The sequence below is a fragment of the Oryctolagus cuniculus genome, chromosome 13 (genome assembly GCF_964237555.1).
Source record: "Oryctolagus cuniculus chromosome 13, mOryCun1.1, whole genome shotgun sequence".
Classification (NCBI taxonomy): Eukaryota; Metazoa; Chordata; class Mammalia; order Lagomorpha; family Leporidae; genus Oryctolagus; species Oryctolagus cuniculus.
Genome location: NC_091444.1, coordinates 38,155,747 through 38,227,835, shown reverse-complemented (window position 1 = coordinate 38,227,835; position 72,089 = coordinate 38,155,747). Strand labels below are relative to the sequence as shown.

The window sequence follows — 72,089 nt, the reverse complement described above, 5'->3', positions numbered from 1 at the left end:
ATTAGCCTAGTGAGCCATGGCGCCGGCTTAAGAGCTGGTTTTTTGAAAAAATAAAATGCACACACCACTGGTCCAGCTAACCAAAAAAAAATAAGTCCCAAATTAATAAAATCAGAGATGAAAAAAGGAGATGTAACAATGGATAGTGCAGAAATAAAAATAATCAGGAATTTTGACAAACAGCTATATGCCAACAAATTGGAAAATCTAGAAGAAGTGGACAGATTCCTGGACACATACAAAAACTTAGTCATGAAGACGCAGAAAACCAAAATACATCAATAACAAAGATAGAGACTGAATCAGTAATAAGCAACCTTCCAACAGAGAAAAGCCCAGGACTGGATAGTTCCACTGCTGAATTCTACCAAACGTTTTTTTTTTTTGGACAGGCAGAGTGGACAGTGAGAGAGAGAGAGAGAAAGAGAGAGAAAGGTCTTCCTTTTTGCCGGTGGTTCACCCTCCAATGGCCGCTTTGGCCAGCACACTGCGGCCGGCACACCGCGCTGATCCAATGGCAGGAGCCAGGTACTTATCCTGGTCTCCCATGGGGTGCAGGGCCCAAGCACTTGGGCCATCCTCCACTGCACTCCCGGGCCACAGCAGAGAGCTGGCCTGGAAGAGGGGCAACCGGGACAGAATCCGGCGCCCCAACCGGGACTAGAACCCGGTGTGCCGGCGCCGCAAGGTGGAGGATTAGCCTAGTGAGCCGCGGTGCCGGCTCTACCAAACGTTTTAAGAACTAATTCCAATTCTCAAACTATTCAACAATTGAAAGGAATGGAATCCTTCCCAAACTGCTACCACAGGGCCAGTGTTATCCTATTTCCAACACCAGAAAAAGATACAAGGAAGGAGAACTATAGACCAATATCCCTAATGAACATATATACACAAGTCCTCAGCAAAATACTAACTAGTCAAATGCAACAACACATCAGAATGACCATTTACCCAGACCTTATGGGATTTGGTGTGCAGGAATGAGTCAACATACACAAATCAATAAATATGATCCATCACATTAACAAACTGAAGAAAAAACATATACCTTTCAGTAGATGCAGAGAAAGTATTTGATAAAATACAATATCCTTTCATGATAAAAAATACTTCAGAAAATTGTGTATAGATGGAAGATTCAACATAATCAAGGCAATAAATGGTAAAAGCCACAGCCTGCATCATGTTGAATGTGGGAATATTGAAAGCATTTTCACTAAGATTCAGAAACCAAAAATAACCCACTTTCACGATTGCTATTCATTATAGTATTGGAAGTTTTTGCTGGAGCCACTGGGTAAGAAAAAGAAATCAAAGGGATACTAAATGGAAAGGAGCAAATCAAATCATTTGTTTGCAACTGACATTATCCTATATAGAGAGGAACCAAAAGACTCCAGTAAGAGAGTATTAGAACTCATTTTTTATTTGACAGGTAGAGTCATAGTGAGAGAGAGAGACAGAGAGAAAGGTTTTCCTTCTGTTGGTTCACTCCCCAAATGTCCGCTATAGCTGGCACTGCACCAATCTGAAGCCAAGAGTCAGGTGCTTCCTCCTGGTCTCCCATGCGGGTACAGGGGCCTAAGCACTTGGGCCATCCTCCACTGCCCTCCCAGGCCATGGCAGAGAGCTGGTCTGGAAGAGGAGCAACCGGGACTAGAACCCAGCACCCATATGGGATTCCAGCACCGCAGGTGAAGGATTAACCAAGTGAGCCATGGTGCCGGTCTGAATATTAGAACTCATAAGAGTTTGGTAAAGTGGCGGGATATAAAACCAACATCCAAAAGTTAATAGCTTTTATATGCACAAGCAAAGCTTTGGCTGAGCAAGAAGTTGTTCGATTAGTAGCGTTCACAACTATGACAAAATGTTTAAATTCCTTGAGATAAACTTAACCAAGGATGTGAAATATTTCTACAATGAGAATTACAAAGCATCAAAGAAAGAAACAGAATAGCCTCAAAAATGATAAAAGCTTCCATGTTCATTAATTGGAAAAATTAATATCATCAAAATTTCCTTATTACTCAAGCAGTATACAGGTTGAATGCAATAACAATCAAAACACCAATGACATTCTTCTCAGATCTAGAAAAAAGGATGCTAATATTCATAAGGAAACCTGAAAAACCCTGATAGGCTAAAGCAATATTAAGGAAGAAAAAAAAGGTGCAACCATCAGAATATCAGATTTCAAGACAGACTACAGGGCAGTTATAATCCAAACGGCCTGGTAGTGGCACAAAAATAGACATGAAGATCAATGGAGTAGTACTGAATCCCCAGATTTGTTAATCCACGCATCTCCAATTCAAAAGGCCAACAGACACATGGGAAAATGCTCAGGATGACGAGCCATCAGGGAAATGGAAATATAAACCAGAATGAGGCTTCATTTTACACCACTTAGAATGATTATTCATTCAACAATCAAAAAAGCAACAATGTGGTACAAAGGTGCCCTAATGTACTGTTGTGGGAATGTAAATTAGTACAACCATTAGAGAAGACAGTGTGGAGATTCCTCAGTCTGAAAATAGATAAACCTCATGATTCAGCCATCCAAAACCTGGATATTAATCCAAACAAAATGAAATCAGCATGTCAAAGAGTTATCTGTACTCCCCTGTTTATTGCAGCTCAATTCATAATAGCTAAGCTATGGAATCAACCCAGATGTCCATCAGCTGATGGCTGGATAAAGAAAATGGGGTGTATATAAGCTATGGAGTCTATTCAGACAATAAAAGAAGGAAATCTAGTCATTTGCAACAAAGTGCATATACTCAAAAATCATGATGCTTAATGATATAAGCCAGTTCCGAAGAGACAAATATCATGTTTTTTTTTTCTGATATGTTTCAGATAATGTAGAATAAAAAAAAGTACAGGAATGAAATGGACATCTTGTGATTTGCTTGTTGTTTTTATCCCTTGTTTATACTCCTTCAGAACTGTGGTCTTCTTACTTTTTATTTGTTGAATATTATTTTTAGTGGTGAATTTTTAAAAAAAGAAATAATTATTTTCTAAATAATATTTTTCTAAATAATTCTCTGATTAATCTGACTTGTTTACCAATAAAAATAATTTTGATTGGAAAAAAAGGCCTTCATTTTCTGTGAAAAAATGATACACATTTCTCAATTTTTAAACAGTGAATGTAATTTTAATAAACAATGTAATTATAATAATTAAGTAGACTCAGGGTTTAAGAAATAAGTGCATTGTAATAATCAGATGGTACTAAAATTTTAATATTCAAAAAAGCAGTATTTTACTTTAATTTATATCCCCAAACTCTTATATCATTTAACAAGCTCTAGAATTCCTACTAACATGTTAAATATTATACGTACTTTTCTGTTGATGCTACCTAATTTGTTCATTAGATCCTTTGTCTTATATTTTAAGATAATACTGTTCCATGTTTTTCATTGATGCCTCTGATTCAGACAGCCTTTCCTCAATGCCATCATGTTTCTGTGGCAGGTGCTTCAGATCTACTAAATAAGATAATTTTCTTACCATTTCATACATCACCTTGATGTTAAATAATGTTTATATTTAATCCAAAGGCATATACAACTGGTTTTATAGTTGTGATGGTTTGACATATGACTGTTCATATGTATGATGGCACACAAGTGCTAAGCATTCCAAAGGACACGTACTATGAATTTTGACCTTTTCCTGAGCTAGTAACATGACATACTATATGCTCTCAGAATGCTAGCCAGCAGTAGTGAGTTCCAGCTCCTACTCAACTGCACAAACACAAGGGCAAATATCCAACACTCAGCAGTAGAATGTGTCGAGCTAGGATGTTGAGGATGTTAGATGCATTATAAACATTGTTATATACTTTATTTTTGTATGTATTTATTTAAGTTTTACAAGTTTCATATACTTTCAATTTAACAATGAGACCATCAAATGTCCAGCAGCATCTGTACTTTGGATAATATCACCATATACACCACTTAACCTTCTTTTACTCAAGCATACACATTCTTGATGATTATTGTAATCAGGTAAGAGAGAAGGCGTCATCTTCCTACACAATCAGTATTATGTTACTTAGCCAACAGACTCAGTTCTCTATTTTTCTCCTGATAACACTTAACAACCTACAGAAGTATCACAGTACAATGGTATTTGGGTAGAATGAAGACTCCCATAGTTCTACAATCTTGAACTACTTTCCTCTCTTTAGTAACTTCACAACTCATTACCTTGTAAATCTTTTGCTGAAATTCTTCAAATAGATTCCTACTTTAGAGAAAGAATGTAATTTCAACGGATTACTTTGAAGGAATCAGAAGCAAATTCATGAACTAAAGAAATCCATACATGACATGAATGAAAATTTTTCCCCAAGAAATTGAGATTTTCAAAGATAAATCAAAATGAAATAATGGAAATGAAAAATTCAATAGAACAAATAAAATAGGTGGAAAGCCTTAAGAACAGACTCAGTGAGGCAGAAGAAAGAATATCTGAATAAAAAGACAAATCTCTGGAAATTTTGCAGTCTGAACAAAAAAAGAAGAAGAAATTAGGAAACTAAAAAACAGTATCAGAGATTTATGGGATACTATCAAATGACCCAGTATTCAGCTCTTAGGAATTCTTTGAAGGCGTGGAAAGAGTGAATGGATTAGACGGTCTTTTCAGTGAGATAATTACAGAAAACTTCTCTAATTTGGAGAAAGAAAAGGACATTCAAGTACAGGAAGCACATAGAATTCCTAACAGACGTGACCAGAAAAGATCTTTACCATGACACAATTTAGTCAAACTCTCTACAGTAAAGCATAAAGAAAAGATTTTTTTTTTGACAGGCAGAGTGGACAGTGAGAGAGAGAGACAGAGAGAAAGGTCTTCCTTTGCCGTTGGTTCACCCTCCAATGGCCGCCGCGGCCGGCGCGCTGCGGCCGGCGCACCACGCTGATCCGATGGCAGGAGCCAGAGCCAGGTGCTTTTCCTGGTCTCCCATGGGGTGCAGGGCCCAAGCACCTGGGCCATCCTCCACTGCACTCCCTGGCCACAGCAGAGAGCTGGCCTGGAAGAGGGGCAACCGGGACAGAATCCAGCGCCCCGACTGGGACTAGAACCCGGTGTGCCGGCGCCACAAGGCGGAGGATTAGCCTAGTGAGCCGCGGCGCCGGCCAAGAAAAGATTTTAAAATGTGCCCCAGAGAAACATCAGCTTACTTTCAGAGGATTTCCAATTAGATTCACAGCTGACTTCTCATCAGAAATCTTAGAGGCCAGGAGAGAATGTCAAGATATACTCCAAGTTTTAAGAGAAAAAAACTGTCATCCCAGAACACTATACCCTATAAGCTCTCATTTATGAATGAAGGTGAAATAAAGACCTTCCATAACAAACAGAAATTGAAAGAATTTGTCACCACTCATCCAGCCTTACAAGATGCTTAAGATGATATGCTACACACAGAAACGCAGAAACATAGTCACCATTATGAAAAAGGTAAAGGCAGTACATCTCCCAGAAAAAGTACAAAGGAAATCCAAGGTAAACAATAGGAATATTTTTGAAAACTGGAAGGCCAAAGTTGTTACTTATCAATAGCCACCTTGAATGTAAATGGCCTCAACTCTCCAGTTAAAAGATACAGACAGGTTGAATGGACTAAAAGTTAAGACCTATGTATTTGCTGCCTACAAGAAACACATCTCACCAACAAAGATAAACACAAACTGAAAGTGAAAGTAAGGAAAAAGATATTCCATGCCAATGGAAAGAAAAATAAATTGCAGGTACAGCCATTCTAATACCAGAATAAATAGACTTTACACAAAAACTATTAGGAGAGACAAAGAACCACATTATGTAATGATTAAGGGATTGTTCAACAGGAAGATGTAACTATTATAAATGTATATGTATCTAATTACAGAACATCTGTCTATTTTAAAGAAATTTTAATAAATCTAAAGGGAGACATAGACTCCAATACAATGGTAATGGGGAACTTCAGTACTCCACTTTGCATGAGTAGATCAACCAGACAAAAAGAAATCACCAAGAAAACAACAGAGATAATTGACACTATGGAATAAATGGACGAAATGGATACCTACAGAACTTTTTATCCTACAGATGCAAAATACACATTCTTCTCATCAGTGCATGGAACTTTCTCTAGGATTGACCACATGTGAGGCCATAAAGCAAGCCTCAGAAAATAAAAAAAAATTAACCATGCATCTTTTCTGACCACAATGGAATGAAGCTGGAAATCAACAACTCAAGAATCTGTAGAATATATGCAAACACATGGAGACTGAACAACATGCTCTGGAATCAACAGTGGATCATAGAAGAAATCAAAAAAGAAATCAAAAAATTTCTGGAAATGAATGAAGACAGCAATACAACATATCAAAACATATGCGACACAGCAAAAGCATTGTTAAGATCAAGTTTATAGAAATAGGTGCCTACATCAAGAAATTGGAAAGTCACCAAATAAATGATCTATCAATGTATCTCAAGGACCTAGAAAAACAACAGCAAACCAAACCCAAAACTAGCAGGAGAAAAGAAATATTTAAAATCAGAGAAGAAATAAACAAATTTAAAAGAAAAAAATACAAAAGATAAATGATGTGAAAAGCTGGTTTTTTGAAAAAACAAAAACAAAAACAAAAACAAAATTGACCCACCATTGGCCCAACTAACCAAAAAACAGATGGAGAGAGAGAAGACACAAGTAAATAAAAATAGATTAAAAAGGAAATGTAACAACAATCGTCACAGAAAGAAAAAATATCATCAGAAATTACTACAAAGAGCTAGATGCCAACAAATCAGGAAAACAAGAAGAAATGGATAGATTCCTGGGCACATTCAGCCTACCTAAACTGAGCCATAAAGACATCAAAAACCTAAACAGATCAATATCCAACACAGAAATTGAAACAGTTGGGGCCAGCACTGTGGCGTAGCAGGTAAAGCCACTGCCTGCAGTGCTGGCATCCCTTATGAGCGCTGGTTCGAGACCTGGCTACTCCACTTCCTATCTAGCTCTCTGCTATTGCCTGGGAAATAGTGGAAGATGGCCCAAGACCTGGAAGAAGCCCCTGGCTCTTTCCTTCAGATTGGCACAGCTCCAGTCTTTGTGGCCATCTGGGGAGTGAACCAGCAGATGGAAGACCTCTCTCTCTCTCTCTCTCTCTCTCTCTCTGTATTGTGTGTGTGTGTGTGTGTATCATTCTCTGTGTAATTCTGACTTTCAAATATATAGATAAATCTTTAAAAAAAAGAAATTGAAACAGTAATAAAGACCCTCCCAGCAAAGAAAAGACCAGGACCAAATGGCTTCACTGCTGAATTCTTTTTTTTTTTTTTTTTGACAGGCAGAGCGGATAGTGAGAGAGAGAGAGACAGAGAGAAAGGTCTTCCTTTTGCCATTGGTTCACCCTCCAATGGCCGCTACGGCTGGCGCGCTGCGGCCGGTGCACCATCCTCCGATGGCAGGAGCCAGGTGCTTCTCCTGGTCTCCCATGGGGTGCAGGGCCCAAGGACTTGGGCCATCCTCCAATGCCTTCCCGGGCCACAGCAGAGAGCTGGCCTGGAAGAGGGGCAACTGGGACAGAATCCGGCGCCCCGACCGGGACTAGAACCTGGTGTGCCGGCGCCTCTATGTGGAGGATTAGCCTATTGAGCTGCGGCGCCAGCCACTGCTGAATTCTATCAGACATTTAAAGAAACTCCAATAATTTCAATTCTTCTCAAGCTATTCAAAAAAATTCAAAGGGAAGGAATCATCCCAAATTCCCTCCATAATGCTGATATATTTTATTTAATTAATTAATTTAACTTTATTTTATTCCTAAATCTGAAAAAGAAATAACAGACCAATTTCTCTGATGAACATAGGTGCAAAAATCCTCAACTAAATAATAGCCAGTCAAATCCAACAACACATCAGGAAGATCATTCACCTGGACCAAGTGGGATTTAGTCCAGGGATGTAGGAATAGTTCAACATTCACCAATCAATCAATCAATGTGATACATAACATTAACAAATTGAAGAACAAAAGCCATATGATTACTTCAATAGATGCAGAGAAAGCATTTGATAAAACACAACAGCCTTTTTTGATGAAAACTCTAAGCAAATTGGGTTTAGAAGGAACATTCTTGGGCTGGCGCAGTGGCTTAATAGGCTAATCCTCCACCTTGCGGCGCTGGCACACCAGGTCCTAGTCCCTGTCAGGGCGCCAGATTCTGTCCCGGTTGCCCCCCTTCCAGGCCAGCTCTCTGCTGTGGCCCAGGAGTGCAGTGGAGGATGGCCCAGGTGCTTGGGCCCTGCACCCCATGGGAGACCAGGATAAGCACTGGCTCCTGGCTTCGGATGAGCGTGGTGCACCTGCTGCAGTGCGCCAGCCGCGGCGGCCATTGGAGGGTGAACCAGTGGCAAAAGGAAGACCTTTCTCTCTGTCTCTCTCTTTCTCACTGTACACTCTGCCTGTCAAAAAATAAAAAAAAATAAAAAAAATAAATAAAAGAAGGAACATTATTCAACACAATGAAGGCAGTTTATGACAATCCTATGTCCAGTGTCATATTGAATGGGTTAAGAGAGTTTATAAAATGAGAAGACCAAACCCTATTTAGGAATTTCTTTGTCTCTATTCTAAGGACAATAATTAGCTATACCTTACTACAGATCCTAAAAATATTTCAAGTTTTCCAACTAGCTAAAATGTATTAAATTAGATATGAAATTGGAAACTGCTGGTTCTGAAACAATAGGCTGAAGGGGAATTTCACTTGGTGTATTCTATGGTATTAAAGCAAACAAAACAGTATGAAACCAGAAATTTAAATTCAAATCTTGATATACCTGTGGTTGATTATGTTCTCTTCTTTCAAGGCATTCTTAGGCTTTCAGAGGCGTTGTTTCTAAGTCATTCTGTGTTGGAGTACTGACACATTCCAATTCAGCTACCTCACTTTCATGCATACCAATTCTGCAATGGCCACACAACAGCTTCTTGAACATAGTCCATTTGGTGTTCTTTCCTTGCTACTGTCTATAACAGCAAAAACACTGGGTCTTATTATTGGAATCACACCCTTCAGTTCTTTGCTGTGGGTAAGCCTCAAATCCAGAAGGCACTCTTAGCACAATAGTGAGATAAATGTCTAGTGTTCACTCAAATAGTGTTATTTTAACTAGCACTTTTTAACATTTGTACTACTATGTCTAGATACCCTGAAAGATCTACATTGTTAGTTACATGTATTACTTAGCATAGTATGATGAAAGCCTTAACTTTTTAAAAACGAAAAATAAGATGTATTTTTATCTTCTCAACTGAGAGTTTATGATTAAGCTTTCACTGATAGTTTATCGCTTCATGAAAAGAATGATTTTACTTCTTTGACAGGTGGAATTATACAGAGAGAAAGATACACAGAGAGTTTCTATCTGCTGGTTCACTCTGCAAAAGGCCTCAACAGCAAGTGCTGGGCTAGGCTAAGACCAGGAACCTGCAGCTCCAGCTGGATCTCCCACTTGGGTGCCAGGGGTCCCGTGTACTTGGGCACTCTGCTGTTTTCCAGGGACTTTATCAGGGAGCTGTATATGAGGTGAAGCAGCTGGGGGAAAAATGGTACTTCTATCAGATGTGAGCATCATAGTTAGCATTATAACCTACAGTGCCATGCTGCTGGCCCAAAAACTCTGCTTCTTTAAAGATAACAGACTGCCTAGGAGACACTATACATCTTCTTGTATTATGAAAACTGGTTTGGGTGCTATGCTTTTTTTTTTATTTGACAGATAGAGTTAGACAGTGACAGAGAGAGAGACAGAGAGAAGGTCTTCTTCCTTCCATTGGTTCACACCCCAAATTGCCGCTATGTCTGGAGCTACGCCAATCCGAAGCCAGGAGCCAGGTGCTTCCTCCTGGTCTCCCATGTGACTCCTGGCTTTGGCATGGCCCAGCCCTGGTTGTTGTAGACATTTGGGGAATGAAACAGTGGATGGAAAATCTCTCTGTCTGTCTCTCCTTGTCTCTCTCTGTAACTCTGCCTTTCAAATAAATAAAATAAAATATCAAAAATGGGAAAACTGATTACCTTGATTTTACTGGTACATAGTTTACATACTTCGAAATGTCACATTGTAAACCATAGATATATACAATTGCTAATATAAATAAAAATTAAAAATCTGATAAATTTGAATACATAACCATATAGTTTTACTAAAACATGTTGTTTAAACTTCAAAAGTATGATTATGATTCAGAGAGGTGCAAATAAAATTTAAAAGTGCCCATATATCAATGTGGACATGCTGAATACTGGGGAGGAAGTGATCTTTATTAGAAGAACAAATCAGGATCCTGAGAGGATAACTGTGAAACCTGATGAGAGATGCATCCGCGTGCCACTACTGTAACACATCAGAACCATTTGTACAGTTATACTACAATCATGTCTTTCAGTGCTTCCTTAATTTAGGAAATACATGTTTGTGATAACTGTGAACCTGAATGTGTAAATAATTTGTAAGCAGAGAAACTTTTCTAGCTGAGCAACTTGGATATACTTTTTAGAAGATTCATTAACAAGAATCATCCTATTTTTTCATACACATATTGATTGCTGCTATGTCTCTATACTCTGCATCCCCTAGGTATTTTTAAAAAATGATTGCAAACTTGTATCTTTGAAATGCAGAAGTAGTGAGACAGATAGAGACAATAAAGAGAGGCAGTGAGCAAAATATCTTCCATACTCCTCATATATCCACAATAGCCATGGTTAGGTCAGGTTGAAGCCAGTAGCCTGGAATTCCATCTCGGTCTCACACATGTGTTGCAGGATCCCAACTACTTTGTCAACATCCACTACACCCAAGACACATTAGCAGGGGCTGGTGCCGTGGCTCACTTGGTTAATCCTCTGCCTGTGGTGCCAGCATCCCATATGGGCGCCGGGTTCTAGTCCTAGCTGCTCCTCCTCCAGTCCAACTCTCTGCTGTGGCCCGGGAGGGCAGTGGAGGATGGCCCAAATGCTTGGGCCCCTGCACCCGCATGGGAGACCAGGAGGAAGCACCTGGCTCCTGACTTCGGATCGGCGCAGTGCCATCCATAGTGGCCATTTAGGGTGTGAACCAATGGAAGGAAGACCTTTCTCTCTGTCTCTCTCTCACTGTCTGTAACTCTACCTATCAAATAAATAAATTAAAAAATAAAAAAAAACTTAAAAAAAGACACATTAGCAGGAAGCTGGATCACAAGCATTTAGGAGCCAGGCCTTGAATCTTGAACTTGTACAGGATGCAGGCCTCCCAAGGGGAGGCTTAACTCACTGTGCCATAATGCTTAACTCTCATTCAGCTATCTTATGTTTCTTGCTCTATCAGGGAAGAAGTTACATAAAACATATCTAACTAATAATGCATTATAAGATTTCAATACTGAAATATATTTATCAGAAAAGAAAAAACTAGTTGAACTGTCACAGAATTTATTAGTATCATTTTAGATTTCAGTATCCGGTAATATCTAATAAATATAGTTTTGGTATGAAAGAATGAATTTTATAATGTCTTTCATTTACAAAAGTCACTTCATTTGGTGTGTTATATTAGTCTTCTAAAGGATTTGATGCAGGGTCCGGTGTTATGGCTCAGTAGGCTAAGCCTCTGCCTGGGGCACCTGCATCCCATATGGGTACCAGTTCATGTCCCAGCTGCTCCTCTTCCCATCCAGTTCTCTGCTATGGTCTGTGAAAGCAGTAAAGATGGCCCAAGTGCTTGGGTCCCTGCACCCACATGGATGACCTGAAGAAGCTCCTGTCCCTGGCTTTGGATGGTCTCAGCTCCTGCTGTTGTGGCCATTTATCGAGTGAGCCAGTGGACAGAAGATCTTTCCCTCTGTCTCTCCTACTTTCTGACTGTAATTCTATCTCTCAAGTGAATAAACAAAATCTTTTTAAAAAAATTTGATGTAGCATCTAATTTATGAAACATTAGCTATTAGAAAACAAGTCAAGGTTTCAATCTTCAAATGACTCTCAGCTGAATAACTAATCTCCATGAAAAATTGGGAATCATTGCTTGAGAGGTTTGAAAAGGAGAAATGAGTGCCTGCAGTGTATTCCAATGGCAGAACACCATCCTGCTTCCAGTAATGTTTGGAATAGCAATAACCTAACCTTCTGTTTGCAGAAGCCAACATCCAATGGATTTCATGTCCATTTTGAATGAGATTCCCTGGTGATACTTAACATTTGAGAATCTCCAGGCTTTACTGAGTATGCTTCCACATTTTTCCCTAATTTACATTTTCAGAATCTAACCTCAAACTCTTCCATATCACATCTCCAAAGCTGAAACAGCACAAGACAGTAAAATATTATCTTGGACTATTTCTTGGGTTATTAGCTTTCTTGATTTCTCCATAACTGACTGCTTTCTGTTACCTTCCCAAGTCACTTTTTGGCTTAAAATACTATGAAATGAAGTGGCAATATTTAAACAACACCAAATTATATATAAGGATGGATGACCAGATACAAATTATTTTACTTTATCACCCTAAAGTATACATACTTGCTTCATTTCTTTGCTTTATTTCCTATGCTCTCTTCTTTTCCTCATTTCTTTCACTACTTTTGTTATCTTGATTTCCTGGCTTTACTCACATCATACATTACTTTTAACTGGAACTAATAATTCAAATTCATTTGAAGTACACAATTGAATTGATTGTTGACATCTAAAAAGGAACAGAGCTGCATGACAAGAGCCTGGGTGATTACAGACGTCATAAATAAGAGCGTCAATTGTTAAATCAACAACAGGAATCATTGTGCACTTACTCCCCTTGTAGGATCTCTTTCCTTAATGTGTTATACTGTGAGAGTTAATGGAAAAACTGGTCTTCAAACAGTACTTTATGCTTTGTGTATAAAGTAGGCCTGGACCAGTCTTACACCAGTGTTCAGAATCCATCATGCTCTACCACATGGGTGGCAGGGACTCAGATAGAGGAGTCGTTGGTGGCTGCCCCCAGGATGTGCATTATGAGGAAGCAGAGCAGCCAGGACCTGGGGTTAGACACTCCCACGTGGGATGCAGCTACCTCAAGCAGGGAACATAGACCACTGTACTGCACCATCTGTCCAGCCTGGTACATTTGTGAAACTTAAATAATAACTACAATGATTTGTCTGCTCTTATTAAATATTTCTTTGCCTTGTTTAAGATAATTCTTAGTTCAGAAAGAGTTACATTCATACCTAGTACAAGTATTTCCTTACTATTATTTGATCATTATGTACAGAAAAGATTTTGTGAGCACCTCGACATTTGATTCAATCATCCTTCCTGTCAGTAAAAGATTTAGGAAAAATCTTCAGGAGGACAAGCTTTTGGCCTAATGATTCATCTTCCTGTTGTGGTGCCCATATCTCCTGTCTGGGTTCCTGGGTTTTTGTCCTGTTTCTGCTCCCATTTCCAGCTTCCTGCCAATGCCATTCTGGAATGCCTAGGTAACAGCTCAAGTAGTTGGGTCCCTGACATGGGAGACTTGGATTGAGTTCTTGGATCCTGGCACTGGGTGGCCTTTGCAAGCATGTTGGAGACAACCAGTAGATGAAAACTTTCTGTCTTGACTGCTGCTTTCTCCATATCTGTCTCTTTATCTATCCCTACTCCTATTTCTTGATAGGTGTGTGTCTTTTTCAGGATTTTCAAATACTAAAAAACCTCAAAAAAAAAAAAACCAACACAATATGGATGTCAAAATAGGTTTTTTACACATCTTTCTGATAATAGTCATTAAAGGTTCATCATTATTCTGTTATCACATACACATGTTTATTCTAATATTTAAGTCTTCAAAATTACTTTTAGAAAAGACTCATATCAATTTCAATTGATGTCATAAAACTGAATCTTTTTTCAAGCCATAAAACTTTTGTATTACTCACAGAATAAACAAATTTAAAAGGCAATCCAGAAATAAGGGAAAACCATGACAAAGGTCTATACTAGATCTTAGCCAAAAAGCCAAGAAGTGATATGACAAAGGTTTAATAAATTCATCAATTATGTCTGCAAATTGTTTTAGAAGGAGAAGTAAAGGAAAATTAGAAGCTAGAGAGTTTTATAGCAAATACTAGTTATTTTCTGTGGAGCTTTTTAATTAAGGTTCTTTCAAAGCTTCTGTACTGGGAATGTGGGAAAAAAAATTAAGAGTGTGGGTGAACTCACAGTGTTGTCAGGACTTTGAGTAGTCTCAGTGGGAGACGCCACAAGCTTGGTTGGCCCTGGCTACCTGGTGAGAGACACTGCAGGGGAATCTGGCTGCTTCGGCCCTAGCTATCCAGTGAGAGACACCACGCCAAACCTAGGTGTGTCACCTTAGGCACACCCTTAATCCTGAAACAGAACAGAGATCTCTGACCACACCTACCACAAGCCTCTAAGAGATTCACTGAAAGCAGACAGTCCACTTATCTACAGAATCATAGTACAATGACAAAAGCTGCCACAGCAGCATACTACAGGGCAGTTATAATCACAACAGCATGGTACTGGTACAGAAACAGATGGATAGAGCAATGGAACAGAATAGAAACACCAGAAATCAAACCAAACATCTACAACCAACTTTTATTTGATCAAGGATCTAAAATGAATTCCTAGAGGAAGGACAGACTATTCAACAAATGGTGCTGGGAAAACAGGATTTCCACATGCAGAAGTATGAAGCAAGACGCCTACCTTACACATCACACAAAAATCCATTCAACATGGATTAAAGATCTAAATCTATGAACTGAACCATCAAATTATTAGAGAACATTGGAGAAACCCTGCAAGATATAGGCACAGGCAAAGAATTCTTGGAAAAGATGCCAGAGACAGAGGCAGTCAAAGCCAAAATTAACAATTGGGATTACCTCAAATTGAGAAGTTTCTGTACTGCAAAGAAACAGTCAGGAAAGTGAAGAGGCAACTGAAAGAACGGGAGAAATTATTTGCAAACTATGCAACTGATAAAGGATTAATGACCAGAATCTACAAAGAGATCAAGAAACTCCACCACAACAAAACAAACAACCCACTTAAGAGATGGGCCAAGGACTTAAACAGCCATTTTTCAAAAGAGGAAATCCAAAGGGCCAACAGACACATGAAAAAATGTTCAGGATCACAAGCCATCAGGGAAATGCAAATCAAAACCACAATGAGGTTTCACCTCACCCCGGTTAGAATGGCTCACATACACAAATCAACCAAGAGCAGATGCTTTCTAGGATGTGGAGAAAAAGGCACACTAATCCACTGTTGGTGGGAATACAAACTGGTAAAAACACTATGGAAGACAGTTTGGAGATACCTCTAAATCTGAACATAGCCATACCATGTGGCCCAGTCATCCACTCCTCAAAATTTACCCAAGGGAAATTAAATTGGCAAAAAAAGAGCAATCCGCACCTCAATCTTTATTGCAGTTCAACTTACAATAGCTAAGACAGGGAATCAACCTAAATGCCCATGAACAGAAGACTGGATAAAGAAATTATGGTATATGTACTCTGTATAATACTATATAGCAGTAAAAAAAAAATCTGGTCATTTTCAACAAAATGGAGGAATCTGGAAAACATCATGGTGAGTGAAATAAGCCAGTCCCAAAGGGACAAATAGCATATGTTCTCCCTGATTGGTGACATCTAACTGAGCACCTAAAAGGAAACCTGCAGAAGTGAAATGGACACTATGAGAAACAATGACTGGATCAACCCTTGTCCTGACTGTTGAGGAACAGCTTACTATTTTATTCCTTTTAGTATTTTTTAATTCTACTTAATATCACTGGTTGAACTCTTTAATTAACACACAATTATTCTTAGGTGTTTAAATCCAATTGAATATTGATCTCCGTTAAAAATAAGAGTGGGAATAAGAGAAGGAAGAGATGTACAGTTCGGCACACAGACACTCGGACATACCCCTAATGGTAGAGCTAGAATTGTGCCAAGGGACTCTAAATCCCATTAAGCTGGCATGTACCAATGCCATCTCACTAGTCCAAGTGATCAATTTAAGTTCATAATTGATCATAAAGATAGGATTGTCAAAGAGATCACATAAACAAGACTAGTGTCTGCTGATAATACCTGATAGAATTAAAAAGGAGAGAATGATCCTACATGGGAAATGGGAAACACAGCAGAATCATAGAATGGCAGATGTCCTAAACAGCACTCTGGCCTCTGAATCAGCCCTTAAGGCATTCAGATCTGGCTAAAAAGCCCATGAGAGTTTCTCAGGCATGGAAAGCCAAGATATTGAAGCAAAAAAAAAACAAAAAACAAAAAAAAAAAACAAAAAAAACACAAACAACCAACCAACCAAACAAAAAACCTAAATAAAAGATCTCTGTGCGATCCCAGTGGAAAGAATGTTCATCAAAGAAGGAGGTACCTTTTTCTGAAGGGAGGAGTGAACTTCCACTTTGAAAATGGCCTTGTCTAAGGTGGCATGTGCCAATGCCATCTCACTACTCCAAGTGATCAATTTCAGTTCACAATTGATCATAATGAAAGGACTAAGAGTCAAAGGGAGCACATAAACAAGTCTAGTATCTGCTAACACCAACCGATAGAATAAATAAAGGGGAGAGTGATCCAACATGGGAAGTGAGATACTCAGCAGACTCATAGAATGGCGGATGTCCTAAATAGCACTCTGGCCTCAGAATCAGCCCTAAAGGCACTCGGATCTGGCTGAAAAGCCCATGAGAGTATTTCAGGCATGGAAAGCCAAGACACTCTGGCAAAAAGATCTCTGTGAGTGAGATCCCAGTGGAAAGAACAGGTCTTCAAAGAGGGAGGTGCCTTTCTCTGAAGGGAGGAGAGAACCTCCACTTTGACTATGACCGTGTCTAAACAAGATAAGAGTCGGAGAACTCAAGGGGCTTCCATAGCCTTGGAAACTCATAACTGGTGCATAGGGAGATTACTGATGCCATAAACAGGAGTGTCAATTGGTAAAGTCAACAACAGGAGTCACTGTGCACTTACTCCTCATGTAGGATCTCTGTCCTTAACGTGCTGTACACTGAGGCTTAATGCTATAACGAGTACTCAAACAGTATATTTCACTTTGTGTTTCTATGGGGGTGCAAACGACTGAAATCTTTACTTAATGTACACTAAACTGATCTTCTGTAAAAAAAAAAAAAAAAAAAAAAAGAAAGAAATTATCAATTCCCAACTTGACTCTCACTGGGATTAAACATGACAATAGGTCAGATCTGATTTCATCATCATTTAAAAAAAATCATCTATTATTTTTCACTTTATGTTTCTGTGTGGGAGCAAACTGTTGAAATACTTACTTAAGGTATACTAAGCTGATCTTCTGTATATTAAGATAATCGAAAATGAATCTTGATGTGAATGGAAGGGGAGAGGGAGTGGGAAAGGGGAGGGTTGTGGGTGGGAGGGACGGTATGGGGGGGGAAGCCATTGTAACCCATGAGTCGTACTTTGGAAATTTATATTCATTAAATAAAAGATAAAAAAAAAAGAAAAAAAAAGAAAATGGCCTTGTCTAAGTAAGATCAGAGTTTGTGAATTCACGAGGCTTCCATAGCCTTGGCATCTCATGACAAGAGCCTTGGGTGATTACTGGCGTCATAAATAAGAGTGGCAATTGTTAAATCAACAACAGGAGTCACTGTGCACCTGCTGCCAATGTAGGAACTCTGCCCTTAATGTGCTGTACTATGAGAATTCATGGTAAAACTACTACTCAAACGGTACTCTACACTTTGTGTTTCTGTGTGGGTGCAAACTGTTGAAATCTTTACTTAGTATACACGAAGTTGATTTTCTGTATATATTATAATTGAAAATGAATGATGATGAAGAATGGAATGGGAGAGGGAGTGGGAGATGGGATGGTTCCGAGTGGGAGGGAGGTTATGGGGTGAAAAGCTGCTATAATTCAAAAGTTGTATTTTGGAAATTTATATTCATTAAATAAAAGTTGAAAAGAAAAAAAAAAGAAAAAGTCATCAATACCACTGCCATCAGGCAAACAGAAGCCAACACCACAATAAGATATCACCTCACCTCTTTTAGAATGACCATGATCAAAAACAAAGATGTAACAAATTCTGCCTAGGATGAGAAGAAAGGAGAACACAGCTGGAGGGCATGTAAATTAGTGCAGCCACCATCTTGTTTTGATGGAGATTTCATAAAATTTTAAAATTTTAAAATTTTAAAATTTTAAAAACAAAACTACCATATTATCCAGGAATGCTACCACTGGGTATATCTCCAAAAGCCATAAAACCATTGTATCAAAGGAATACCTGGAGCTACATGTTTATTCCAGCACTGTTCACAATACAGAAGTTATGGTTGGGGCCAGCGCTGTGGCATAACGGTTAAAGCCCTGGCCGGAATGCTGGTATCCCATATGAGTGTTGGTTCTAGGCCTCCTCTTCTGATCCAGCTCTCTACTATGGCCTGGGAAAGCAGTGGAAGATGGCTCAGGTCCTTGGGGCCCTGCACCCATATGGGAGACCTGAAAGAAGCTCCTGGCTCCTAGCTTCAGATCGGCTCAGCTCCGGCCATTGCAGCCATTTGGGAAGTGAACCATTGATGGAAGCCTTCTCTTTCTCTCTCTACCTCTCTCTATAACTCTGTATTTTAAATCAATAAAAATAAACCTTTAAAATACACAAATTATGGAATCAGTGAAGGTACCATCATCAGATTAATGGACAAAAGAATATGGTGACAGTGACTGTAGATTCAAAAGGCTTCCCTACCCTTGGCAGCTCATGTCAAGAGCCTCAGGTGATCACTGATGTGATATGTAAGAGTGTTAATTGTTAAGTTAACAATAGGAGACACTGTGCACTTACTTCCCATACAGGAATTCTATCCTCAAAGATTATATTATGGGAATTATATTATGGGAATGTAAAACTTGTTCTCATAGAACAAGTTGTGTGTGCAAACTGTTGAAATCTTTACTTAGTATAGAGTTGGTCCTCTGTATATAAAGTTAATTGAAAATGAATCTTAATAGAGAATGGGACTGGGAATGGGTGGGTGGCAGTGGGAGTGGGAGGGCAGGTATGGTGGGAAGAATCACTATATTCCTAAAGTTGTACTTATGAAATGTCTACTCATTATGAAAGGTCTTTTTGGAACAACAAAAAAAGAAATATGATGTGCATACACAGAATGAAATGCCATTCAACCATAAAAAGCACAAAATTCTGTCATTTACAGCAAAATGATGGAACTGGAGATCATATTAAGTGAAATAAGCCAGACACAGACAGACAAATATTACATGTTCTCCTTCATATGTGGCAACTAAAAAGAAACTCAATTCAATTAAGAGCTGTGTTCGGTTAGAAGGATAGAGGGGACGGATGAGTGTGGTTCATTAATTGTGACAAATATAATAATAAGAGACATAAAAATAAATTAAAATTTTAAACAGTTATCAAATCCCAATATTCTGATCTGTTTTCTATAACCTGTCCTCTGGAGCCAGCACTGCAGTACAGTGGCTTAAGCCCATCCCATATGGGTATCAGTTCAAGTAATGGCTGCTCCACTTCCCATCCAGCTCCCTGATAATGTACCTGGGAAATCAGCAGAACAAACCCCAGGTCCTTCGGCCACTGCAACCCATATGGAACACCTGGATGGGATTCCAGGCTCCTGGCTTTGGTCTGTCCCAGGCACAGCCTTTGAGACCATTGGAGCAGTAAACCAAGAGAGGAAAGTTGTCTCCAAGTCTCTGTCTCTCCCTCTCTCTGCTAACTCTACCTTTCAAGTAAATCAATAAATCTTTTTTTAAATAAAAAAAAATCTTCCTTCTATGCAGTTTTCCTCTGCAAACTGGCAGTTGCCTTTGAATTCCTTTCTGGTATTCTTTCATTGGGGTTCTTCTAATTCTTTTCTTATTCTCTTCTGTTGGGCACACCAGACCATTTACCCCTACTAATTAAAACACACACACATTTATAACATGATAAAGGATGGGTAGTGGGCTTAGAATGCAGGAAACTGGGTGCCTGCTTTGTGATAGAGTGGGTAAAGCTGCTACCTGCAATACCGACATCTCATATGGCTGCTGGTTCAGGTCTTGGCTGCTAACCTTCCAAAGGCCTCAGAAAAGCAGTGCTGGATGACCCAAATGTCTGGGCCCCTGCCACCCTTGAGAGACACCTATATGGAGCTGTGGGCTTTCGCCCAGCCCAGTGTTAGCTTTTTTTTTCATGGCCATCTAGGGAGCAAACCAGTGAATGGAAGATAGCCTTCTCTCTGTCTCAATGACTTCCAAAGTAAATAATTTTTTTAAAAAATGAGGGGGGGGGGATACGGCAACTTCAAATGTCATTTCTGCTACTTACTCTAACCAGATAAATCTCTGAGTTTTAGGTGTTCCAAATGAACAACCACTTGGCTAAGATGTGAGGCACAGGTTGGAGTACTATTGGGTTTTTTGATTATTTTCTAAGAGTCCTTAAGATCTTAACATTCTATGTGTTTTTATTCTATCTATAGAAAACTTGGAAATACTTACCAGGTAAACATGCAAAAACATAGGAGAACTAAACGCTTTACTTGTAACCTTACAAATCTTCTCTTTATCTGGTTTTGCAATGAAATTGTATTAGAACACAGCAACATCTCATCATTAGCACATTGGTCATTGTGCCATTTGGGTGGTAATGGTAGAGATGCGTTGTTGAAACAAAGATCACGTGGCTCCAAATCTAAAACACGGCTATCTGGGTCTACAGTTATTATTACTGATTTCATATTTCTTTTTTTTTTTTTTTTTTTTTTTTGACAGGCAGAGTGGACAGTGAGAGAGAGAGACAGAGAGAGAAAGGTCTTCCTTTGCCGTTGGATCACCCTCCAATGGCCGCCGCTGCAGCCGGCGCACCGCGCTGATCCGATGGCAGGAGCCAGGATCCAGGTGCTTTTCCTGGTCTCCCATGGGGTGCAGGGCCCAAGCACTTGGGCCATCCTCCACTGCACTCCCTGGCCATAGCAGAGAGCTGGCCTGGAAGAGGGGCAACTGGGACAGAATCCGGCTCCCCAACCGGGACTAGAACCCGGTGTGCCGGCGCCGCAAGGTGGAGGATTAGCCTATTGAGCCACGGCGCCGGCTCCTGATTTCATATTTCTATAACATTTGATAGTTTAGAGAGGTGGCATGCCACCAAAAGTGGTCCCCTACACAAGTCACACTGAATCTTTGCTCAACCATTGAAAATGGCATCCAATAGAGAACATGAAAACCAAAATATATCCCCAATACTTCATAAAAATTTTTCCAATCATGCTAGATAACTGTATTTTTCCCAACTCATAAGATAAAAATTACTGTGTCACAACACTATGTAGAGGACAATGATCCTAAAGTATAACCCATGGAGGCTTCCTAGATTGATTTGTATACATCTTGCATGATCCCCCAGAGACAGGCAAAAGCCACAGAAAATCAAGTTTCTCAAATCAGCTCAACCCTGAGCTTCTTTAGCAAGCTCTCTGAGGGTAGAGTAAGGTTATTTAATGTTGCTGTCAGAACTTCTGCAGGCAGAGCACAGATGGTTATAAAACTGTAAATCCCACTTTTCTATATATTAAAACAATGTAAATTTAATTTTTGGCTTAACAAATAACATACAAATATTTCATAAATTCTCCTCTACTGGAATTGAATACTTTAATTTTGTAATTATTTGCTTAAAATGCATTTAGAATTATGCTGTAACTCTGTTCATAATGCCTCAAAGAAGAAATATTTGGTATGGTGTATGTGTTCAATTTTATCCAAATGTCTGTGAGGTGAAAGTATTTTCAATCTATACAAAGAAATCTGACATGCATAATAAATCTTCTCTCCAAGGAAAATTTACATTCTGGCAGTATTATCTGTCATGAATATAAATGAAAGAATTGTAGCCCAAGATCTTTATTATGCTTCACAACCTGGATGGCAAGAGTCAGGACTGTGAGAGTCAAAAGTGTCACAGAAGGGAAAGTTTATTGACAAAAAGGAAACTTTGTGCTGGCTCTGAAGAATTTATTCCGAGATACATGAAAGTATCCACTTAAGTTTCGTAAACATTCACAAGTGAAAATAAATATTTTTTAGAAAACTGAGGCTGAGCCTCTGCCTGCAGCACTGGCATCCCATGAGTGCCTGTTCTTGTTCCAGCTGTTCTACTTCTGATCCAGCTCCCTGCTAATGGCATGGGAAAGCAGTGGAAGATGCCCTAAGTGCTTGGCTTCTGGAATCATGTGGGAGACCTAGAAGAAATACCTGGCTCCTGATCAGCCTAGCTCTGGGCCGTTGTGGTCATTTGGAGAGTGAACCAGCAGATGGAAGACCTCTCTCTCTGTCACTCCTGCTCTTTGTTAGCTCTGCTTCTCCAATACATAAATAAAACTAAAAAAAAATAGCCTGACATATTTGTATTGAATTTCAAGACCCAGCTTTGGTTGCCTTGACAGGGTCAGATCAAATGATTAGCAACTGGAAAATCCCCAACCCTACACAAGACAACTCCAATCTTCAATTCATTTCTTGATATCAGCTCCTACACTTCCCTCCTCTACTCAAAACATCACTGTGATTCATGACACGAGAGCTCTCATGACTCTGAAAAGAGATCTGATGCCATCTGATGCCACATTAACAAACCACAGACAACAACAATTATCTTTGTATTGGTCTTTTTATGCATAAATGATAAAAATGAGCCTTGACATAAAAATATTGAATAAATTTATTGTAAAAATGTAAATCTAGTTAACAAATAAAAATGAAAAAATTAAATTCAATTTATTAATAATAGGAAACATTAAAGGATTCCTGAGAGATCATAAAAACAACTGAGACTGAGAATCCATTAGGTTTAAAACAAATTGGCATGAATAAAAGCCAATTTATATAAACTACAAATATATAAACATGGTACAAAGGAAAAGTTATGAGATATAGCATCAAAACTGGGATGAACAGTTCACACAACACACTGAATTGAATGTTAATTTCAAAAAAAAAAAAAAAAAACTTCCTGCTGGACTGAGCATTTCTATTGACTCTATTACAGTCTTAAAGTGTGTTAAGATGTGGCCAGCACTGTGGCATAGCAGGGGAGGCCACCACCTGCTAAGCCAGCATCCCATGTTGTCACCAGTTCAAGACCTGGCTGCTCCACTTCCAATACATCTCTCTGCTATGGCCTGGGAAAGCAGTAGAAGATGGCCCAAAGCCTTGGGCCCCTTCACCCACATGGGAGACCTGGAAGAAGCTCCTGGATCCTGGCTTCAGGTTGGCACAGCTCCGGCCATTGTGGCCATCTAGAGAGTGAACCATCAGATGGAAGACCTCTCTCTCTCTCTCTCCCTCTCTCTCTCCCCCTCTCCCTCTCTCTGACTCTCCTGCTCTCTTTGTGTAACTGTGACCTTCAAGTAAAATAAATAAATCTTAAAAACATAAAGTGTGTTAAGATGAAGACAGCAATGTGATTATTTCCCAAGTATAGAATTAATGACTACCGTTAGTGCATATGTATCAGTATCAATGATTTCTTTACCTCAAAATTTCAGAAGTGAAACAGTGTCTTTACCTTAAATATCTCTCACACCTTTAAATTCCTGAATATAATGGTATTATTCAGCTGATAAGCAGATACAGTTATGAGCTGTATGGTTTTATATTCACTATGTAGCCATAATCAAATCTAACTACATTTTCTTTCAGGGAGTTTAAAATCACTTTATTGTCCCTGGTATTTATAATTCTCTGTCCCTTGTGATTTTCATATTCACTCCATTTTTAAATGCAGCTGCTTTGAATTGTAGTCCCATGCTTTTCCATTTCTTTTGAAATTGTTTGAGTTCCGGGTTCCGGCAAGATGGCGGAATAGGAAGAGAGCACACTGATAGTCCGGGAAAAGACAGTTTAGTAAAAGTGGGGATACTGCAGGTTCAAGGAAAAGTTAGGGAAGAAACAGCATAGGAATCTCTTCTGGACTACTGGTTCACAGTGGACCTACGTGGAGGGCATGGCTGCCCATGGCTCGTGACCCCAGCCGCGGAATCTACGCACCAGCGCTGGAAAGGGAGGTGAGCCAAAACCTCAGTAGCCTGAGACACCAATGGGAAAGCGGAAGGAAGAGCCTAGAGGGAACGAGGCTTGAAGCCACGTGGGGGAAAGTTCTCCAGGATAACTAGAGGAGAGAGGAAAAAAAAAAAAAAGGGACTGGTACGGGCACAAATCTCTCTCTCCACTCACCTTTCAAAGGCGAGCAAGACAAAGAGCAGGCACCATTTTGGACATACTTGTAAAAGCTGCACAACCTCAGGGCTGCACCCACCCTCAGCCAAGCAGAAAAACCTGACTCGGGGGGGGGGGTGGTGGTGGTGAAATAACAGGAGGATAGGACCTAGTGAATGTGTGGAGCTAATGAACTGAGACTGAAAAAAAAAAAAAAACCGGTGGGTGAGAGAAGGTGAGTACTCTCCGGAGACGCCACAAACTCAGTAACCTTGGCAACCCGGTGGGAGACTGAATGGAAATTTGAGCTCACACTGAGGGCAGCACAGATCCTTTGTGTGGTCCTTGGCACAGAGCAGATGAATATTATATCCACAGGAGCCAGGGCTCAGAAACTGACTGCCTTCAATTCCAATCAGCTGTGCGGAATTACTTCCCTTCTGAATCAAAACAAACAAACAAACAAACAAAAAACAAAAGAGAGAGAGAGAGAGAGAGATTTACCACGCCTAACCTGGGTGTGTCACCTTTGGCACACCCTTAGCCCTGAAGAACCAAACAGAGTTATCTGGCCACACCCATCACAAACCTCTAAGGATCCATCAAAAGCAGACAGTCCACTTAATACAATCATAGTATAACGAGAAAAAACACCACAGCGAAGGAAGAAGAAACCAAAGAATATCTCCACAATACCAAGCAACAAATGCAGAAACCGAGGAAACAAGAACAAGGATGACATTATGACGCCCCCAAATGAACAAGACACCCCAATCCAAGATTATGAAGATGATGAGATAGAAGACATGCAGGTACGGATTTCAAAAATTTATAATGGGAACATTTAGAAGTTTTCAAAAACAAATTCTTTAACCACAGAAATCCTTACTGGACAGGATAGTAAATCTCTCTCGTGAAAATGAAATCTTAAGGAGGAATCAAAATGAAGTGCAGAAACTAGCAGAACATGAAATTGAGATAGTGAAGAGAAACCAAAATGAAATGAAGAATTCAATAGATCAAATGACAAATGCATTAAAGAGCCTTAAAAACAGAGTCAGTGAAGCAGAAGAGAGAATATCAGACTTAGAAGACAGAGAACAGGAAAGTATACAGTCAAAACAAAGAAAAGAAGAGGAAATTAGAAATCTAAAAAAGATTGTTGGGAACCTACAGGATACTATTAAAAACCCAACATTCCGGTTCTAGGAGTTCCTGAAGGCATGAAGAGAGAGAAAGGATTAGAAGGCCTTTTTAGTGAGAAACTAGCAGAGAACTTCCCGGGTTTGGAGAAGGACAGAGACATCCTAGTACAGGAAGCTCATAGAGCCCCTAGTAAACATGACCAAAAGAGATCCTCTCTACGACACGTTGTAATTAAACTCACCACAGTGAAACAGAAAGAAAAGATTTTAAAATGTGCAAGAGAGAAATGTCAGATTACTCTCAGAGGATCTCCAATTAGACTCACAGCTGACTTCTCATCAGAAACCCTACAGGCTAGGAGGGAATGGCGAGACACAGCCCAGGTATTAAGAGAGAAAAACTGCCAGCCCAGAATATTATATCCTGTAAAGCTCTCATTTGTGAATGAAGGTGAAATAAAGACCTTTCATAGCAAACAGAAATTGAAAGAATTTGTTACCACTCGTCCAGCCCTGCAAAAGATGCTTAAAGATGTGCTACACACACCCAGTAAAAGACCACACGAAGTTTAAAGCATATATTAGAAAATATCTTTGGGAAAATGGCAGGGCAAAGTTACTACTTATCAAAAGTCACATTGAACATTAACGGCCTCAACTCTCCAGTTAAAAGACACAGATTGGCTGAATGGATTAGGGAACAAAACACCTCTATCTGCTGCCTACAAGAAACACATCTTTCCAACAAATGTATGCAGACTGAAAGTGAAAGGCTGGAAAAAGATATTCCATGCCAAAAGAAATGAAAAAAAAAAAAAAGAGCGGGTATAGCCATCTTAATATCAGACAAAATAAACTTTAACACAAAAACTGTTAACAAAGAGGGGCACTATATAATGATTAAGGGATCAATTCAACAGGAAGATATAATGATTATCAATGTATATGCACCTAATTACAGGGCACTGGTTTGTTTAAAAAATGTGTTAAGGGACTTAAAGGGAGACTTAGACTCCAATACAATAGTACTGGGGGACTTCAATACTCCACTCTCAGAAAAAGACAGGTCAACTGGACAGAAGATCAACAAGGAAACAGTAGATTTAATCAACAATATAGCCCAAATGGATCTAACAGATATCTACATAACTTTTCATCCTACACTTACAGAATGTACATTTTTCTCAGCAGTACATGGAACCTACTCTAGGACTGACCACATATTAGACCATAAAGCAAGTCTCAGCAAATTCAAAAGAATTGAAATCATACCATGCAGCTTCTCAGACCACAGTGGAATGAAGCTGGAAATTAGCAACTTGGGAATCCCTAGAACATATGCAAACACATGGAGTTTGAACAACATGCTCCTGAATGAACAATGGGTCACAGAAGAAAACAAAAGAGAAATCAAAAACTTTCTGGAAGTAAATGAGGATAACAGCACAACATATCAAAACTTATGGGATACAGCAAAAGCAGTGTTGAGAGGAAAGTTTATAGCAATAGGTGCCTACATCAAGAAATTGGAAAGGCACCAAATAAATGAGCTTTCAGTGTATCTCAAGGACCTAGAAAAACTGCAGCAAACAAGACCCAAAACTAGTAGAAGAGAAATAGTTAAAATTAGAGAAGAAATCAACAGGATTGAATAAAAAAAAATTCCAAATGATCAGCAAAACGAGGAGCTGGATTTTTGAAAAAATAAACAAAATTGACACCCCATTGGCCCAACTAACTAAAAAAGAAAAGACCCCAGTCAATAAAATCAGAGATGAAAAAGGAAACGTAACAACAGGCACAACAGAAATAAAAAGAATCATAAGAAATTACTACAAGGACTTGTATGCCAGCAAACAGGGAAATCTATCAGAAATGGATAGATTCCTGGACACATGCAACCTACCTAAATTGAACCAGGAAGACACAGAAAACCTAAACAGACCCATAACTGGGACAGAAATTGAAACAGTAATAAAGGCCCTCCCAACAAAGAAAAGCCCAGGACCAGATGGATTCACTGCTAAATTCTACCAGACATTTAAAGAACTAACTCCAATTCTTCTCAAAGTATTCAGAGCAATCGAAAAAGAGGGAATCCTCCCAAATTCTTTCTATGAAGCCAGCATCACCTTAATCCCTAAGCCAGAAAAAGATGCAGCATTGAAAGAAAGTTACAGACCAATATCCCTGATGAACAGAGACACAAAAATCATCCATAAAAATCTGGCCAATAGAATGCAACAACACATCAGAAAGATCATTCACACACACCAAGTGGGATTTATCCCTGGTATGCAGGGATGGTTCAATGTTCGCAAATCAATCAATGTGATACACCACATTAACAAACTGCAGAAGGAAAACCATATGATTATCTCAATAGATGCAGAGAAAGCATTCGATAAAATACAATACCCTTTAATTATAGAAGGAACATTCCTCAATACAATCAAAGCAATTTATGAAAAACCCATGGCCAGCATCCTATTGTATGGGGAAAAGTTGGAAGCATTTCCACTGAGATCTGGTACCAGACAGGGATGCCCACTCTCACCACTGCTATTTAATATAGTCCTGGAAGTTTTAGCCAGAGCTATTAGGCAAGAAAAAGAAATTAAAGGGATACAAATTTGGAAGGAAGAAATCAAACATTCCCTATTTGCAGATGATATGCTTCTTTATTTAGGGGATCCAAAGAACTCCACTAAGAGACTATTGGAACTCATAGAAGATTTTGGCAAAGTAGCAGGATATAAAATCAATGCACAAAAATCAACAGCCTTTGTATACACAGGCAATGCCACGGCTGAGAAAGAACTTCTAAGATCAATCCTATTCACAATAGCCACAAAAGCAATCAAATACCTTGGAATAAACTTAACCAAGGACGTTAAAGATCTCTATGATGAGAATTACAAAGTCTTAAAGAAAGAAATAGAAGAGGATACCAAAAAATAGAAAAATCTTCCATGCTCATCGATTGAAAGAATCAACATCATCAAAATGTCCATTCTCCCAAAAGCAATATACAAATTCAATGCAATACCAATCAAAATACCAAAGTCATTGTTCTCAGATCTGGAAAAAATGATGCTGAAATTCATATGGAGACACAGGAGACCTCGAATAGCTAAAGAAATCTTGTACAACGGAAAGAAAGCCGGACCTGAGTAGACATTTTTCAAGAGAGGAAATCCAAATGGCCAAAAGACACATGAAAAAATGTTCAGGATCACTAGCAATCTGGGAAACGCAAATCAAAACCACAATGAGGTTTCATCTCACCCGGTTAAAATGGCTCACATTCAGAAATCTACCAACAACAGATGCTGGTGAGGATGTGGGGGAAAAGGGACACTTACCCTCTGTTGGTGGGAAAGGAACTGGTAAAGACACTATGGAAGTCAGTCTGGAGATTCCTCAGAAACCTGAATATAACCCTACCATACAACCCAGCCATCCCACTCCTTGGAATTTACCCAAAGGATATTAAATTGGCAAACATAAAAGCTGTCTGCACCTCAATGTTTATTGCAGCTCAATTCACAATAGCTAATACCTGGAATCAACCCAAATGCCCATCAACAGAAGACTGGATAAAGAAATTATGGGACATGTACTCTATAAAATACTATACAGCAGTCAAAAACAATGAAATCTGGTCATTTGCAACAAAATGGAGGAATCTGGAACACATCATGCTGAGTGAAATAAGCCAGTCCCAGAGTGACAAATATCATAAGTTCTCCCGGATTAGTGACAACTACCCGAGCACCAAAAAGGAAACCTGTTGAACTGAAATGGACACTATGAGAAACAGTGACTTAATCAGCCCTTGCCCTGACTGTTGATGTACAACTTAATACTTTATCCCTTTTAGTATTTTTTTCTTGTTCTACTTAATACTATCAGTTGAACTCTGTAATTAACACACAATTATTCTTAGGTGTTTAAATTTAACTGAAAAGTTATCTATGTTAAATATAAGAGTGGGAATAAGAGAGGAAGGATATGTACAATTTGGGACATGTTCAAGCTGACTTGCCCCAAATGGTAGAGTTAGAGATGTGCCAGGGGAATCCAATTCAATCCCATCAAGGTGGCATGTACCAGTGCCATCTCACTAGTCCAAGTGATTAATTTCAGTTCACAATTGATCATACTGATAGGTCTAAGAGTCAAAGGCATCACATAAAGTAGACTAGTGTCTGCAAATAATAACTAATAGAATCAAAAAGGGAGGGAATGATCCAACATGGGAAGCGGGATACACAGCAGAATCATAAGTGTCGGATGTCCTAAACAGCACTCTGGCCTCAGAATCAGCCCTTAAGGCATGAGAATCTGGCTGAAGAGCCTATGAGAGTATTTTAGGCATGGAAAGCCAAGACACTCTGGCAAAAAAAAAAAAAAAAAAAAAAAAATTGACCTAAATGAAAGATCTCTGCGAGTGAGATCCCAGTGGAAAGAACAGGTCACCAAAGAAGGAGGTACCTTTCTCTGAAGGGAGGAGAGAACTTCCACTTTGACTATAACCTTGTCTAAATAAGATCTAAGTCGGCGAACTGAAAAGGCTTTTATAGCCTTGGCAACTCATGACTAGAGCCTAGGGAGATTACTGATGCCATAAACAAGAGTGTCAATTTGTTAAGTCAACAACAGGAGTCACTGTGCACTTACTCCTCATGCAGGATCTTTTCCTTAATGTGCTGTACATTGTGATTTAATGCTATAACTAGTACTCAAACAGTATTTTTCACTTTGTGTTTCTATGTGGGTGCAAACTGGTGAAATCTTTACTTAATATATACTAAATTGATCTTCTGTATATAAATATTATTGAAAATGAATCTTGATGTGAATGAAAGGGGAGAGGGAGTGGGAAAAAGGAGGGTTGCAGGTGGGAGGAAAGTTATGGGGGGGGGAAGCCATTGTAATCCATAAGCTGTACTTTGGAAATTTATATTTACTAAATAAAAGTTTTAAAAAAAGTTTCAGTTCCTTTATTCAAGCCATCAAATGACCAATTCTATAATTTGAGCCTCGTCCACTTTATGAGGTCATTTTTACTTTATCTCTTACGTCCATTTACTTCTCATAGACTGTATCTTCAACCATACACTGAAACACTCACTTTATGGGGGTTACCTTTAGAGACAGACTGCTTTGTACTTGTTATACTGTTCTTATGGATGTGTCTTTGAAACTAGTGTTGTTTTCTAATCTGTGGGGCAGCATCACCCTAAAAATGTTGAAGAGCATATGAATACATTACCTATTTATTGATGAAGCTTTTCACATTATCAAAAATGTTCTCACAATTTCCTATTAGAAACTAAAAACTCCATGCGCTAAGGCAGACATTAAGAGATGGACTCACTAAAATTATTCTTGTGAGATTTTCCTGAAGATGTTCAATTGTGCCCTCTTGTTTTTTGATTATTTCCTTTAACCTGGAATTTTCACATTCAGGCCTAAGATGTAATTTAAAAATTGTTATTCTCACATCAACCTAAAGAGACACATAACTGAATAATCACCAAAATATTACAAGCAAAGTTCATAAAAATTTAACAAGCAAATGATTGGTGACAGTGTATCAGTTTTAATGTGTTTAATGGGTAATGTACCATATTTAAATATGTTTATAAAAGTGTACATTTAATACAACTTAAAGCTGAACATTTTCCTCACTTTGCATAGATGTATTTAGGATCAAAACTGCTCTATATATCATAGTTTATATCTTATATGGTTTATAAAGACTCATTATTTTGCATGGTACTTTGAATTGCAGATTGTCAGATGTTCTTTTGAGTTTTCAGCACTGTTTTCAAATTCTGGTGTCGTGCTTCTGCTTCTTGGAACTAAAATGAAGAAATAAAGAACCACAAACTTTATTAGTACCTTTTAAAAATCATTTCATCATCTGGTTTTACAATGAAATTGTATTAGAGCACAGTACCACCTCATCATTTGCACTTGTTCATTACTATGTTCCTATTGTAATGGTAGAGATGAGTTCTTGAAACAGGGATTATGTGCCTCACATGCGAAACGCTACTATCTGCTCTAGATTTATTACTACAGATTTCATGCTCCAGTAACACTTCATAGAGAGGTGGCCTGCCAATGAAACTGGTCCCAAACACATTCCACACCAAGTCTTTGCTTTCGCCATTGAAAATGGAATCCAATGGGGAACATGATGACCAAAACACATCCTCAGTACTGCACGAAACTTTCATTAATTACAGTAAGTGACAGCATTATTTTACCCACTTACAAGTTAAAGATTACTGCCTCTTGGTTCTACATCATGGGCAATGAGGCTAAAATACAACACACAGAGGATTCCTAGATTGAGCTGCAAACATCTTATGTGACCACCAGAGACAGGTGAAAGCCACACCTACAAATACTGGAGTCTACGGTTAAATCAAGTTTCTCCAATCAGTTTATTCCTGTGCTTCTTTAGCAAGTAATCTGAGGGTACAGTAAGGTTATTACAATTTTCCCTATGAGAATTGCTACAGGCAGAACATAAAGGCCTATGGGATTTTAAATCTCACTGTTGGCTATATATTAAAGGAATGTACATTTAGATTCTTCTCCTCAGTGAATAACATGAATATTTGATAGATAAATTCTCTACTGGAATCAAATGTTTTAATTCTGTATTCATTTGCATAAAAGTCATTTAGAGTATTAGAGTTATCCTGAAGCTTTATTCATAATGCTTATGTTAATGTCTTAAAGAAAAAAATATTTGTTATGGTATAGTGGGTTTAATTTTATCCTAACAACTGTGAAACTAAAATATTTTACTAGGAAAGTTGAGGGAAAGACGACAGGCAGAATAGATCATGTCCTCCAAGAAAAAATTACATTCAGAGATTATCTGCCATGAAAATAAACAAATGTAGTATTAAGGGCTAAATTATTCTGCACAAACTAGATGACAAGCACAGAAAAGAGTGAGGACTCTTGAGATTCAAGTTTCACAAGAGGAAAAGCCTACTGACAAAAGGGAAACTTTGTGCTTTGAAAAAAAGAGGTTAGATGATCAGAAACTAAACAGAAAGAGCAGCAAGAAAAAAGTTGGAAAGATTGGGAAAGAGACAGAGCTCTCCCATCTAGTCCCTCACTCTTCAAGTGTCTGCAACAGCCAGGACTGGGTCAGACTGAAGCTAGAAGCCAAGAACTCAGTCTTCCCATGTAGGTGACAAGTACCCAGACACTTCTGCCATCACCTGATGTCTCCCAGGACACACACTGCCAGGAAAGCTGGAATCGGAAATGGTTCCAGAATTCAAACAGGCACTGTAACACAGGAAACAGACATCCCAAGAACAGACTTGACTCCCAGACCAAATGTGCGCCCCCAAGAAAGCTTTTAGCATGGGCAAATGACACCCAAAGGCTGTTAGAAAGCCTAAAGCTACTGTCAGGTGATCTTCCAAAGCTAAAGGAAAACTCCCTTGTATTTTTCTGCATATCTTCCTTTCTCTTCATTTAGCATATTATAACAATTATGACTAGCTTTTCTCTCCAATCTCTTCATTTGTAAAGCCTACCTGATGTTAGGTCCTTATTTCATAATACAAGAGTACAGGCCAAAAGCAATCATTTTATACTGGCTAATATCTATCTGGTTAGTAACAATTCATGTCAAGAGAAATAAATAGGAAACGACAACAGCAACAACCAAGAAAAAAAAAAGACCTTGATAATCTTAAAATGTTCTCCTCACACTAGTCACATAAAAAGATTTAAAGAAACTCAAACTGTGACAACAAGAAAAATCCTCCACACTGTAAATCATCTAAGACAAAAATATTTCAAATACACTTAAAAGTATTTTGGAATGCATTGGTAATTATTCCTTTTAATAAAATCAAGGTAAGAGTTTTCATTGGAAAGACAATAAACAAACAAACAAATAAACCAACCAACCAACCAAGCAACCGCCGGGCTAGATTTTGTCCCAGCAAGAAGACAGGAGCACCCAACCACTGTCCCAGGGTGCAGCCCACTGTGTGTGTGCTGGGTGCTGTTTCCTGCCAGACACTAGGGTTGCAACTTGAAATGGAGGTTCACGCCTGCCACAACCTGTAGCCAGTCTCAGCAGCACCCACATAACAAAGCCAGCTAAACACTGCGGGCCACAACCTCCAGGCCAGAGTCATGGTACCTGTACTCCTGTTTCTGCTAACAGCATCTGAATGGAAACATCTTCAGAAATTTTTAAAATTTGCTATCTAATATGCCTTCCTAGATAACACCTATACCTGTGCATTTAATTCTTGTAATTGGCCTTTTTCAAACCTGTGATAAACAATCTAAACACTCATCCAAAGTGAGGTAGAAATGAGAAACCGGCCGGCGCCGCGGCTCACTAGGCTAATCCTCCGCCTAGCGGCGCCGGCACACCGGGTTCTAGTCCCGGTCGGGGCGCCGGATTCTGTCCCGGTCGCCCCTCTTCCAGGCCAGCCCTCTGCTGTGGCCAGGGAGTGCAGTGGAGGATGGCCCAGGTGCTTGGGCCCTGCACCCCATGGGAGACCAGGAAAAGCACCTGGCTCCTGGCTCCTGCCATCGGATCGGCGCGGTGCGCCGGCCGCAGCGCGCCGGCCGCGGCGGCCATTGGAGGGTGAACCAACGGCAAAGGAAGACCTTTCTCTCTGTCTCTCTCTCTCACTGTCCACTCTGCCTGTCAAAAATAAAAAAAAAAAAAAAAAAAAAAAAAAGAAATGAGAAACCGATTAGGTACGGTCTCAGGATACAAAATAATTATACAAAAAGCATTTTTATGCACCAATAATGATATTGGTGAAAGAGAAATCAAGAAAGAAATACCTTTCAGAAAGCTACAAAAAGTTAAACATTTAGTAACAAATATAACCAAAAGTGAATGGTCCCGACAGTAAAAAAAAAAAAAAAACAAAAAAAATTACTAAACACTAATCATAAGCCATCAAGGAAACAGAAAATGAAAAAAAATCTCTTTTTCAGGGATTAGAATATCATCAAAATGTGCATATTAAAGTAATCTACAGAATATAATTCCTACCAAAATACTGATACAATTACCATCACAATACCTGATTTGAAAGTATAGTGAAAATCCATGGTAATTAAAACAACATGGGACAGGCTAAAGAAAACAAAAAACAAAACACATAGATCAATGGAACAGAATAGGGCACCTAGAAACCAATCTACATACACACAGCCAACTAGATTTTCACTAACATGTTTACAGCCTACATTACTATAAGGGTAGTTGTTTCAATAAGTGGTGATGGAATAAAAATGTGGAAGGAACTGGATTCCTACTTCTCATTCTATGAGAGTCTGTTAATGCAGACTCTGCTGCCTGGGAGACAACAGTAATAGTTTAATTGGGTTCCTGCAACCCACGTGGGAAACCTGGATTGAGTACCAGGCTCCAGGCTGTGGCTTGGCCCAGCCCTGGCTGTTATAGGCATTTAGGGAGTGAACCATTGACAACAACTCTATTTGTCTCTCTGCATTTCAAATAAATAAATTAGTTAAATTTTTTTTAAATGTTGACCTATAGGAAGTCAGAGGTCTCAGGGACACTGCTGCTCTGCTGCCCTTCTACCACGTAAGGTAGACAAAACAATCAGCATCTTCTACTCTAGGACTTTCATTCACTGCTGCAAATCCTCAAACACAAGATTTGTTTCTTGCTATACCCACATTTTAAATTAAATCTCAGGAGCTACTGAATTAATAGCTACTAAATATCATAAGTACATAGGGCTTTACACACCGTTATATTGGCTCCAGTCAGGTGGTTGATGCGATTCATATGTTTACAAAACTCTGAACCATGTCCTTCCCAGTCTTTATCATTATTAGTCACAAATAAATAGGCGTGTATCATTTCATGCAAGAGGGTCTGAAACAGAAAACAATCAAATCAAATTGCTATGGAACATTTTGATCACAGGCTGATACTGATAAAAATCATGAACCACCTTTCAAGAGAACTTATGTAAGCACACATTCAAAATTTTTGCACGTAACATCTGAAGCTTGGTAGCTCCCAGGTTAAGAACTCCTTTGTCCAGGAAGGTTTCTAATAATCAAAATCCAGAAGATAATACAAATGAATTCTACAACAAAAACTTTATAATTCTGATAGGAAAAAATTTATTAAGTAGTATGGAAAGAGAAACTCAGAAAAATATAGATGCAATTCATACCATAGGTTATTAATTACTCATATTATAAAGGGTTCCTAATGAGAAAAGAGAAATAACACTTCCATTTTAAAATGGACAGAGTTCAACAGAGTTCACGAGGTATAAGTGATCCATAAACATATGAAAACCTGCTCAACTTCATTTATAAGAGAAATGTGAATCAACAGTATATTAGGATACTATTTCTTGCTTATCAAGATTGACAAAACTCCTGAAGTTTGACATTGTTAGTAAAGCTAAGAGAAAATAAACTTCACCATACATTGCTGGCAAAGTGTGAAATGGTACACCCTCTGTGGAGAATTTGGTGGTATCTAACAAAATTACAAATTCATTTATCCTTTGAGCCAGCAATACCCAGACTAGCATGAAAGGTCATATATGCAAAGCATATTTTTTTGTGGCACTGTTTATAATGGCAAAAGATTAGAAATAACTCAAGTGTTTAGCAATAGAAGCTCGGTTGAATGCACTATAGTACATCTACAAGATGGAATTCTACACAGCTAAAAAAAAAAAAGAAAAAAAAGTTCTAGGAGATTATTTGGAGGAAGTTCCATAGTTCAGGAAAAAGATAAAGTACAGGGGCTGGCGTTTTGGTGTAGTGGGTAAAGCCACCGCCTGTGATGCCAGTATTCTATACAGACACCAGTTGGTGTCCTGGCTGCTTGACTTTTGATCCAGCTCCCTGATAATGTCCCTGGGAAAGCAGCAGAAGATAGTCCAAATGCTAGGGCCCCTTTATCCACATGGTAGCCCAGAAGAAGCTCCTGGCTTCGGATTAGCCCAGCTCCAGCTGTTGTGACCATTTGGAGAGTGAAATAGTAAATGGAAGATGTATATTTGTGTGAGTGTGTGCGTGTGTCCTTCTATCTTTCTATAACTCTGCCTTTCAAATAAATAAATCTTTAAAAAATATATTGTGTGGGGGCCGGTACTGTGGCATAGTGGGTAAAGCCACCGTCTGCAGTGTCAGCATAACATAAGGGTGCTGGTTCCAGTCCCAGCTGCTGTTCTACTTCTGATCCAGCTCTCTGCTATGGCCTGGGAAAGCAGTAGTAGATGGCCCAAGTCCTTGGGCTCCTGCACCTGCATGGGAGACCTGGAAGAAGCTCCTGGTTCCTGGCTTCAGATCAGCACAGTTCCCGGCAACAACTTCTCTCTGAGGAGAGAACCAGCAGACGGAAGATCTCTCTCTCTCTCTCTTTCAAATAAATTAATAAATCTTTATATTTATATATATAATATATATAATATATATGTATGTATGTGTATATGTATTAATATATATGTATGTGTATATACATACATACATATGTATACTATATACTATATATACACATACATACATATATATGTATACTATATACTATATATACACATACATATATATTATATATATAGTGTGGTAGAGGGGAATAGTAAATGAATGGAAGTATTTGTAAAACAGAAAAATGAAAGAAAAAGTTAAGGAACTAATGACAGTTTCTATAGTAGGCAGGGAGCTCAGGACAGAGAAGGACAAGCATAGAACAAGATTCTAGTCTTAGGGTTTCAATTCAATAGGCTAATCCTCCACCTAGCGGCGCCGGCACACCTGCACACCGGGTTCTAGTCCCAGTCGGGGCGCCGGATTCTGTCCCGGTTGCCCCTCTTCCAGGCCAGCCCTCTGCTGTGGCCAGGGAGTGCAGTGGAGGATGGCCCAAGTGCTTGGGCCCTGCACCCCATGGGAGACCAGGATAAGCACCTGGCTCCTGCCATCGGATCAGCGAGGTGCGCCGGCTGCAGCGCGCCAGCTGTGGTGGCCATTGGAGGGTAAACCAACGGCAAAGGAAGACCTTTCTCTGTCTCTCTCTCCCACTGTCCACTCTGCCTGTCAAAATTAATTAATTAATTAAAAAAAAGAAATTATGGGACATGTACTCTATAGAATACTATACAGCAGTCAAAAACAATGAAATCTGGTCATTTGCAACAAAATGGAGGAATCTGGAACACATCATGCTGAGTGAAATAAGCCAGTCCCAAAGGGACAAATATCATATGTTCTCCCTGATCAGTGACAACTAACCGAGCACCAAAAAGGAAACCTGTTAAAGTGAAAGAGACACTATGAGAAACAGTGACTTGATCAGCCCTTCCCCTGACTGTTGATGAACAACTTAATACTTTATCCCTCTTAGTATTTTTTTTTACTGTTCTACTTAATACTATTGGTTGAATTCTGTAATTAATACACAGTTATTCTGAAGTGTTGAAACGTAACTGAAAAGTGATCCCTGTTAAATATAAGAGTGGGAATAAGAGAGGGAAGGGATGTACAATTTGGGACATGCTCAAGCTGACTTGCCCCAAACGGTAGAGTTAGAAACATACCAGGGGATTCCAATTCAATCCCATCAAGGTGGCATGTACTAATGCCATTTCACTAGTCCAAGTGATTAATTTCTGTTCACAATTGATCATAATGATAGGACTAAGAATCAAAGGGATCACATAAACAAGACTAGTGTCTGAAAATACTAACCGATAGAACAAAAAAGGGAGAGAACGATCCAACATGGGAAGCGGGATACACAGCAGACTCATAGATGACGGATGTCCTAAACAGCACTCTGGCCTCAGAATCAGCCCTTAAGGCATGCGGATCCGGCTGAAAAGCCCATGAGAGCATTTTAGGCATGCAAAGCCAAGACGTTCTGGCAAACAACAACAACAACAACAACAACAACAAAACCAAAAAAAAACAAAACCTAAATGCAAGATCTCTGAGAGTGAGATCCCAGTGGAAAGAACAGGTCATCAAAAAAGGAGGTACCTTTCTCTGAAGGGTGGAGAGAACTTCCACTTTGACTATGACCTTGTCTAAATATGATAAGAGTTGGTGAACTCAAAAGGCTTCCATAGCCTTGACAACTCATGACTGGAGCCTAGGGAGATTACTGATGCCATAAACAAGAGTGTCAATTTGTTAAGTCAACAACAGGAATCACTGTGCACTTACTCCTCATGTAGGATATCTGTCCTTAATGTGCTGTACATTGTGATTTAATGCTATAACTAGTACTCAAACAGCATTTTTCACTTTGTGTTTCTATGTTGGTGCAAACTGTTGAAATCTTTACTTAATATATACTAAACTGATCCTCTGTATATAAAGAGAATTGAAAATGAATCTTGATGTGAATGGAAGGGGAGAGGGAGCGGGACAGTGGAGGGTTGCAGGTGGGAGGTAAGTTATGGGGGGGAAAGCCATTGTAATCCATAAGCTGTACTTTGGAAATTTATATTCATTAAATAAAAGTTAAAAAAAACCACTAAGAATACTGTAATAAAATTATTGCCTATTTAAAACTTTTCATTTTTCTGTTTTACAAGTATTTCATTGACTAAAATTTTGAAAAGTTATTTAAATTATAAGAAGCACCCTAAACTTGTCTCAATTATATCTAAAGGAAAATTCATCAAAATTTTATTCTTAAAATTTAATAATTTACTGCAAATCGCCTTACATCTTTAAAAAAACAATAGTGGGTGTTAATTTTTGTGTACTATCATCAGAACTAACAATATGCTGTTACCTTAATACAGTTCCTAATGTCAGACTATCCCTGCTTCTTAAAAGAACATTTTAATTTAGAATGACTTTATTAAAATATAATGTATGAAAAAAATTAACTGTATTTCTTAAAAAGAACTTTATTTCTCAAGTAAATAACATTCTATTCAAAAGATTCGTACTCAACAAAGGCCATTCTACATTTTAAAACTTTCCCAACCTTTTAAAATACCGACAATCTTCTTATAAAGGAGAAACAAATTTAGGCTGCTAATTTTGGGTTCAATTAAACAATAAACACATTTTAAAACCATACATGACACCATACAAAATATTTTTAACTTTATATACCTACTGCTTTCCACATTTAGCTAGATTCAAGCTCTATAGCATGGTCCCAACATACTTGTTTCCCATTAGTGTTCTATCTGGTCAAAGGCAACAATTTCTGGTCCTAAATATGTCACAAGTTCTCTTTTGTTCATAAAACTCCCTTACATTCTGCCAAGAGTAGTCTACCATCTCTTCTTGTCCATAGTCCATCTGTTCTTTAAGGCTCAGCTCTCCAGATTTTAATGAGCAGTAGTAATAGCTATAAGGCAGTATTGATGAGGCTGAGTGATACAGGGGACAGAATAAGACCGTTAGAGCCAGGGACTAGAGTCTAAACCAAGGATCTATTATTTATTAAGAATGAGACATGGGAAAAGTTCCTACCTGCTCTAAGGTAATGACTACAATTAATCTAGTTCAAAGTCAGGCACACAAAAGGTGCTGAAGAGTGAGTAGTAAGAGTGGTGGTAGTACTAATAAAATCTACATTTATAAATCTTGATTTCTTTTCCTTTTCTGAATCCCATTCATTATGATTCAATTAACTATTTTCAATACATTCTTCCTCTGTGCTTGACCAGGCTGATACTACGGCTTTCTGCCAACAGGAAATGCTCCCGACAGGACTATCACCCATTTCTAAGCCTCCCATTCAGTAGTTCATATGTTTAATCCTTTATACAATACACATTTATCACAGATAGTCTTCCAATTAGGGCTCCTGATAAGGCTGATTTGGTTAATAATGCTGTTCAAATTTTTGGTTTGTTTTATGTGTACTATTTTTTCTGCTTATTGAATTACTGAAATAGTTGTGTTTTTGCATCTCCAAATTTATGTTTCAAAGAATTTAAAACTATACTACCTTTCACAGTCATGTTTTTGTTTAATAGACTATCATCATTATAAAATGTCCCCTGTAAAACTTGTGTCCTTGAGGTTTTTTTAGTCTGATTTTTTTTTTAATATTTATTTTATTTGAAAGTCAGAGTTACAGAAAGAGAGGAAGAAATGGAGAGAGAGAGAGATCTCCCATCTACTGGTTCACTCCCCAGATGGCCACAAAAAGCCAGGGCTGGGCCAGACCAAAGTCAGCAGCCAGGAGCTTCTTCTAGGTCTCCCACATGGATAGCAAAGGCTTAAGCATTTGGCTATCTTCCCCTGCTTTTCCAAGGCCACTAGCACGGAGCTGGATTGGAAGTGGATCAGCCAGAACATGAACCGACGCTCATATGGGATGCTGGCATCATAGGTAGAGGCTTTACCTGCTATGCCACAACACCAGTCCCTTTTTAGACAGATATGAATATAGCCATAATAGCTTTCTGTTGCAAAATGTCTGGATGACATAATTTTCCATTCTCTTAACATGTGTACATCTTTACTATAATTACACCTCTTTTAATTTTTTTTTTTTTTTGACAGGCAGAGTGGACAGTGAGAGAGAGAAACAGAGAGGTCTTCCTTTTGCCATTGGTTCACCCTCCAATGGCCGCCGCAGCCAGCGTGCTGCGGCCGGCGTACTGCGCTGATCCAAAGCCAGGAGCCAGGTACTTATCCTGGTCTCCCATGGGGTACAGGGCCCAAGGACTTGGGCCATCCTCCACTGCACTCCCTGGCCACAGCAAAGAGCTGGCCTGGAAGAGGGGCAACCAGGACAGAATCCGGCGCCCCGACCGGGACTAGAACCCGGTGTGCCGGTGCTGCAAGGCGGAGGATTAGCCTAATGAGCCGAGGCGCTGGCCACACCTTTTTTAATCTAATATAGATTGAGTACCCCTTATCTGGAATGCTTGTGACCAGAACTATTTTGGATATTTTCACTTACATAATGAGACATCATGGGGATAGTACCCAAGTCTAAACATAAAATTAATTTATGTCTCATATATACCTTATGACATATAGCTTGAAGGTAATTTTGCATGCTGTTTTTACAGTACTTGAGTTTCTGCTGTGACATGAAGTCAGGTGTGGAATTTTCCGTTGTAGCATCATGCTGGTACTAAAAATGTCTTGGATTTTTAGAACATTTTGGATTTTCAGATTAGAGATGCTCAACCTTTCTTTTTTAAGATTTATTTATTTATTTGAAAGTCAGAGTTAGAGAGAGGGGTATTTTCAATCCGCTAGTTCACTCCCCAAATAGCCACAGTGGCCAGGGCTGGGCCAGGCTGAATGCAGGAGCCAGGAACTTCATCCAGGTCTCCCATATTCCATTGCTTTCCTAGGCCATTAGTAAGAAGCTGGATCGGAAGTAGGGCAGTCAGGACACGAACCAGAGCCCATATGGGATGCTGGTGCTGCAGGCGGAGACTTAACCCACTATGCCACAGCGACAGCCCTCAATCTTTTTGTTATTCCATATCTTTAACTGAAATGTTTAGCTTGCTTACATTTAGTCTAATAATGGATACTGTTTATGCCTACTTTCCTCTTTGTCATCTGGGCTTTGTTTTTTATTCCTCCTTTTTCATTAACCAAGTATTTCTGTTGTGCCATTTTATAGTTAGCAGTTACTTACTTTTTTTCACAAAATGTAATCAAAAAAGAAACACACAATACGCAATTTACCATATTAACCTTTTTATGTAACTAATTCAGTAGTGTTAAATACTTCCATACTGTGAAACCTATTACCTTTTACTATGCTTAAAAATAGCACCCTTCAGGATTTCCAGGCACGTTTATGTTTAACATATTTACCACTCCAGGCTCTTTTGTGTCGATTTCCCAAGGGATATCACTGCAGCAGGACAAATCCCACTGGGAGCACGCTGGGTGTCTGCCTAATCCAAACTAAGTTACGTTTAGTAGATGCCTAAAGTAAGCACAGTGGTCCTTCTGCTCTGTTTTGCTAGCAAGAGTGATTACAGCCCTAGATATGATGTGTGCCCTCCGGGTGACTTCAGCTGCCAACTCAGCAACATGGTGACTTAACAGAGGATAATGAAAATTTTTGTGTCTCAATGGGAAAACCTGGATTCTAGGTGGTTCTCTGCATCTAAATATGGAACTTAAACAAATTACTTAACGCCTCCAAACCTTCACTTCCTTATTTAAAATGAAGATGGGGTCAGCATTGCGGCACAGCAGGTAAACCTGCTGCCTGTGACACCAGCATTCCATAGCAGCACCAGTTTGAATCTCAACTGTTCCACTTCTGATCCAGCTCCCTGGTAAGGTACCTGGGAAAGCAGTGCAAGATGGTCCAAATGCTTGGGCCCCTGCCACCCATGTGGGACACCCAAATGGAGTTCCAAGTTTTGGACTTTGGACTAGCCCAGCATTGCCTGTTGCAGTCATTTAGGGAGTGACCCACCAGATGGAAGATCAATCAATCAATCAATCTCTCCTTCTCTCTCTCTCTGTAACTCTGCCTTTCAAAAAAAAAACTTTTTTAAAAATTGAAGATCACAACACATAACCCTATCATAAAGATTAAATAAGATATGAGATATTATACCTAAAAGCCTTTCTTAACTTTGAAGCACTGTAAAAGTAGAAGGTACTCATTATTATTTGCCCCATAATTCAAGTGCATACTATGAGAAAAATGTTTCTTTTAAATGTAGAAGTTAGTTCAAAGCAATCTAAATCAATGACAAGCATCTGTAAATTACTGAGCTAAGAATCAGGTTTACTGAAAGAATACCTCTACAAGATCCTTTCTTGGTCTCAACTTTAAAAGGGGTTTGCTAAGACGGATGGAACATATTCCACTACTTCCTTCATACCTGCATATCCCAGTATACCTGGAAAACAACCACCACAAAAATGGGTTACAGTTATCAAGCAAACATATACAAAAGAGAAACAAAACAAATTCTTATACATTCTTTTTTTAAATTTATTTTTAGTTTATTTTTTTATTTTCTGACAGGCAGAGTGGACAGTGAGAGAGAGAAACAGAGAGAAAGGTCTTCCTTTTGCCGTTGGTTCACCCTCCAATGGGCGCACCGCGCTGATCCGATGGCAGGAGCCAGGTACTTCTCCTGGTCTCTCATGGGGTGCAGGGCCCAAGCACCTGGGCCATCCTCCACTGCACTCCCGGGCCACAGCAGAGAGCTGGCCTGGAAGAGGGGCAGCCGGGACAGAATCCAGCGCCCCGACCGGGACTAGAACCCGGTGTCCCGGCGACGCAAGGCAGAAGATTGGCCTAGTGAGCCGCGGCGCCGGCCAATACATTCTTGAGAGTTAACAGAACTCTATTGGGAGACAGCTTTCTGGAAAGTATATCCTGTTTGTGAACAGACACTAGTGTTTCATGAAGAGCAATGGCTTCCCACACCATTGCAGGCTGCATGCAATAGCTCACTCAGGACAATCCTGTTCTATTCTAAGCCTCTTCCCCCCACAAACTATCATCAGTTTGTTGTGGTTAACAAGCAGATGTCCAGCAGCATATATGAAAGAGATTTGTACTTTAAACACGATTTTATATCACACCTTAATCTGTCTTACTGTAGGTTGTTTTGTATCAAATCAAAAACCACCATGGGGGGCAGGCACTGTGACACAGCAGGTTCAGCCCTGCTTCAGTGACCAGCTCCCTGCTAATGCCCCTGGGAGACAGCAGATGATGGCCCCACTACTTGAGTTTCTGTCACCTGTGTTGGAGACCAAGATAGAGTTCCTAGCTCTTGCATTCAATCTGGCCTACCCCGTCCCCACCACCAACCTCACCCCACCCTCTGTTGTGGATATTTAGGAAGACAACCAGCAAATGGAAAATCTCTGTTTTTCTCGGTCAAAAAAAGATGCATGGCAAAGTGGTAATTGAAACTTAACTCCGATAATGTGCAGATTATCAACTCAAATCAGCAGCTCTCAAACTTCATGTGTAGAGAGGAGATCCTTTTAGAAGCATCACCAAAGAGCTCCCGAGTCGAGAAATATGGGAACCTCAACTCCCTCCCCATTCCAAACACTAGCTCACCACACCAAGTGGTAGTTTGTTACCTTGGCCATCACGCAGCCTTCGGAAGTTTTTCTGCGTCCTCAGCTCCCTTTCTGGAAAGATCTGAGTGCTTCTCCCTCTTGTTTCCTAGAGCACTAGCATAGGAAAGTTAGAAACGTGTGACTTTCAAGTGGGGCGAGCTGTCTTTTTTCTTCTTCTCTTGGTCTTTTCCCCCCTCATTATGTTCTTTCTAATTCCAACCACAGTAGCGTGAGCCACATAGCGTTCTTAGCTGTTTGAACTGGGTAAGAAGGGAGAAACACATCAAGGGTCCAAAGCCAAACTCTCTGGTTTAACTCCCCTGGGACTGGCGAGCCCAAAAAAGAAGTCTTCGGGCAAGAAGTGCGGCCCCCTCCGCCTCGGTTTCCCCCGCGGAGCTCGGGACTCACAGGGTCATGCGCACGCTCCATTCACCTCCACGGCCTCCAGCTGGCCCCAGAAGAACCGGTCGTTGAACTGCACAAACAGGGCCTGCAAATCCGGCGTGGGTCCACCAACTCCCAGGACGCGTCTACCAGCGACAGGGGCTCCTGGGCGCCATCGCGCTCCGCAACCTGCAAGGTCCACTCCTCCTGAAGCTGAAGTGCCAAAACCAGGTCCTCATCCATCACTGCCAGGATCCCAGTCGGGATTCCCTGGCGTTAGGCTGACTCCCGACTCAGGCAGCAAAAACGTTTCAGAGGCTTCAAGCTCCTAGGATACCGGTTCTCGGGCTGCTCTCGGGGTCGCTCTGCCAATCTCGCCAGAACTCGGGGAAAACTGAACTGAGAACCGGAACCAGAACCGAGTTTGCTCCGAACGCCGACGGCAAGATTCTAGGGCTTAAACAAGAAACTTGCCATCACACCTCCGAAACTGGAGCAGAACCCGGGGCTCGGCCCCAGGACGGTTTCAGGAAGCTAGTTATCGCGTTTACGCTTCAGCAGGAACTTCAAACCCCAACCTCACGCTCTGCTCATGCGCAGTACTCAAGCCTTGCCCTCTCGCCTGCTCCACGCTTCCGCAATAACTCCTCCTGCGCGTGCGCTCTAGTTCGCGGGCGCTCCTGTGCAGTCTTAAGGTCTACGCTCAGCCGCTTGCGCAGGCGCAGTGTGAGCAGCTCAGACCCGGGTGCAGGCGTACTCGTCTTGCTCGTATCTTGCTTCTCTAAGCCCTGCACCTCGGCTGGAGTTGGGTGGGTCTCCACAGCGGTGGCAACAGTGACAGTGACTGCCTGAGACCCAGACGGAAATGGCGATGGCAATGGCGGGCAGTGGAGCGAGCCGCAGCTAGAATCAGGGGGCTTTGAGGCACGGCTGTACGTGAAGCAGCTCTCGCAGCAGCCGGACGGGGACCGGGACCTCCAGGAGCACCTGCAGCGCATCCAGGCTTTGGCGGAGGAGACAGCGCAAAACCTGAAACGCAGCGTCTACCAGAACTACCGGCAGTTCTTAGAGACGGCCCGCGAGATCTCCTACCTGGAGAGCGAGATGTACCAGCTCAGCCATCTCCTGACGGAACAGGAGAGCAGCCTGGAGAGCATCCCGCTCACCTTGCTGCCGGCCGCCGCCGCCGCCGCGGGGGCCGGCGCCGCCTCCGGCGGGGAGGAGGGGTCAGGTGGCGCGGGGCCGAGACCACCTCCGAGGCCAGGCCGGCTTTTTTCCCAGGCCCGGGGGCGCCTCGCGTGACAGTTCCGGCCCGGGCGAGGAAGGAAAGCAGCGCACTCTGACCACCCAGCTTGAAAAGGTGGAAGGCTGCAGGCACCTGCTGGAGACCCCGGGGCAGTACCTGGTGTACAACGGGGACCTGGTGGAATACGAAGCGGATCACATGGCCCAGCTGCAGCGGGTGCACGGCTTTCTCATGAACGACTGTCTGCTGGTGTGGCCACCTGGCTGCCCCAGCGGCGGGGGATGTATCGCTACAACGCTCTCTATCCCCTAGATGGCCTGGCCGTGGTCAATGTCAAGGACAACCCACCCATGAAGGACATGTTCAAGCTGCTGATGTTCCCCGAGAGTCGCATTTTTCAGGCAGAAAATGCCAAAATAAAACGAGAGTGGCTGGAGGTGCTGGAAGAAACCAAGAGGGCCCTCAGTGAAAAAAGACGAAGGGAACAGGAGGAAGCAGCGGCCCCTAGAGGACCTCCCCAAGTGACCTCCAAGGCCACGAACCCGTTTGAGGATGATGAAGAAGAGCCAGCTGTCCCCGAGGTAGAGGAAGAGAAGGTGGACTTATCGATGGAGTGGATCCAGGAGTTACCTGAAGACCTGGATGTGTGCATTGCTCAGAGGGACTTTGAGGGGGCCGTTGACCTGCTAGATAAATTGAATCATTACCTAGAAGACAAGCCCAGCCCACCTGTAAAAGAACTCAGGGCCAAGGTGGATGAGCGTGTCCGGCAGCTCACGGAGGTGCTGGTTTTTGAACTGTCCCCAGATCGTTCCTTGCGTGGTGGGCCCAAGGCTACTCGCAGGGCGGTTTCTCAGCTAATCCGGCTTGGCCAGTGCACAAAGGCTTTCGAGCTGTTTTTGAGAAACAGAGCGGCAGCCGTGCACACGGCCATCCGTCAGCTTCGCATTGAAGGTGCCACTTTACTCTATATTCATAAGCTGTGCCATGTCTTCTTTACGTGTCTTCTTGAGACTGCCAGAGAATTTGAGACAGATGTCGCCGGCACCGACAGTGGCTGCTACTCTGCCTTTGTGGTCTGGGCGAGATCAGCCATGGGCATGTTCGTAGATGCTTTCAGCAAGCAGGTGTTTGATAGCAAAGAGAGCCTGTCCACGGCGGCAGAGTGCGTCAAAGTGGCTAAGGAGTGGGTGATATTGGACTAGACCTCACCTTCATCATCCGTGCCCTTCTGGTGAAAGACATCCAAGGGGCCTTGCACAGTTACAAAGAAATCATCATTGAAGCCACCAAACATCGCAACTCGGAGGAGATGTGGAGGAGGATGAACTTGATGACTCCAGAGGCCCTGGCAAGCTCAAAGAAGAGATGAGAAGTTGCGGGGTGAGTAACTTTGAGCAGTATACAGGGGATGACTGCTGGGTGAACCTAAGTTACACAGTGGTCGCTTTCACCAAACAGACCGTGGGATTTTTGGAAGAGGCCTTAAAGCTGTATTTCCCAGAGCTGCACATGGTACTGTTGGAGAGCCTGGTGGAAATCATTCTGGTTGCCGTCCAGCATGTGAATTATAGCCTTCAGTGCGAGCCGGATCCAGAGAAGAAGGCTTTTATCCGACAGAATGCGTCCTTTCTACATGAAACGGTGCTCCCTGTGGTGGAGAAAAGGTTTGAAGAAGGTGTGAGGAAACCTGCCAAGCAACTCCAAGACCTGAGGAACGCATCTAGACTCATGCCGGTGAATCCTGAAAGTACAACATCAGTCGTCTGAGGCTGGAGTCTGTCCATACGTGTACAGATGATAGTGCTTATAGGTTATTTATATTTATATTGTTGATTAGCATATTCTGTATAGTCTCAAACACAGCTTACAAGTAAAAAGTGCCCTCAGAGATGCAAAATCAAAAGAAGAAAGGAAAAGAATGTGAAATTAAGCCCAAATAACAAAAATATCAGAATTGTTAAAACATATACTGACCTTTTAAATTATGCTAGTTCTCTAATGGGTTTATGATCGCACTACAGTTATTTCAGCTTCTCCTTTGAACCAAAATACACTTTCTCACAGTGTATCTTATTCAACACAGATAAATAATGTCTACAAATACATCAGTTTAAGTGTGTGTGAAAAGTTTCCCGGTTCACTAAACTGTACGTTTCTTAAAGGGTGCAGTACCATATAAAACACCCTGCCTCAGTACTTCCCCTTCTTGAAGTGTGATTGAACACTTTTTGGGGAAAAGAAAGGAGTTGGGAAAGTTGATTTTGGAGTAAACTCTAGTCAAAAGAATTCTTTCTCCATGATCTAGCTAGCTAGCTTGGGGACTCAGATACTGCAGTCCCTATATAAGAGGAAGCTTTTATACAGATTCAGACATTTCCAACAGAATTTGAATGGCTAATTATTTTCACTTGCTAATCTAGCAGTTCCATAGTTTTCCTATTGGAGTTGGGAACCTTTACTTGGAAATCTTTTTCTTTTTTGACAGGCAGAGTGGACAGTGAGAGAGAGACAGAGAGAAAGGTCTTCCTTTGCTGTTGGTTCACCTTCCAATGGCCACCGTGGCCAGCGCACAGCGCTGATCTAATGGCAGGAGCCAGGTGCTTATCCTGGTCTCCCATGAGGTGCAGGGCCCAAGGACTTGGGCCATCCTCCACTGCCTTTACTGGCCACAGCAGAGAGCTGGCCTGGAAGAGGGGCAACCAGGACAGAATCCGGTGCCCCAACTGGGACTAGAACCTGGTGTGCCGGCGCCGCAAGCGGAGCATTAGCCTAGTGAGCCGCGGCGCTGGCCTACTTAGAAATCTTAAAGATTGTGATAAATGTTTTTCGACACGTTTCTGAATTGTGTGAATTTCCAGCTGGAGCTTTTGTCTTTGTTATATTTAAAAATAATAATAATAAAACAGGAAACTTGATGATCCTGACTGCAGCCAGTGATTTTAGTTCCCTTTTCAATGTAGGTTATTAGGGGCTGTCTTCAAGCAAATGCAAAAAATTTTTCACTGAAATATTTAGATTTTAGGGATTGAGTAGCTGGGAAAGTAAAAAAGAAATCATAAGCAAATCTCAATAGTCTCACTGAGGAGGACGACTTTGAGCAGAGATTTGTTTTTGGTTTTGTATTTTTGTAACAAAGTGGAGAACCGAAGTGAGCCAGTGTGCCCAAAGGAAAGGGAAGAAGAGAATCTTTTATTTAAAAAAAACCAAACTCCTGGAATGCTCCGGGCTGTGTTTTTCTTGTTTTATTTTTTTACTTTCCTTCGTTGCTTTTGAAAGTGAATATAATGCTTACCTTAGATTGTTAGTAACACACAAATAAAAATAAAGAAATATGAGCTTCCCAAGAGTTCTAAATTATTGCTTTCATTCTGTATTAATTATAAGACATTCTTCATTCTTTGAGAGAAATTGTGCTTGCCAAGATTCATTTTTTTCCTAGTTGTGATTCTTGTCCTTAAGTGCCATTTTGGGTGCCAATGATTTCAAAAGGTCATTTCTTTTTCTTAATAAAAATGGTGTTAATAAGACTGTAAAAATTATGTAAAAGCTAAAGTAGATTCCAAATAGTGGCTCAAGGTTGTAAAACTCCTTGACTTGATTACTTATGCTAGACCAGCCTTTTATTTTCTTTTTGGCTGTGTTTAATTACAAGGTTGAAAATTATTAAAATGACAATTTTAATTTTTTTCATATAACTTTAGGATTTTCTAGATAACTACAACAATATCTCTGTGAACTAAATTATACTTTTTTAAGATCACTGGAAACTTGAATTTTGTAAAATTATGTTATTTGATTATTTTTACCATTTACACTTTATAGCATACTGTATAAAACTCAAGTATAAATACATGATGCTGGTCTGTGAAATGGTATTTCTGAAATCAAAATTCCTCTTAAGGCATTAAGTTGTAGAAACTTAAAGGTGTATGTAAACTCATATTTAAATGGCTTTGTCTTCATAGAACTGTCTACTTTTTGAAACTGGAAGTACAGAATTTTCTTATGTTAAAATGTATGTGTTTCTTAATCGGAGTTATAACTGAAGGAAGTATGCTTTTGCTGAATCAATTAGTGGGAAGTTGACTCAAGACCACCAGTGTTGTAATGTACCTTTGTGTCCAGAAAAAAAAATTACTATAATTGCAATATTCAAAGTGGACTGAGACCTTCTAATTCTTTTGTTTCATTACACTCCAAAACAAACTCTAAAAGTTGAATGCAGTTAAAAAATACTGTACATATTGAAATATACAGCTTTAGCATTGACTGCCTTTGTTTTGTCTGCTTCAAGCAGAACACTGTCACTGGAGCTTGGAATCACAGACTTGACTGAATTAATTGCTGTTTGGGAAAGCGTGCCCTGTGGAATTCAGTCTCTTTTTTGATTAAAGTCTCATTTCACTTAAGTGCTGAGGACTTTTTTAAAAATGCTACCTAAAGAAGTCAGCACTTGCTTTTTGCAACTTGATATCTAGGATTGGGAATTTGGGACTTGATGTGTAGGTTAAATTAGTATGTGTACATGTTGCTTTTGCTATGACATGAGGGAATCTGAAATGTTCTATAAAAATAAATTAAAATTTTTCTTAAACTGATAAAATTATTACAGTGAATATGTGTTTTTCCTCTTTAATCCAGAATAGTATTCTTTTATTAAATTTTATTTAAGTTATACAAGTTTCATATGGGAATAATATTCTTTTTTTTTTTTTTACTTGCAGAGTTAGATAGTGAGAGAGAGACAGAGAGAAAGGTCTTCCTTCCATTGGTTCACCGCCCAAATGGCCGCTACAGCTGGTGCACTGCACCGATCCGAAGCCAGGAGCCAGGTGCTCTCCTGGTCTCCCATGGGGTGCAGGGCCATCCTCCACTGCCTTCCCAGGCCACAGCAGAGAGCTGAACTGGAAGAGGAGCAACCGGGACAGAATCTGGTGCCCTGACAGGGACTAGAACCTGGGGTGCTGGCACCACAGGTGGAGGATTAGCCAAGTGAGCTGTGGCACCGGCCAGGAATAATATTCTTATGCTCTTACTACTGAACTGTTGAAGAACATAGTTTGTTTTTCATTTCTTTTATGTTTGTGGAGAGATTAGGCAGGAGTTGTTGGTTGATTTAAGAAAGTGTTCTGCTAACTGTAACAACTGTGACTAAATCAGATCTCAATTCCTTAGGATTTTCTTGAATGGGAAACTTCACATGTACAAAATGTGAATTGTTGCCAAAGAAATAGCTGAAACCAGGAAAATTACTCCTGTCCTGGTGGACCCAGGGGCACGAGATTTGCCAAAGACCCCCCAATACACTCCTGAAGACCTAATCTGGATAAATGATCAACCCATGGCCCACCTAGACAAAGACTGGTGGAGGACAGCAGATGGACGAGTCATCCTACCGTACAAATTAGGCCAGACCATTTTAAGGAAAATCCATCAGGCTTCCCACCTGGGAACTAAAAAGCTGCAGAGCCTGCTCAAGCAATCCGACCTGAGAATACCCGATGACAACTACCTTATCAAAGAGATTGTTTCCAAGTGTGGCACCTGTCGGTTAACTAACGCTTGTTTGGCCCCCAACAGTTCAGGTGCAAGAATTAGGGGAACCCGACCAGGTATGGGCTGGGAAGTTGACTTTACTGAAATTAAATCAGGAAAATTTGGCTATAAATATTTATTAGTATTCATAGATACTTTCTCTGGATGGACTGAAGCCTTCCCCACAACACATGAAACTGCCAACATGGTAGCAAAAAAACTGGTTGAAGAGATCATGCCCAGGTATGGATTTCCCACCATGATCGGGTCAGACAACAGCCTGGCTTTCATCTCGCAGGTAAGCCAGGGAATGGCCACTGCACTGGGGGCAAATTGGAAATTACATTGTGCATACCGGCCCCAAAGCTCAGGACAAGAATGAACAGAACTCTAAAAGAAAGAATGAACTCTAGAAAGAATGAACAGAATGAACAGAATTCTAAAAGAGACCTTAACTAAACTGGCCTTAGAGACTGGTGCAGACTGGGTAACTCTCCTTCCCTTTGCTCTATTCCGGGTTAGAAATTCCCCCTATCAGCTAAGCCTTACTCCTTTTGAAATTATGTATGGTAAACCTCCTCCCCTAATACCTCGCTTACAGTTATTTGATTGCTGCTCTAGATGACCAGGATGTCCTGGACGCTGTGCGTCGGCTCCAGCTAACACACCAGGATATTTGGCCTAAATTAAAAGCTGTATATGAAACTGCTTCTCACCTACCCCTCATAGATTCCAACCGGGGGATTGGGTCCTGGTTCGGAGACATCATTGCAAGACTCTCGAGCCTCGATGGAAGGGCCCCTTTGTCGTCCTCTTGACAACTCCCACGGCTCTCAAAGTAGACGGGTCGCCGCATGGATCTACTACTCTCATGCCCAGCCGACGGACCCGCCTGCTCCTCCGACAATGGAGCCCTGAGGAGAAACCTGGAGCATCCTCAAACATCCGTCCAGCCCAGGGAGACTCAAATTGCGCAGAGATGGGGGCCGATCCCAAAACCCTCCCAGCCAGCTTTGATTTTGCTTTTGCTCTTGTTTTTCTTTTCCTTCCGTCAAGCTTCGGCTGTAAGTAACCCTCATCAACCGTACTGGTGGGTGCTGAGTAGAAACGGCAAAGTTCTACAATCACAGATCGGACCACTTGGTGGGCCAGTGACTGCATCTTTTGTAACGACCCTTTGTGCTCTAGCCCCTCTTGGCCGCTGCTTAAGTGCTGAGGACTTCTATATGTGCCCTGCTTCAGGACCGACCTACTGTAACAATCCCAGTCACTATTTCTGTGCCTACTGGGGGTGTGAAACAATAGCATCAAGCTGGATACTGAAACCAGGAAAAGATCCAAATATCAAGGTACAATGGTGGCCGGAAAATTGTATACCTAACAGCCCTTTTGGGAGTGGTGGGAGGAAACAAAATCACAAAATCGGCAACCGACTATGTAAACAAATCCAAATTAATGTAACCGACCCCAGTGACCCTAGATGGGCCTATGGAAGGAGCTGGGGTGTTAGATACTATATAGAAGGAATGGATCCAGGAGGGATATTTTCCATTCAGAGGTTTCTGACAGAGGAGTCGGTGGCAATAGGCCCCAATCAGGTAGTAAATCCTCAACGAACCCGAAAGCCGACCCCCAGTACAGCGGGCCTCATTATTGCCTCTAAACCCGACGCAATAAGCCCTACCATTTCCTCTGGACTCACAAGGATTACTAATGCCCCCAACACCCTTGATCCTCAAATTCCTATAAAACACCTGCTATTAGATTTGCTTGCCCAGTCTTTCCAGGTCCTAAATGATACCAACCCAAATTTAACAATGGCTTGTTGGCTTTGCTATGACATAGCCTCCCCTCCCCTTATCATGAAGGTTATGCAGTAACCGCCATGTTTTCCAGCTCTACCTCCTCCGCTAACTGTAGATGGAAAAGCCGTAACCAGGGTTTAACTTTAGAACAGGTTACGGGGCAGGGACTCTGCTCGGGACAGGTCCCCCACAGAAAAAAAATCTCTGTAATACTGTTCTTAAAGTGTATCCAGCAAACCGGTATATCATACCTCACAATGAGACCTGGTGGGCTTGTTCTACCGGCTTTACTCCTTGTGTCCATCTCCAGGTCTTAAATCAACTGATTATTGCATACTTGTTAGATTGGTCCCCAAAATTCTGTATCATACAAATAGTGAATTCCTAAATAGGATCCAGGACAAACGGGAAATAATCAAAACCCACAGATATAAAAGGGAGCCCATAACTGCCCTAACTCTGAGTTTACTAATAGGAGCCAGCCTTGCGGGGGGGGGGGGGCGCTGGGCACCGGGGTGTCGGCCCTAGTAACCCAAAACCAACAGTACTCCAAATTAAGGACAGCTATAGACATTGACATAGAACGCATAGAAAACTCCATTACCCACTTAGAACAATCCCTCTCATCTCTGGCTGAAGTTGTGTTACGGATGAGGAGGGGACTCGACCTAGTGTTCTTGCAACAAGGGGGGTTGTGCGCTGCTATGGGGGAAGAATGCTGCTTTTATGCCGACCACTCAGGCCTAATAAATGATAACATGGCTAAAGTCAGGGAAGGACTGGCAAAACGGAAAAAAGAACAGGAAGCCTCTCAGGGGATGGTTTGAGTTTTGGTTTAATACATCCATATGGCTAACAACCCTACTAACAGGACTCGTAGGGCCCCTTGTTCTCCTAATTCTAATCTTAACCGTTGGCCCTTACATTATCAACAGACTTGTGTAGTTCATAAAACAGAGATTGGGCACCATTCAATTAATGGTCCAAGGCTCCCAGTATAGACCGAGAAAAGGGAGCAGGCGAGCTTCTGTGCACGGGTTCCATGCTGCATGGCCACAATGCTCAGTGCTGATCCAGGACTAAGGCGACCCCCAGGAGCCTCTTCATCTCGGCCACTTAGGATGCAGGGCACAACAAACCTGCTAGCAATGTCAGGCTATTGAATCAAGCCATTTACAGGGAACTTGATTGGAAGCGGAGTGGCAGCCATGGGACCCGGCACACACTCATGAGATGCCAGGCACACACTTGGTGGCTTTACACATTGTGCCACAGTGCTGGTGCTCTGGTTGGCCTTTTGAGTCGTGGGAGCAAGACTGCACTTTCCTTTAGAGGACAGACCGCTTTCGTTGGTAACTAGCTGTCTAAACTATCGACTTAGGGAAACCTGACTCACCAGTCAGAATGCTTGAGCAGATGTTATTTTCCTTATTGCCCACGTGAGGCCTAATGCCACCACTGACCTCTGCAGGTTCACCCAAGAGGAGTCTGAAGGCTAGGCAAATGAACTGTCTTACTGATAGCCCCAGGAGATGTTGTTGGTTAACCAGAAAACACTGGAACCTGATCCTTGACAACCCTTTTTGTTTTTGTCTTCTCTTTCCATATTTTATATTGCAAGAGGCATTGAGGCAATTCAGAGAATGGGCAGCGAGGCGGGCATGAAGCTGGAGCACAGAAGAGGTGAGGCAGGAAACGCCCAAGGGCACACACCACTGCACTGGAAGGTAACATGCACAGTCACTTGAGCCCTGAAAAGGCACACAGTACTGGGACAATGAGAAACAGAGCATGTACTTCCCATCTTCAATACATGGATGGGACAGCCTGAAAAACTGGCTGGTTAAAAGGGCTGCCACATTCTTAGTCACTGCAAATATTCCCTGAGTGTTCTTTGGGTAGCGCTGATGTAAAAAATAAAAAACACAAGCAGCATGATGTGCATACCTAGGTTTACGAATTCTCATCATTACCTCTCCTGATGCCTATTCATGTATTCATCAGATTTTTAGTTTGAGTTGCTAGAATATTTTCGTGTCCATCGTAGGCTTGTGTGACGTTTCCCCATTCGAAATCACACCACACACAGGCAGGCATCACTGACAACCGTCAGAAAAGCCTCATAGGTCCGATTTCACTAGGTTGTCTCTTAGTTTCTGTCTCCCTTTTAGAAAAGGACTGTTCAACTCTCCTCCTAGGATATTGAAAACATGTATCAGCTTGTAGGAGGGAATTAATTGACAATGTTATTTTCCGTTTCCTGGCAGATGCCTGTACTTTTGCTACGGCATGTCCACTTAGCATTTCTGAGGGAAGTCTAAGAATAAATAGGTAGACTGATTTCATGCGACAATATCAATGAGCTGTTATTCATTTATTTTGTTGATAGCAGATTGACAGCGATAGTCTGACACTTCTTCTATTCACAGATTTCCTTCCCAGATGACTGCCAAAGTCAGGGGTTGGCCAAGCCAAAGCCGGACACTTCATCTTGGTGAAGTTATGCAGTGTAGGGGCATAAGCACTTGGACCATCATCTTCTACCTCACTAGGCACACGGACGTGATGCTGGGACTCAAGTGGCCATTCCACTATGGGATACCAGCACGTCAAGTGGTGGTCTAACCCACTGTGCCACAACGCAGTCCCCAGGATACCTTTAATTTTGAAAACTTGAGTAGGAATACTCCGGAGGAGAACACTTGCGGTACAGTGTGATGCATTTCCACACATTTCACAATTAAGGAAAGGAAGCGGAAGTAACTCAAGTGCTTGAAATAGTGGACCTAACCTCTGAAGAGAAGTTAGAGAGCTATTTATTTTGCCTGAAATGGAACCTAGACCATTTCAAACCATAAATTAATGTGCTCCTTCACTATTTCCTCTAGTCACTCTTTTTGTGAGTATATATTATGTATATTTATATATGATGTATACAAATATACATAATGTATACATATATACACACATATATATACAAATATATATAAATATATATTATACCAACATTATGTATCTTTGAATAAAGGAAAGTTGAATCATAATACAGATAGCGTAGCAAATTAATTTTCACATGATATGACACTATCACTTCCTCCACTTATGTACTTAAGATTCTGAAAACAAACAGTTTTGAATATACTTTGGTTTCTTAATTTTGATTGTTTTCATTCTATCTGAAAAGCAGAAAGTGTGATATAGGGACAAAGACAGCCAGAGCTCAGCTAGATTGAAACTAGGTCCCAGAACTCAGTCCCCCACACAGTTGGCAAGGATTTGAGCCCTTACCTGCTTTCTTCCCAGGGTGGGCATTGGCAGTAATAGGTCCTAAGAGCAGAGGGGATTCAAACCAGACTCTGAGTAGCATGGGTTAAGCTTTCCCTGTACAGACATTTCGAAGAATAGCCCTTAGATAAGAGTTTCAAAACAAACACAATAGGGGGAATGCACGGTTTGACTTTATTTCTGACCAAGTTCCTAACTAGAGGGAAAAGGACAATGAAAAAGTTACAACTGTCAATACTAATGCTAATAAAGGAGGGAAGAGGAGGGGTAGATAATGCATAAAAACCCTCCTTAAAGAGAAGAAGCAGAGCACAGATCCAGAGATAACTATTTTAAAGGAGGGGACAGCTGTGAGAGCTGGAAGGAGGGAAGAAAGAAGAGTAAATGAGCTAAAATTGGAGTTCCTAATGAGAAAATTGGAGAGCATTCCTTGCAAGTGCCTTTACTTTGTTCACAAGCAGAAGGGGGGTGGGCAGCATTGTGGCGTGCCAGCTCAACTTGCTATCTATGGCGCCAGCATCCCATAGAGGTGCTGGTTCGGTTCCCAAATGCTCCACTTCCAGTCCAGTTCCCTGCCCATATGCCTGGGAAAGCAGCATAGGATGGCTGAAGCACTTGGAACCCAGCACTTGCACAGGAGACCCAGAAGAAGCTCCTGGCTTCTGGCTTTGGATTGGCTCAGCTCCAGCTATGGCAGCTATTTAGGGAGTGAGCCTAGGGAAGGCAATTCTGGGGGAATTTAATTGTCAAAAGGAGTTCTTTTCTTTCAAAAATTAACTCCAGGGAACTGGAGAAAATACATCTGTTTTAAACTTAACTATGAACACTAGATAACATAAAGATATTATTGGGTAATACCTAGAAGTAGGAAGTTGGCTCAGTTTGAAACAGCACCAGAAAATGGGAGTGCCAAAGCATGTTACCATAGTTTTAGGTTAAATATGTAAAACAAATATGCTTTTGTAATGCATACCATCTTAAAGCTATAGCAGTGTACTCAAACATGGGAAACTGGAATGGCAGCAACAGGCCCCCTTTCAGGCAGGCCACAATGAGACTTCCCTAGTGTGGAACCTACCTTCGCCTCCCAGTGATTAGCTTCTGCTAGAGGTTGGCACTTCAAATGAGTTTTTAATGATCAAATAGCTAAAGCCATTAAGAAAGGACATGCTAATTTTGTTCTGCTTAAAGATCCAATAACAAAAGTTTTTCATTTGTTTTTGCCTTCGTCTGCCACATTCAGTAGAACAGCTGGTGTCACTGCCCAATAATTTTCCAGGATTACTTAAGAAATTAAATAGATCATGGGAAGAGTATCCCCCCCCTCCCCTTGCTGCTCATTGCTTTGAATGAACAGACTTTGTTTTCTACCAGAAGTTGAGGCTCTTCACTTACTCCAACTTTCAACACAGAAACATTCACTTTGTTCTCACTGCTTAACCCTTCAGCACTTGTAACACCCATCATTCCAAAACACAGGCATCCCCCTCCATGCCTCTTTCCATCACTCACGTTGATTGTCTTAACTGACTCTTACCACACCACACTTTGTTGTTCTCACAGCCCTCATATATGAGGGACAACATTCTTCATCACGCACAGCAGTCTTATTGTTGATACAAATCTCGGCAACCTCCAGCCTCTTCTCCTGATTTTTAATCTTTTGGCCAAACCCCTTTGTTTATTTCTCTGTCTCAATCCTCTCACATCTGATGGATATGTTTCTACTTATGTCATATCAGCAAAAATTCCTGGATCACCTTTTCCTACTGAAAAAAGGGGTACTCCCAATGTCTACCACCCCAAAACAGATGCACACTGCAACTATCAGGAGCTTGTAATGCATCAACTTGACAAGGTCACATTCGTAGAGATTGCAGGTTAGAAAATCTCTGGAAGCCAAGCAGGCAGCCCCCAAAACAGTATAAATATCCACCGCTCAAAATAAGGAATCAGTCTCATTAATAAAGTGACTGAGGTTAAGCCACTGACAAAATTCCACTCCTCAACCTTTCTGCACATGTATTTCTTTTTTTTTTTTTTGTAGTCTTTTTTTTTTAACTTTTATTTAATGAATATAAATTTCCAAAGTACACCTTATAGATTACAATGGCTTCCCCCCCAATGACTTCCCTCCCACCCGCAACCCTCCCCTTTCCCGCTTCCTCTCCCCTTCCATTCACATCATGATTCATTTTCGATTCTCTTTATATACAGAAGATCAGTTTAGCATATATTAAATAAGATTTCAACAGTTTGCTCCCACACAGACACATAAAGTGAGAAATACTGTTTGAGTACTAGTTATAGCATTAAATCACAATGTACAGCACATTAAGGACAGAGATCCTACATGAGGAGTAAGTGCACAGTGACTCCTGTTGTTGACTTAACAGATTGACACTCTTGTTTATGGCATCAGTAATCTCCCTAGGCTCTTGTCATGAGTTACCAAGGCTATGGAAGCCTTTTCAGTTCACTGACTCTGATCATATTTAGGCAAGGTCGTAGTCAGAGTGGAAGTTCTCTCCTCCCTTCAGAGAAAGGTACCTCCTTCTCTGATGACCTGTTCTTTCCACTGGGATCTCACTCGCGGAGATCTTTCATTTAGGGTTTTTTTTTTTTTTTTTTTTTTTTTTTTTTTTTTTTTGCCAGAGTGTCTTGGCTTTCCATGCCTGAAATACTCTCAGGGGCTTTTCAGCTGGATTCGCATGCCTTAAGGGCTGATTCTGAGGCCAGAGTCCGCACATGTATTTCACACAGAGTAAAGTAAATGTTTTCTTTCATCTTCTCTGGACAAATATTATTAGTGATCAAGTCTACAGCTATTCTGGAAGACAGATTAACAGCATTTAGCCAACTAGAAATGTGAATCCAATAATCTAAGGATTGTTTTATTATCAATTAAATATAGGTGTTTTGATGTAAATCACTTTCTGTTTTCCTCCTTTGAAAATAAAGAAGAAACCAGATAACAGACTTGCAGAATCTCAGATTTCATGGTTGATTGATTAACATTTAAGAGAAAATAAGGTAGATATATTGTACTAGCATTTTGCCAAGTTAATTTATTTTAAATATGATGTATGTCCACCAATATCCATCACCACAATTTCCTATAGAAATCTTTTTAACCACAAAAGTAACAAACATTTGATATCAAAATAAGGTATACTTCCTAAAATAATGGAGTGAACTTTGCTTTTTCAGAAGCTCATTACTTATTTTGTTTTCTTTCTTTCTCTCTCTCTCTCTCTCTCTTTCTTTCTTTCTTTCTCTGGCTTTCTTTCTTTCTTTGCTCTCTTTCTCTCTGTCTTCCTTCCTTTCTCTCCTCCACCTCCTTCTCCTCTTCCTCCTCCTCCTTCCTCTTTCTTTCTCCCTCCCCCTCCTCCCCTTTGTTCATTTCTTCCTTATTTTTCTCTAGTCCAGTGAAACCTCCATTGTTGGTATAATGAGTCTGCTTGTGGAATCTTAGGGGTAAACTAACATGACAGTCTCTGAGCCCAGGGGCCCAGAGAGGCTATCTTTTATATGTGGTACACAATGTTTCCAATGTAAACTCATGAATGTGATAAGGGTTTATGTGGTGAAATGTTTACTTCTTCTTAGGAACAAACCCTGTAGAGTTTGAATTTTGGATTTGGTCTTTCAGAGAAAAAACCAGAAACTGGACATGGTTGATAACTAAGACTGTAATAATTGTAGTCTCATTCACCAAATATTTCTGACTTGTTGCTATGTAGGCACACAGTGGAAACGTTTTCCAACCCCACTGTAGCTGAGAATGCCATATAACTTGCTTCAGCTCGTGAAATGCGAGTGGAAGCAATAAGTATTGATTTGGGGTGGAAGCTTTACAACTTCATGCTTGATTCATCCTTTTTTTCTGCCTCTTTGCAGTGGAATTGGACCTTCATAAGGAGATTTTGTCACTATTCGTCTTTGCATGCCCTTCCTGCAAGCTTCAGTAGAACATGGAGCATGGACAAGGAAAAGAAAAATACAGAATAAAACCAGTTCCCAAAAGATAAATATTGCATGTTTTCTCTGATGTGTGTCAGTTACTATAGAATATCAAAAATGTAATGTATTCAGCAAAATCAACATTTTGAGATGTGATTATTGTTTCCAGCCATATCTACACATTTTTAAAAAGATTTATTTATTTATTTGAAAGGGAGAGTAACAGAGAGGCAGAGGCAAAGAGAGCCAGAGGTCTTCCATCAGCTGGTTCACTCCCCAAATGGCCACAATGGCCGAAGGTGAGGCAACCCAAAGCCTGGATCCAGGAGCTTCTTCAGGGTCACCCATGTGGGTGCAGGGGCCCAAGGGCTTGGGCCATCTTTCACTGCCTTCCCAGGCCACAGCAGAGAGCTGGATCAGAAGTGGAGCAGCTGGGTCTCGAACCGGTGCCCATATGGGATGCTGGCACTGCTGTCAGCAGCTTTACTTTATGCCATAGTGCCACCCTCCTTGTCTATACTCTTGAGGAGCAATTGTTTTTCTACTTCTTGTTGAATTCCTTATTTGTTGGAGGGTTAAGCTTGTGATTATAAAATAAACTGAAAGTATGTCATTGTAAAAATTTGAGCAAAATAAGAAATGAAGGGCGAGGGTGGGTGGCAGCATGTGTGGGAGCAAGGATGGGGCGGGAAGTATATTACACTCTTATTTTTTAAGAGTTTAAGGAAAGAATATATTTGAATCACGTGAATAAACAAGAAGGTATTACATAAGAAAAAATAATGTAACAATTTATGTAAGTACCTAACATGAGCATGCTCTTATATCCAAAACAAAAAACAAAACGGTAACATTGGTACCCTACTTATCTATCTATTTATCTATAGATATATGACAAGTGTGCGTTAAAGAAATCTCTAATATAAAACGTTTAAAATGTGGAGAATACCTTTTTAAGATACAGAAAGCAATTGTTAAGACAGGCACACCTTAGGCCGGTGCCGCGGGTCACTAGGCTAATCCTCCGCCTGCGGTGCCGGCACCCCGAGTTCTAGTGCCGGTTGGGGTGCCAGATTCTGTCCCGGTTGCCCCTCTTCCCGTCCAGCTCTCTGCTGTGGCCCAGGAAGGCAGTGGAGAATGGCCCAAGTGCTTGGGTCCGGCACCCGCGTGGTAGACCAGGAGGAGGCACCTGGCTCCTGGCTTCAGATCGGTGCAGCGTGCTGGCCGTAGTGGCCATTTTGGGGGTGAACCAACGGAAGGAGGACATTTCTCTCTGTCCTTTGTCTCTCTCTCTCACTGTCTAACTCCGCCTGTCAAAAAAAAAAAAAAAAAAGGCACACCCGCAATTCATAAATATGATTGCAAAGATAAAATGCCACTGAGTACTCATTTCTCAGATGTACGAAAGCTACAAAATTGTTAACTACTGGATATCGCCTCACTTTTGCATTGTTTGAGCTGCAACACTGATTGGTATGAATTCTGAATTACTGTTATTTTTTCCGTTTTCCTGTCATGAATGTATCTATTTAATATGAATACTTAAAACAGCAACATTATTGGTATCAAAGTAACTTCCTTACGTTCCTTTTTTTCTGATTTAAAAAAGGCACTAAATTTTACAGAGTTGTTATTACAACAAATGGTGCTTTGGAATATCTGAAACTCCAAGTCAATGTATTCTATCAAGCACAGGTATCATCAAGAAGCCCTAATTAATAAGAAAACAAATGTGAAAAGCTGGTAAGTTTAAAGATTATAAATTCATTTATTGTAAAAGCAATTAAAGAATGCCCAGTTAAAATCTTATTACAATGCTATCCAATACAACCAGGAAGCAGTTAAGCACTTTTACGTGAGGAACAATGACATAAAACAAGAAAGACCACATCAAGGCTGTGATTCAAACTCAGAAAGAGAAAGGACTCTTAGGTCTCATTAAGGTCAGTACATAAGGTATGATAACACCAGGGTATCAGGTACCACAGTGTTGCTACAACACTGAAGTATAACTGGGGAAATTAAAGTCAAGGGGAAATGAAAATCTGCATATTCTTGTTTCTGGGTATACTTAAGTGACTGAAATTTTAGAAACTGCCTTCAATGATAGCAAGATGCAAGACAAGTCTTTATTGAAGAGAAAGAAGCTTAAAAGTTCTCTATCAAGGTCCCACTAAATCTTCACTCCCCACTCCCACCCTCCCCCTAAGCTAAAGCTATTCTGCAGATATATAAGATAGAATCTTAATTTGTGGCTCACTGGCAAATTGTAGGCTCTCCTTCTAAGTAGCTTTGATCTTCTGGACATTAAAAACAACAACATACTGTATCATTCACATACTCAATTTTGCATTTTAGGTATAATTTCATTATTGCTCTAAAACTCAATGCATCTATACATTGGCCACTTCCCCCCAGATTTATTCAAGATATAATCTTTCTGGTGTTTTCTTAATAAAAGACTTAAAGTCAATTTTTTGAATGATCGACCTATGAATCATTATATACAACACAGAGATTGCATTTTCTCAGCACTGAAAGTACTTAAAATAAAATTTCTTCCATTTTTATACTCCTCCAAATCAAAGGGCCAAAATATTTAGATGTAATAATTGAAAAAAAATTTACCTGCCCAGGTTGAGGCTTTTCATAGCAGCTTTAGCAGGAAAAGGTATTTTATGTCTGTCATAAACCCTTGAAAATAAGGGCTTACTCTAGAAACAGGGATACTAGCTGGTGGCATTATAATTCATAACCAACTATTACTTCATAGCTTATACTGAAGAGTTAATTCATGCTCATTTTGTTCCTTTAAAAAATACTCTTTGGAAACCATTATTACTACTGTAGACACATACTCTAATTATATCTCTTCCTGTAAAAATAAAGGTATAGCTTTCCAGCCTTGCCTCCGAACCCAACAGCCGCTGCGATGTTGATGCCCAAGAAGAATCACATTGCCTTTTACGAACTCCTCTTCAAGGAGGGGGTGATGGTAGCCAAAAAGGACGTGCACAGGCCAAAGCACCCAGAGCTGGCGGACAAGAATGTGGCCAACCTCCACGTCATGAAGGCCATGCAGTCGCTCAAGTCTGGAGGCTACGTGAAGGAGCAGTTCGCGTAGAGACACTTCTACTGGTACCTCACCAACGAGGGCATCCAGTATCCCCGGGACTACCTCTGCTTGCCCCCCAAGATCGTGCCAGCCACCCTGTGCCGCAGCCGACCTGAGACCGTCAGGCCTAGCCCCAAAGGTCTGGAAGGGGAGCGGCCTGCAAGACTCACAAGAGGGGAAGCCGACAGAGACAAGTACAGACGCTGTGCCCCCTGGTGCCGACAGGAAAGATGAGGTTGGGACTGGGTCAGCAACTGAATTCCAGTTTAGAGGCGGATTTGGTCGTGGACATGGTCAGCCACCCCAGTAAAGTTGGAGGGGATTATTTTGTGTTAAATAAACTTGTAACCAGAAAAAAAAGGTATAATCATGATTATCTCTATTTCTTTGCTAATTTCAACTACCAATGTACATTTTTTCAGTCTGATCACTTTACCAGCTAACTCATACCTTATGGTATTCTATGTACTATCCAGGGTCAATTTTCAGCATATGGAAGTAGGAACAAGTCTTATAACAACAATTTTGCAGGTAATATTTCAATCTAGTCTTTAATGTGTTCATTACAAATAAAATCAAAGTACTAGAATTGACTTTCAAGACTAAGGTGAAATAAACTTCCAAAGCTAAAGCAGCAAACCATTATAAAGCTTACTTCTGTCGTGCACATGATTTAACTACTCAGTGATATGCCATCAAGACTCCAAATTAGTCCAGGGAAGCCCAAGGGGGAAAATAAAGCCATTTCTTGTTTGCTCCTTTCGAATCCATCAGATACTACTTATTGTGTGTGCAGAGGGCATGCAGTACTCCTCTAGGGACGATCCATATTAATAGCCCTTTCTAGAATACTAAACTACCTCAAACATCTGTAGATTATCCCAATCAAATTTAAACTATCTGTGAAATATAAACTACTAGCCATGTACTCTAAATGCATACATTCAAAGCTACCATTTTAAAAATAAACTGGAAAGTAGAGAAACCTAAAAACAAAGATACATTCTGCTATCACACTATTATAAACATATTAAGTGTGTGTTTATGTGTGTGTGTGTGTGTGTATACAGAGAGCGAATCAAGATTTAAATAAGATGGTAAAAAACTACGAAATGTGGGGGGCCAGTGCAGTGGCTCAGTGGGTTAATGCCCTGGCCTGAACGACTGGCATCCCATATGGGTGCCGGTTCAAGACCCAGCTGCTCCAGTTCCAATCCAGCTCTCTGCTATGGCCTGGGAAAGCAGTGAAAGATGGCCCAAGTCCTTGGGCCCCTGTATCCACGTGGGAGACTGGGAAGAAACTCCTGGCTCCTGGCTACTGGCTTCAGATTGGCGCAGCTCTGGCCATTGTGGCTAATTGGGGAGTGAACCATCAGATGTAAGACCTTTCTCTCTACCTCTCCTCTCTCTTTCTGTAACTCTGACTTTCAAATAAATAAATAAATCTTTAAAAACAAAAACAAAAAATCTAGGAAATGTAGATTTTACCTAAAGAACTACAATAATTGCTCCAAGCTACACCTTTAAACAGACTCATAAACATGGTAATTTGCCTGGGTTCCAAAAAAAAAAAAAACATTAAAAATAGCCACCAAATCCTATACTAGAGTATGTGGCAATAATTAATATATTCCTATGGAAATTGTCTCATGCCTTATAAGTTCCTAAAATAAAATCAAGGTCACTATGTGACTAATGATAACACTAGGAGGAAAAAAAAAAAACAAACAAACTGAAAGTAAAACAGTCTTCAGCCTTAGTTTCAGCTATCTCTTCAAATCAGCATTGATTATTCAGTATTAGATACACCCCACTGTGGGCTCTGGGGAGCAAGGGGTGGTGGCTGTTTCATGGACCACTCGATTCTCTGGTTCATGGCAAAATGAAGGGTCAAGCCTTGGATCTAGCCAAGAGATGGCCTTGTTCTTATGGTTTATATAGTAAATTTTCCATCCTGAGGCCTGGCTTGTTTCTCTCCTTCGGGAACATTGTCAATATCTCAAAAGACGAGTGTTGAAGATGTTGAGTTGTGGGTGTAGCTGCTGGGTGGGAGACTACTCCAGCAGGGGTCAGTGTCGCAGGAGAAAGGGATCCTAGCTGCAGGGAAGCTGGAGAGGAATGAGCTTGAACATGCTGTGGTGTCGGGCTCCTGCAGCCTGCATCAGTACTGGCCTGTCCGGAGTGGGATTTGGGCTCCAGCAGCTTGAAGAAGGAGTTGGGCAGTTTTCAGAGCCTCATGGGCACGGTCTGGGGCACGTTGGCCATCTTGGGGTTCATGGCGGCGTTGAAGAGCGCCTCCAGGTTGGTCTCCGAGTCCCCACTCCCCAACGTGCACGATCTAGTGCCTGTGGGGTGGGGGTGGAGGGCTGGGACGCCGCCTGGGATGCTTAGGGTGCCCGCTGAAAATAACTGTATTATTTTGGCTTATATCTCCATCACTTTTTGGTATTACATCTGAGATTTTATTTTTCATTGTCTGCACATTCCCTAATAGTTTTTTTGAGTTTTGCTGCTTTCTATGACTGCCCAATTAGAAAAATCGGTTTCCCATCATGTATACTGGAGCACCATTTTGGGCTTTGGTCAACTTTTTCTGTATGGCATCATCCTTATCACAGTGGGATGTGCTCTTCTCTGTGCCCTTCCTGTCTCGTTCTAGTAAGGTCCAGTCCTTCTGAAAGTACTTTAATAGGAAAATGAAACACCTCTTTATGAAAGTAAGGTTAGTCCTTCATTGATAGGAGCAACTTCGTTGGCACCATATCCACCCCTCCCTGATTGCATGATGGGCATTAAACAGCACGATATCAGCTATAAGCCAAGGGGAGGTTTTTGACAATGAAGATGTAGCAGATGATTGGGAGGACTACTGAAAGACGTAAAAGCAGGTGGCTTTTTGGCTGTTTCTCTCCAGTCTGCTCTAGGGAAACCAGAAAGATGAGGGAGGCTGCCATGGGCAAGTCTAACCCACAATGTGGAGACAACAATAAGCCACTAGAGAATTTTAGGTCTAAGGCATGCCCATACCACAAAAAGAGGGATAGCTTAAAATGACAGTGTCCAAGCTGCCACAGAAGGGGAGGCTTCAAGGAAAACACCATTCCTTTAAGCTGCTCTTCACAGAAGAAAATTAATGGGGCCAGTGGAACTCACTGATTGGTTCCTAATGATAAAATCTAAATCCCCAAAGCAGCTATTGGTTATCCTAGAGTTAAAAGGAGATAACTTGGAATTTTTGTTCAACACTGACATCACATACTCTGCAGTCAATTCTGAGTGGGACACTGGTTCCCTATGAGGGATTTAGCATTAAAGGCATGCCAGAGAGAGGAGATATAAAAAGATTTCTGGAGCCTCTGAGCTATGAAATAGTTTCTAAAACTCTTGATTCATTCATTTATTTTTTAAAAAAGATTTTATTTATTTATTTATTTATTTATGAGAGAGAGAGTTACATTCAGAGGGAGAGACAGAGAAAGAGGTCTTCTGTCCACTGGGTCATTCCCCAGATGGCCACAGCAGCTGGAGCTGAGCCTATCTGAAGTCAGGAGCCAGGCTTCCAATGGCTTCACAGGCCAAAGGCAGAGAGCTGGATTAGAAAAGCAGCAGCCAAGACATGAGCAAGCAGCCATAACGGATGCCAGATCCACAGGCAGAGGCTTAGCTTACTACGCCACAGTGCCAGCCCTGACTCATTCATTTCTATATGTCCTTGAGCAGCCCATGGTATTCTTGAGAGGAGACCTGCCAACTATGTGTAATCAGCTTCTGTTGAGTGTTACTTACACAGGACTTCCTGGTCTAGAAAACTGTATTTAAGTCAAGACTGAGTAGAAGTGAGAGTTCCAGGCCGGCGCCACGGCTCACTAGGCTAATCCTCCGCCTAGCGGCGCCAGCACACTGGGTTCTAGTCCCGGTTGGGGCGCCGGATTCTGTCCCGGTTGCCCCTCTTCCAGGCCAGCTCTCTGCTGTGGCCAGGGAGTGCAGTGGAGGATGGCCCAGGTGCTTGGGCCCTGCACCCCATGGGAGACCAGGAAAAGCACCTGGCTCCTGGTTCCTGCCATTGGATCAGCGCGGTGCGCCGGCCGCAGCGCGCTGGCCGCGGCGGCCATTGGAGGGTGAACCAACGGCAAAGGAAGACCTTTCTCTCTGTCTCTCTCTCTCACTGTCCACTCTGCCTGTCAAAAAAAAAAAAAAAAAAAAAGAAGAAGAAGTGAGAGTTCCAAGGAGCTTAGAGGCAGAATAAGAATAAGTAGCTCTCCTCCAAGAAGTGCCTAAGGATCCTGAGACCATTCCAGAAGATACTTTAGTTGGGGTTAATCCAGAAATATGGGTCCAAGGTCACGTGCAATGAGATGTCAATGCCTGATCTGTAAAGACCATCTAAAGCAGACTGAACACTGGCCCAGCTAGACCTGAAGCAACAACAGGGATCTAACTAGCTCTAAATTGGTTCATTATTCTGGGATCAATCCAGCCCTGTAGAGATCCTTGTAATATATCTCTACAACCAATTAAGAAACACAGATCTGATGACCATAGATCTGCACAGGACTTAAGGTCCATGATGAAGCATTTCATGACATCTGCACCATTGTATCCAGTGCATACATTTTGTTAGCCAATTTCTCAGAGAATAGCCAATATTATACAAGAGGACTAGCAGGCCATTGTCACCATCACACAACATCAGCTCCTCTGAGCTGGCTACCATGGTGGTTGGGGTTTTAATTTATAGCATTTTTTTCCTGTGGATCTTTTATAAATGTGCTAAAATAATGCTAAAGACCCACTCTATAAATGAGTTCTTTGTGTCTAGGTTCAACCAACTGCAGCTGAAAAAAATCACACTGTATTTAATTTGACCTCTGATGGTTGCATCTATGTGAGACATATGCAGACTTTAGTTTCAGTCTTTATTCCTCAACATACAGTCAATAATATTTGTAAAGCATGTTCATTGTATTAACCATTACAAGTAATTTAGGAGTAGCCGGCGCCGTGGCTCACTAGGCTAATCCTCCACCTTGCGGCGCCGGCACACTGGGTTCTAGTTCCGGTCGGGGCGCCGGACTCTGTCCCGGTTGCCCCTCTTCCAGGCCAGCTCTCTGCTGTGCCCAGGGAGTGCAGTGGAGGATGGCCCAAGTACTTGGACCCTGCACCCCATGGGAGACCAGGAGAAGCACCTGGCTCCTGCCATCGGATCAGGGTGGTGCGCCGGCCGCAGCGCGCTGGCCGCGGCGGCCATTGGAGGGTGAACAAACGGCAAAAGGAAGACCTTTCTCTCTGTTTCTCTCTCTCACTGTCCACTCTGCCTGTCAAAAAAAAAAAATAAAATAAAACAAGTAATTTAGGAGTGATTTAATGTATAATATAATAATGCATAGATTATATGCAAATAATATACCTTTTGTGTAAGAGATTTGAGCATCTTTAGATTTTGGTATCTGTGGCATGGTGGAATCAGATCCATGAGAATAATAAGTTATGATGATAAATGCTTGAGTCTGTTTTGATTGCATTTTTTCTCATGGATCTTACTGCTGATGCAACATTTCCTTGTGAATTCAGTTAGCTTTGATTTTACTGCTTATTGCCTTTTGTTTTGTTGTGGTAAAGCCCAAGTTCTGAAAAGAATGTGCCTTTTTAAATAGAGGATTTACATTTACTTATGCCAGGTATATATATAATCAATCTAGATACCCATCAACTGATAACTGGATAAAATAAAATGTAGCAGGGGAGGGAGGGAGGGTAGAATGTGAAGAATCACTATGTTTCTAAATCTGTATAGAGGAAATACATGAAACTTGTAAAACTTAAGCAAAATTTTCTTCAAAATAAAAATGTGGCATTATATACACTATGGAATACTACTCAGTAACAAAAAAGGATGGAATCCTGTCTTTTGCAACAAAATGGATGCAACTGGAAATGATTATGCTTAGTTTCATAAGCAGTCCCCAAAAGACAAACATTGCATTTTTCCTGGATTTGTGGTAATATACAGAGTACAAAAGTTTAACGCATATGAACAAAATTGACATCTTGAAAGTTCCTTATGGTTTACAGCCCTTGCCTACACTCTTGAGGAAAAGTGGTTTTTCTACAAACTACTTGTTGAATTATTTATTTCATGGATGGTTTATTTAGTGATTCTAAAATAAATTGAATGTATGCCATTGTAAAATTTAAAATGAAAAATCAGGAAGGAGGATGGGTGGGAGCATTGATGGGAGTGAGGATATTGTGGTAATATCATTACTCTTAAATCTGCATATATAAAATACATGAAATTTGTTCACCTTAAATAAATACAAAATTTAAAAGAAGAATATATGATTTTTTTTCTCTGACTTCTGGTAACAAATACAAAACACAAAATATAAGTGATTCCTGTTAGGAATTTGGAAAACATTATGCTGAGTGAAATAAACCAATCCCAAAGGGACAAATACCACTTGTTCTCCCTGATAGGTGACAACTAACTGAGCACCAAAAAAGAAACCTGTTAAAGTGAAATGAACACTAGGAGAAATGGTGACTTGATCAGCCCTCACACTGACTGTTGATAAGCAACTTAATATGTTATCCCTCTTAGTATTTTTTTTGTTTGTTCTACTTAATACTTTTGGTTGAATACTGTAATCAATACACAATTATTCTTAAGTGCTGAAACCTAACTGAAATGTGATCGCTGTTAAATATAAGAGTGGGAATAAGAGAGGGAAGAGATGTGCAATTCGGGACATGCTCAAGCTGACTTACCTCAAACGGTAGAATTAGAAACATACCAGGGGATTCCAATTCAATCCCATCAAGGTGGCATGTACCAATGCCATCTCACTAGTCCCAGTGATCAATTTCTGTTCACAATTGATCATAATGATAGGACTAAGAATCAAAGGGATCACATCAACAAGAATAGTGTCTGCAAATACTAGCTGATAGAATAAAAAAGGGAGAGAACGATCCAACATGGGAAGTGAGATACACAGCAGACCCATAGAATGGCAAATGTCCTAAACAGCACTCTGGCCTCAGAATCAGCCCTTAAGGCCTGCAGATCCAGCTGAAATGCCCATGAGAGTATTTCAGGCATGGAAAGCCAAGACACTCTGGGGAAAAAAAACCCTAAATGAAAGATCTCAGTGAGTGAGATCCCAGTGGAAAGAACAGGTCATCAAAGAAGGAGGTACGTTTCTCTGAAGGGAGGAGAGAACTTCCACTTTGACCATGGCCTTGTCTAAATATAATCAGAGTCAGTGAACTCAAAAAGGCTTCCATAGCCTTGGCAGCTCATGACAAGAGCCTAGGGTGATTACTGATGCCATAAACAAGAGTGTCAATTTGTTAAGTCAACAACAGGAGTCACTGTGCACTTACTCCTCATGTAGGATCTTTGTCCTTAGTGTGCTGTACATTGAGATCTAATGCTATAACTAGTACTCAAACAGTATTTTTCACTTTATGTTTCTGTGTGGGAGCAAACTGTTGAAATCTTTACTTAATGTATGCTAAACTGATCTTCTGTATATAAAGAGAATCGAAAATGAATTTTGATGTGAATGGAAGGGGAGAGGGAGCGGGAAAGTGGAGGGTTGCGGGTGGGAGGGACGTTATGGGGGGGAAGCCATTGTAATCCATAAGCTGTACTTTGGAAATTTATATTCATTAAATAAAAGTTAAAAATATATAAGTGAAATTGACATTTTGAGATTTGATTATTGTTTGAAGCTCTTATCTATACTTCTGAAGAACAGGGGTATTTTTACATGCTACACGTTGAATTCTTTACTTAGTGGAGGATTAACCTTGTGATTATAAAATAAATTGAAAGCATGTCATCACATAAATCAAAAATAAGACAAGAAGGGGAGGGTGTGTGGGTGCAAGGAAGTGAGGGAAGGACAGTGGGAAGTATCATTATGCTCTTAAAACTGTTAAAAGTCTATATGAAATACATAAAATGTATAAAATCCTTATATAGATCCTTTTATAGGTAATAAGAGAAACCTTCTAATGAATGTACTATGTTAAGATAAAAATTGACTGAAACTATAACATGATAGCCTTTCCTCAATGAACCAATATTTCTATAATTCAAGTTTCAAAAACTGGAGAAACATCATACATTTATGTGATAAATAAATGTGTTAAGGACGGCGCCGCGGCTCACTAG

The 72,089-nt window shown here is 40.7% G+C and overlaps 1 protein-coding gene, 1 long non-coding RNA gene and 2 pseudogenes across 3 annotated transcripts; 3 read left to right on the top strand and 1 right to left on the bottom strand.

The window, feature by feature from the left end:
* Positions 1-31,091: 31,091 nt before the first annotated feature.
* LOC127485647 (DNA-dependent metalloprotease SPRTN-like) lies at positions 31,092-45,365 on the bottom strand (annotated as a pseudogene).
* A 437-nt stretch (positions 45,366-45,802) lies between these two features.
* LOC127483432 (exocyst complex component 8-like) lies at positions 45,803-50,807 on the top strand. The gene is given in 6 exon segments (XM_051820595.2): positions 45,803-45,851; positions 45,854-46,193; positions 46,195-46,450; positions 46,453-47,386; positions 47,389-47,547; positions 47,550-50,807. Coding segments are annotated over 6 exon segments (2,142 nt in total). The 5' UTR covers positions 45,803-45,820; the 3' UTR covers positions 47,972-50,807.
* Positions 50,808-51,372: 565 nt separating this feature from the next.
* LOC127483436 (uncharacterized) lies at positions 51,373-61,018 on the top strand. 2 transcript variants are annotated; one of them, XR_007909642.2, is made up of 3 exons: positions 51,373-53,088; positions 55,166-55,227; positions 60,730-61,018. It is a non-coding gene; the product is annotated as an uncharacterized lncRNA (long non-coding RNA). The 2 variants fall into 2 exon arrangements; XR_007909643.2 differs by having other exon boundaries at positions 55,166-55,271.
* Positions 61,019-63,640: 2,622 nt separating this feature from the next.
* On the top strand, positions 63,641-64,260 carry LOC100349015 (small ribosomal subunit protein eS10-like; annotated as a pseudogene).
* Positions 64,261-72,089: the final 7,829 nt, after the last annotated feature.